Source organism: Camellia sinensis, chromosome 14 (assembly GCF_055761805.1).
Source record: "Camellia sinensis isolate YWXY chromosome 14, ASM5576180v1, whole genome shotgun sequence".
Lineage (NCBI taxonomy): Eukaryota > Viridiplantae > Streptophyta > Magnoliopsida > Ericales > Theaceae > Camellia > Camellia sinensis.
In genome coordinates this window covers 67,572,308-67,644,396 of record NC_138974.1, presented here as the reverse complement: position 1 = coordinate 67,644,396, position 72,089 = coordinate 67,572,308, and the positions used below count along the sequence as shown (strand labels likewise).

The 72,089-nt window shown below is 36.1% G+C and overlaps 3 protein-coding genes across 3 annotated transcripts; 2 read left to right on the top strand and 1 right to left on the bottom strand.

The window, feature by feature from the left end:
- Positions 1-21,931: 21,931 nt before the first annotated feature.
- LOC114278418 (protein INVOLVED IN DE NOVO 2) lies at positions 21,932-31,166 on the top strand. Its single transcript, XM_028220464.2, has 7 exons — positions 21,932-22,073; positions 22,430-23,538; positions 23,719-23,900; positions 26,994-27,062; positions 27,156-27,443; positions 29,680-29,883; positions 30,670-31,166. Exons 2-7 carry the CDS (start codon positions 22,437-22,439, stop codon positions 30,898-30,900), a joined length of 2,076 nt encoding a protein of 691 aa, XP_028076265.1. The 5' UTR covers positions 21,932-22,073; positions 22,430-22,436; the 3' UTR covers positions 30,901-31,166.
- A 19,534-nt stretch (positions 31,167-50,700) lies between these two features.
- On the top strand, positions 50,701-55,909 carry LOC114278369 (protein INVOLVED IN DE NOVO 2). Its single transcript, XM_028220379.2, is given in 8 exon segments — positions 50,701-50,833; positions 51,508-52,427; positions 52,557-52,738; positions 52,923-52,991; positions 53,101-53,388; positions 54,453-54,662; positions 54,910-55,143; positions 55,664-55,909. Coding segments are annotated over 6 exon segments (1,887 nt in total). The 5' UTR covers positions 50,701-50,833; positions 51,508-51,520; the 3' UTR covers positions 55,141-55,143; positions 55,664-55,909.
- Positions 55,910-63,290: 7,381 nt separating this feature from the next.
- LOC114278417 (expansin-A6) lies at positions 63,291-66,967 on the bottom strand. The gene is made up of 3 exons (XM_028220463.2): positions 66,611-66,967; positions 65,958-66,276; positions 63,291-64,066 (listed from the first exon to the last, which is right to left on the bottom strand). Exons 1-3 carry the CDS (start codon positions 66,756-66,758, stop codon positions 63,757-63,759), a joined length of 777 nt encoding a protein of 258 aa, XP_028076264.1. The 5' UTR covers positions 66,759-66,967; the 3' UTR covers positions 63,291-63,756.
- Positions 66,968-72,089: the final 5,122 nt, after the last annotated feature.

Genomic DNA, 72,089 nt, shown 5'->3' with positions numbered 1-72,089 from the left:
GGCCGGCCCTGAGGAGGCCTGTGTGGAGAGAGAGAGACCCAGCTAGAGAGAGATGAGAGTGAGAGAAGTCTCTTCTGGTGTGTCTCCCGTGCCTGTGTGTATTGTGTATCCTAATGTGTGTGTTGAGTGTTGGGTGTGCATGTGTCCAGTGTGTATATGGTGTGTGTTGTGTGTGTGTGTGTGATAGCAGTGTGTCGTGTGTGTGGGAGAGAGAGAGGTGGCCGTGTGCGTGTAGTGTTGGTGTGTGTGGTAGTGTGTGTGTGATAGGAGAGTGAGTTGTGTGTCAGTGTTGTGTGTGAATGGTGTGTGTATGTATGGTGAAGCTCAGCGTCTGTGTGTTGTGTGTGTATCAGTGTGTTACAGTTTGTATCGTGGTGTGTGCATGATGTGTGTTTGCAGATGAAACTTCCCTCCCTCTCAATCTCTCTCTAGAAACTTCTCTCTCAGAAATCATCACTCCTCTCCTCCCCCTTTTCTCATGAACACCACTCTCCTCCTTTTCTCAATCTCAGATTATCTCCCCTCAAATAATACGCCACCCACTCCCTCTTTTCTATCCCTCTCTCTTTTTAATATTTTCCAACTTCTCACATGCTCTTCTCTCCTTTTTTCTGATTCTTTTACCCCCTACCATATATAGGCAAAATATAAGATAATAATAATAATAATAATATAATAATAATAATAATAATAAGACCTCGTTTGAGAACAGGTTAATTTAGTAATTTTTTAATTATTTAACTAAAATATGAGTTAAAAAAAATTAATATGTTTGGGATGACTTTTTACGAAAAGATGTGCAAAAAGTAAAGATGAGCAAAAAGTAGAGAGAAAAGAGAATCTTTAACTTTTTGGTATGAATTGTTGGCTTTATAGTTAATTTAGTAACTTTTTAACTTTTTGAATAAAATAGAGGGTTCTGAAACAAGGCCTAATAATATAAATATATATATATATAATCATGATGTTTGATGTCGATAGACCGACGGCAAACGAATAGTTATTATTATTTTATAATATATATAATATAATATATAAAATATATATAATATATAATTTATACCAAAATACTAAATATATAATATAATAATATTATAATATAATATAATAATATAACTTTTTTTATTATTTTCTTTTATATATATACAATACACCAAAAATATGAATAAAATTATGTAAAATTACAAAAAATACTAAACTAATAAAATATTTAGTATTTTAAAACGATTTGGCCATAATAGTGAAGGATGAGATTAAAGTTCAAATTTCATCTCTCTTACTGAGAATTCTGTGAGAAATACATTCTAATTGTCATCATCGGGTAATCAAAAGAAAGCGCCCAAGTCTTAGGGCCGGTCAAAATAGGGTGTCTATAGATGGATTCCAAAAACAGAGTGCAGCAGGTATGAGGAAATGGTCTTTAGGGAAGAAAACCTAGCTAGTTGAAGGGTATCAAGGAAGCAGAGTTCTTGAAGGTCCAGCGTCCTAGCGGGGATAACTCGATCATACCATTCTTCCCATTCAGGTCTCATTGTAGGCTAGTAACGGTAGGGTCAATTCAACCTCCAGCTCCCCCAGTCAAGTCCACCCTCGTAGAGTAGGCAGTGGTTCTCCAGACGAGGGTACAAAGCAGGGAGCTAAATAGGGGCCTCATTGAAAATGGGTCCAAGCACATACTTTCCTTGAGCATGGTAACGAAGAATGAGGATGCATCCATCAATAGCACACCGTTCACCAGCATTATATTTCTCACATTTTTCATTGATGAGTCTCCTCAAAGTCACAGAGGGGCTTACACGCTCAACAATTGGCACTTTTAGAGACGAAAAAGCCATTATCGAGGAGTTGAAAGAGGAAGGTGGATGAGGAGTGGAAAGTTGCAGACAAGAACAGTAGGGTGAGAAGGAAAATTTTGGGCAGTGAATAGGCGAAGCGCAAAGGAATAGGGTTTTTAACCTTTCTGTCCAAAAGATTACTAATTCAACCTAACGGGTCAATTAGACCTGAAATAAACCATTTAATGGTTTTGACTTACATGGAATTAAAACGCTATTTTCAGAACATAAGGGGTTTTAAAACCACATCATAGATAATCTCTTTCAGGAGTATGTTGTGGGAGGGAAGTATATTTTTAAACGCTTAGCTTGGCTTTGAAAACCTGTAGTTGGCTTCGAAGCCAATTGTAATAACCCCGACCCTTGATTAATGTTAATCCATGCTTAATTATGCCCAATGAGTAATTAAAGTGAAAATTTGCATCATATATTGCCTTATTTGTGTTTATATCTGTTTCACGTAGAAAGATCTGTTCATGTTTTCATTTCGATTTGCGAATTGAAGGCCTTATCGGCATTTAATTCAAAAATTGATTTGATTTATGTGTTAATTAGAATTTTTAAATTTTATAGCAGGTTTAATTGAAATTTGATTCGGAACGATTAAATTAGATTAATTAATTCCACTTTGCTTAGCTTAAACCAAATTAATTATTTACCACTAAGCAAGCCGATATAAGGTCACTCCTACCTCTTCCTACACATTTTAACACACTCATTCCCTCATCTTTTGAGTTCAACATGAGAGAGAGTGAGAGACTAAAGAACTTAGGACCAAACTTGATGTAGTGAAGGCCATTGCTAGGAGATTTGGAGAATTACTCAAGATTTTGACTAATTGAAGCCCAATTGGGTAGCCTAGGTAAGAGCTCAACCTTGCAACTTTGGAATTGAGTCATTTAGCACATGAATACAAGTGAAATAGGTGAATCCATATGGGAATTGAGCTAGAATTGAAGAGAGCTAAGTCGTTCCATACATGCATGCATGTTTCATAGCATTTTAAAGTTATTTTCAAAGCTTTTCTCACATGCATGTTGTAATTCTAGCATGGTTTGAAGAATTCATAACATTTTTCACTATTGGACTTCATTTGATCATCTTTTGGAAGCTAGGAACTCAAGTGATTATATGCATGACAAGTTCATATCATGTTCTTGAAGTTTCAAGTTAAATTTTGGCCAATTTACTTACTCTTAGGCCTTCATTTTGCGAGATGATCCTTAATTTTTGATGATTTCCAAGTTTAAATGTATTTTCTCAAGTGTTTGGCCCAAATGGATGAGTTTTGTAGCTTTAAAGTTGAAATTGGGAGCTTGGAGGTGAATTTGGAAATTCCAGAATTCGACCTCTTTGCTCGAACGGCTATCTTTGTTTTTGCATCTCAGATCGAGCGACCAAAAGTTTGCTCGAGCGTGAAATGCAAGCTCCCAGAAGTTTCATGTTTTTGCGAACCACTCGAGCGGCAAAAGTTGCGCCCAAGCGAAGGCATGAGTCTCACGCTCAACAGACCGTCAAGCGTGAAAACCACAACCAGTACTTTTGCAAAGTTTACAGACCGCTTGAGCGACCCCTCATATATTTGCATGATCGCTCGAGCGGAGGAAGTTGCGCTAGAGCGGGGACCCTTGTTTCCAGGATTTTGACCAAGTGTTTTCAAGTGTATTTTGACATCCTCATTGCATCTTAGGCATTCCTAGACCAAGATTAAGACACCATAATAAGGATAAGAAGTAAAAACACAACAAGATAAGAAAGAATTAAGTTAATGTTTCCGGGTGTGTAACTCAGTACGTATTCATTCTGTAACTGTGTAGGTCACACGCCACAAGACGTTTGATTTGACCATTCTGTCTGTTTGCCTTGAAGCCATCTGTTAATTGTGAGTAATAGCCTTGTAAAGCTATGTTTTCTTATGTAGACACCCCATTTTTGACCGTCCTTAAGACTTGGACGCAACTGATGGTTTACATGGTGGAGAAAGGTGTGCAAGGGAAAGGTTCAGTTTCTTCGGCAAAGAGAGAGTCAAATCTCAACTTCATACCCCTTTTTGGACCAAAACAATCTTGATCAAAATATTTTAGACCTTAAAACTCTCTCTTTCAAAACGTTTTTGAAATAAAGTTTTTACGATGTTCCAAGGCTCGCATTTTGTCAAATGTTGCTCTTTTCGGTAAACCGAGCAAGAACAAAGTGGAAATGAATGAAAGAGAGATGAAATCTTTGAAAAATCTTTCAAAAAACCTTGTATAGGGGTTCGGAGTTGAAGAAAAGAGGAGAAGAGAGAGGAAAACTAGTTTGGTTGAAGTAGGGCATCAATCCGGTTGGACCGAATCTGCGCGGCTTCACCAAAACAGGCATAACTTTTTGCACAGGAGGAATTTTAATGCAAGGTTTGCTCCATTGCAAAGCTAACTTCTGGGGCTTCATCCTAGGAGGTGGCCGACCACCTTGACCCTTTTGACCTGGTCGGCCGACCAGGTCAAGTGGTCGGCCGACCACTTGAACTGGTCGGCCAGCTACTCTCTATTTTGTCTCTCTGAGTGTGTTCCAGCTGTGCCAGCTAGGAGCCATTTGCAGCATCCTCCATACACGTGTATGGAGGATCTTCAAAGTTGTTTTTAGCTTCCAAGATAAGCTTTAGACCTCTTTGTCTATATAGGAGGGCCTCTCTCTCCTTTGTGTTGGTTTAGAAAATTGCTAGGGCTAAACAATATATCTCTCTTTATATCTCTCTCTTTTGAGCTCTAAATTGCTTGGTTCTTGGCCCCTTTGCACCACCTCTAATAGCCTAACACTTCCATCATCAACCTAAGGTCCTTGAAGGGTATTTTCAGAGGTTCAAGGTTGGGTTTTTAGGTCCAGAGGCTGCTAGTTTCTGCTGGTCTTCAAGGGTAACCATTTTTTCCCTTTTTGAGCATTATTTTGATCCATCTTGTAGCTATACTTGCAAGCATTTTCGAGCTTTGTCATAAACTGAAAAAAGTCTTGTTTTGAGCTTTTCTTCAAGTTTGTTCAAGGTCATTTTTCTGTTTGGGGTCACCTTCCCCCTTGCTTGCTTCATTTTCTCATGTTTTGAGCCATGCATTTGAACATTTACATTGGCCTTGGTTTGGCCTTTTAGCCACTGAAAATCCAAATCCAATGGATTTTCAGTGGCTAACATGGGTCTTTGAGCTTCAAAATCATAGAGGGGTGACCCTCTCACCTCTTGTTCTCTTTACTAGCTTTGTTGGCCTTACAAAGGAGCTCCACTTTGCATGTTTTGAAGTCATGTTTCAGGCCCTATTTGGTAAGTTTTAAGGTCTGCATAAGCTCTGTCCAGAGCCCTTTTAGCCATTTTGAATGTCTATTATGCATGTGTAGTACAATCCTATTCAAGGCCTTTCAAAGGGGCTTTCACTTGCATGTTTCCTAGACTAATTTCAGGGCCTTTTTGGTGGGTTTTAGGGTCCTCATAACCTCTTTCTAGAGGTGGCTTTTCCATTTTGTATGTCTCTCTTATATGTGTGGAACAACCCCTTGCATGGCCTTCTAAAGGAGCACATCATTCTTGCATGTGTTAACTGAGTTTCAGTGGGTTTTTGGGCATTATTTGGCATGGCATACTTCTATTTTTGGCTGGTTTGGTGAGCTCTCATGTGCTTCATATAGCTGTAGTGCAAATCATGGTTCACTAGCTTACATCGCATGCTTTGTTGACCCTTAATTTTAGCTCTTTTTGGCCTTGCCTTAAACTGATTTTGTGCATATTTTGGACTATCCTAGCTCTGCTTTTGGGTCTCATGGTCGAATGATGTTTGTTTTGCATGCTTGTAGTTCAATACACTTGCCTAGCTTTGAGTTTCGAGGTCCATTACATGTATATGCTGAGGCATTTTCTTGTTTTGGGGCCATTATACATCATATTTCAGAGCTTATGTGAATGCCATATTCCCATGTTTCATACTCTTTAAATGCGTTTGAGAGTCGGGCTTGTATGCCCCATTTACCGACCATTGAATGAGCTTCATTCCTTTGCATTCCGAGCCATCATTTTGGGTCATTTCCCTACTGTTTCAATCCTGCCTAGGGCCTTTTGGGGGTTGGTTTTTCCATTGGTGCATCGCTTTGGGTACCTCTAGTGTAACGCACTTCACTAGTTTCGGTACCCGGGCTCTCTAGCATGCATTGGGTGACATATCTGCATGTTTCGGGACCATCTTTTATGTCATTTTAGAGCTGTATCATGTGCCATTCTATGCCATATTTTATCCTTTACCATGCTTAGTTAGAGTTGCATGTTGTGCCTTAGGATCGGTCTTTTGCATTCGTGCATATTTGCATGTATCTCGGTTGTCTCATTTTCATCACATGGCCACCGATTTGAGTGCGGCTGAGGTCCACTCATATTGGTTTAAGTCCACCTTGCATTGTGTATGCCATTTGGTTCATATTGTTGCATGTTCGACCATCACATTGTGTATGCTTTGATTATGCCTTTGTGTATGTCCATCTTCGTGTGTGCATTGCGTATGCTAGGTTGTTAGTCGCATTGTGTATGCCATATAGTTTGTAACATTGTGTATGCTAGTAGCATGTTTGCATCACATCCTTGCATGTTTGCATGGTTAGGTCACATTGCATTAGGATTGCATACTAGTTGCATTTGTGCATATCATGCATATTGCATTGTGTTTGGAGTAGGAGTTAGTCCAAACACGGGAAACGAGGGGCGTTTCATACTCAAAGTGACGAAACGTGTCTCAATTTCCGGTCTTCGACACTCTTGACTATCCATGATAGAGTTGTTGGCTTTATTTGCTTATATGTACATTCACGTCCCATTGAGTCGTGCAATTCGACTTCTCGGCCATCATGCATTGAGATGCGTGATTGGTGGCACGAGGATCAAGGTCTACACTCCCTTGAGCTTGTGCAAGGACGGGGAGAGTGGTCTTGCACACACATGTTGAAAATGCCTTTCTTTCTCTCCCTCTTGTCTTTGTTGCAGAAAAACCAAAATCCAGGGACAGAAAGTGGTCGGCTGACCAAGTTTCCTGGCAGGCCGACCACCTTTTTTGGTTTCCACCACAAAGGGTGGTCGGCAGGTGTTTCCCAAGCCAATATCTGGTCGGCAGCCTTCCCAGGGTAGAGTTTCAGCCTCTTGGAGCCTTGTGTAAATTTCTAAAATCAGTTGCAAACAAAGGTGAGACGAGGCATCGTGATGGAATTTCTCGACGAGGCGACTCGAGCATGCATGCATCCATCGTCGCCCAAAACAGAGCTGAGGCAGTCACATTCATGTAGTTTACATGCTTACTTAGCTAGTTTGTTAATTAGTTAATGTTGTGTAATAATTAGCCGTAGCTGTTATTTATTCGAACTGTATTATTTATTCGGACCCCTCGATGGGGGGCAATGTTGTAATAAGTGTGCGTGTGTGTGATGTATGTCTTCCAACCCCACGTCTTTCTCCTTTTTATTTATCAGCTTATAATGGTTAGATTAGGGCATGTTTCAATTAGCATACTTATGCTCGCATGTTTGCATTCATTCATCTGTCTTGCATGCACCGGGCTCGACGCATCATACTAACTACATCGTATTTCAATTCCAAGTTGAATACATGTTAGCTGTAGCATCATCACATGCCATCTTAGAATAGCGAGCCTATTGTAGTTACATTTTTGCATGTGTTGCATTAGGCATTTCTGTATAGTTAGGATCATGCATGAATTTTTAACATAGCTTCTGTTTTGGCTTGGAGTACTCGGTAAGTATTTATGCTTTAGCATCCTTGCATATGTGTGAGTGACTGCCATGATAGCATGCTTACCATGAGGCTATTTGCTTATGTGACATATCTGCCTGAATGCCTGTGGGTGAAGGTTGGATTATCTGAATTGGAATAATGCATTGACTGTGAGTTTTAAGCCCACTAGCTAGTGGCAAAATCATCTTTTCTAAGCCCACCCGAGGGTGGCAAAATCTGCATTTTTTGCCTACTTGCGAGTAGCAAACCGCTTTAAAAAACAAACATGAAATGTTTTGTTCCAATTCAGGCGATCCAGTCTATACTTGTATGCTATGCGCATCACATAGTAAATCTAGGCTAATAACCGGAATAAGAACGCATAATGTTTTCAAAACTAGATATCATAATTAGTAGAGGCCGATCTTTGATCGGGCCAGCGGGGGTGCTCACGAAGTGACCTTCCCCAATCGCACCCAAGTTCCCAAGCCGAGGCAACTTTGGTGATGACAGACACGTGGCCTTAGGCACGAGTCAGGATTTCCTAAATTATCCAAAAATAAAATATTTAGGTGGCGACTCTGTATCTGGCAAAGCAGTCCATGTTTGGCACTTCTTTAAAAAAAAATCTGTTTTCAAAAACGATTTATCGGATTTGGACTCTTTGATGATTCATCGGTCTTGCATTGCACTCTGCGAAATTAGATACAGGACCGTGACTTTTGAGTCCGAACTGTAGAAAGCCCAAATGAATAAAACGGGGGTTCCTTCCCGGGACGTTCGGGGACGTCTACAACTTATAAGTATTTTCTGACTGATATGATCTAATTTGTTCTCTAAAATGCTATTTTATGAATTGTGAATAAATGTCCATTTTTCTGAACTTTGTGGCATCCTTAGTTCACGTGGCCCTCGCCCTGGGGTAATAATACCATGGCTTATATTCACGTGGCTCTTGCCTGGGAATAATAATACCGAGGTTTATATTCATATGGCCCTTGCCAGAGGGTAACAATACCGAGGCTTATATTCACGTGTGTGACAACCCTCACCTCTAATTAGCGTTAAGTTATGATTAAGCATGATAAGTAATTGATTAAAATGAAATCCTAAATTGATTACATGAGTGTGTTGTTTTAATTGTATTTCTATCTGTTTGTTACTGAATGATCTGTTCATGTTTTAATTCCGAATGGCGAATTGAAAGTCTTATCGGCGACCGATTCAGAAATTGATTTGTGTTATATGTTAATTAGGATTTATAGAATTTTATGGTAGGTTTAATTAAAATTCGATTTGGAACGATTAAATTGGAATAAATAATGCTAAATTAATTGAATATAAGTTATTCACATTTTTGCCATTGAGTGGGTTAGTGCAAGATCAACTCTCTTTAGACTTCATATATGTTTGATACATCATCTTTGGCCTCCTCCTTGCCCAAAACGTGAGAGAGAGGGAGAATAAGGGAAAATTGAATTCAACAAGAGTTTTGCTTGAAATTTAAAAGTATTGGAGGAAATTTTGAAGACTTGTCTACATTGCTCAAGGTTTTGGCTTAGGTGAAGTTAATTGAGAAGCCTAGGTAAGAGCTCAACCTTTTAATCTTGTTATTGAGCTATCTAGAACTTGTATATATATGAAATAGGTGAATTCATGGGTTAATTGAGCTAGAATTTAAGAAAGTCAAGTGAATTCATGCATGCATGTCCATATCATGAAATTTTGAGGTTGCTTTCATGAAATTCTTACATGCATGCCCATATTATGGTTGTACTCTAGAATTTATCATGTTTTTTAGTTCAAGCTTGCATTTGATCATGCTTTGGAGTTTTAGAGTTCATGAGAACTCATGCATGTAATGTTTTTGATTTATTTATGAAGTTTTGGTTGGAATTGTGTTCAATTGACATACTTTTGGGCTTTGATTTTATAAAATGATCTTCAAAACATGTTGAATTATGAGTTTTAAAGTGTTTTCCAGAAATTTGGCCCAAAAGGATGAGTTTTGAAATGTTTGATTCTTGATTTGAGCTTTGGGAACAAATCTGGAAAATCCAGAATTTGGCTTCCCCGCTCGAGCGAAGGATTCCACGCTCAAGCGACCGCCTTTGTTTTCAGAATTCCAATTGAGCGACGGAATGTTGGCTCGAGCGTGAATTGCAAGCTCTCAAGTTTTTGCGTGGGCAAACGCACACTCGAACGACGAGACCTACGCTCAAGCGAGCATTGAGCGAGTATCGAGCGGAGAATTTCAGCAACCAGTACTTTTCTCACTTTTGTAGATCGCTCAAGCAAGGGAGTCTACGCTCAAGCGACCTCTCTCATTCGGTAAGCTCGGTCGAGCGGAGAAAGCCACGCTCGAGCGAGACCCCTGTCTTCCGCAAATTTTGAAAAATGTTGTTAAGTACATTTTTGCATCCTCATTCCATCCTAGTCATTCCTAGGCTATGTTTAAGGCATCGTAATGAGGTTAATGTTGTAGAACCACACCAAGTCAAGTTAGGGGCTAAGTTATTAATCCCAAGTATATAATTTAGTGTGTGTTCGTTCTGCAACTGTGTAGGGTTGACACCCGAGGACGCTGATTAGCCTACCTATAGCCTAGTAATCTGTGAGTAACAATGTTGTAAAGCTATGTTAAATTATAATTATTTTCTGAATAATTAACTGTACTGCTTTCTGAAATGATATTGTTTACTAAATGAATGCTTGTCCTATTTTATGAACTGTACTCGTGGCATCTATAGTAACTGACTGTTACTGCTACTGTTACAGAGATCTCTACCAGTTCCTATCATTGGAACTACTGTTACTGTATTGATGGTCATCAACTGACTGTTCGGTCTATTAAGACCTACTGTACTGTTCTGCTATTGGATGTACCACATATGACTGCTATGGTTTTCTGAACGATTGTTATGACATGAACTATTAGTCACTGATTGAATAACTGATCTACAGATGCAATTGACTGTTTTAATTACTAAAAGGACATTCATTCTCACAGTTTATATATATATATGTAGGTGGCCAGGCATCGGACCGAAGCTAGAAACGTCGAGTTAAGCTCATGTTTTGTCCAGCCAACCGTTGTGCCTCATTTCGAGGTTCCGAGTCTGCGCGAGCCAAGGCTGTTTTTGGGGTGTTTCAGATTCACCCTTTTGTCTCTGTTATGTATTGAATGTTTAAGACTTGGTTGTACAGTTATGGCGTAGGGATTGGATCCCTAACCTGCATATTATGTGTATTTGATATGTATATATATGTGGTTATGAATGTGGTTTAGTCCATAAAAACTTTTTCCCATTCAGGTTTTCACAGCTCATTGGACACCTTGTTATTACTGTTTGGCTTTCGCCAGCCCCTTACTCTGTACTATTGTCATTACTGTTAAGTAGGCCTTGGGTAATCACGGATTACTGGCCGGTTACGATGCTAACCCTATAGGGGCGGGTTTGGGTCGTGACAACATGGCCCTCACCTGGGCGTAACAATACCATGGCTATTTGCGTGCAAGATATAGACCTTTATGGTCGTCAGTACCAACTATACATGTGAGTCTCAGGACCAAGTTAATATGATAGCTAATGGATGTACCACCTATAACTGTTATAATTTCCGAATAAGTGTGTGAATCTGAATCTGTTTCTGATTTGAGATTTGAATATGCATAAGAATTTGTTTTTGATATAAACTCTGTTTTTTAACTCTGAAATGGATATCATTCATTAAACTCTTTACCTTGTTATTATTCACTGGGCTTCGCTCACTCTAGTATTTATATATGTAGGTGACCGGGCATGTGGCCAGGCTCAGTGATGACCGCCTGGAGAGTTTTTGGTCAGCCAACCCTTGCGTCTCCTGCGGAGGTTCCATATGGTCATGTTTGCGAATGTGAAGGGCTTTGTTTTCTTTTGGATTATGAACAAATTTTTTGTTAACTGTATATTGGGCTAAGTCCCTTTTTAGTTCTATCTGTAATGAATGTGGCAATATAACGTCAGGTATATGTGTATAAAAGTTAAAAATAAACATGAAAAATTTATGTCCCATATATGTCTGCACAGCTCAATGGACTATGTATATTTCTATATTTGCTTCCGCAGTCCCTAATTATATGATATTTTGTTCAAAGGCCTTTGGTAATCCAAAAATTGCTGGCCGGTTACGAAGCTAAACCCATAGGGGCAGGTTTGGGTCGTGACACCAGTTTTCTCCCAAGATCTTTGAAGCTTATACCTCAAAAGGGAAAATAGTAAAAGCTTGTTCTTTTCGAAGGTTCTATAAGTATACTCCTAGACCATCTTTATATGGTAATGTCCTTCAAAAGGATCTTTAGAATGCCTATCTTGTTTAAAGTTGTGGAATCTGAAAGTAAGCATAACAAAACCAGTACTTGGCTAAGTAGTGAAGGAACCCAAAATGATTCACTCTTTGAGAGTAAGCAGTATAATTCCTAAGGAAAAATTCCATACTTTGAAGCACATAGACTGTATTTCGAAGCAAAAATGGTTAATTCGAAGTCGTTGGTTATACAGATTATGTTAACCATGTAATTGGAAAGTAAAACTTAGGGCAAAGATTGCCTTTCTGAAAAGAAAATTCCACACTTTGAAAATACTTAAGTTAGGCTTCAAAGTAAAATTGGTTGATTTGAAGATTTTGTGAACACAGTAAAGAGCAAGGTCACATCAACCATACAATCAAGCATACAATTGGAACATAAAACCAGATCATGCCAAATAGGGAAAGAAAACCCTTAGTTTTATTGATATATACGTAATTACATTAGAAACCCTACTTGGCTACAAATTCGATTTCATAATAATAAGGAATAGAAAAAGTAACAAGTTCATTAAATTTGACCTAGCAGTGTTCCATGAACTTATGTTCTTTCTTTATTATATTTTCTATCCTATCAAAACTAGGTTGTTACAGCTGGTATGCTCTTATTTGGTGAAAACGGTGTTCAGCTTTCACCTCAAACTCTATCTCTTTCAAGCCTTGTTTTATTTCGTCCATATTTAAATCATCCCAGTACGCTAAATCCTTATTCTTGAAGTCATCATATTCTTCAATAAGGTTCTCTACTTCATACTAAGTTCGAATTCGATTGGCTATGATTTCGTCCAAAGAGTCACTGGTAGCCAAAGAAATTTTGTACCAATGAAGAAGGAGTAGAAGTTGATCCGAAAAAGCTTGAAGCTTTGCCTGGGCAATGGGGTTGAGAACATGACCCCCGAGTCATAACATCACATGCCTATTGAAATTTCTTGAGAGGAATCTCGTCTCCAAGAACATTAAAAGGCAAGTGAGAGAAGGCAGCAAGCAGAAACAGAGCTTTGTATCGCTCAAATGCAGTTGAGAGAGCTGGAGGTTGGTATGAAGGAAAAAAACTATTTCTTAAAAAGAGTAAGTTTCAATTCCTCCATCCAATAAGGATTCTGAGGAAGAGGAGGTGTAAAGGGATCCATCCCAAAGGAAAAGGGGAACTGGGAGTCATTCACGCATTCGAGCCAATCAGAAGAACAAAGTTTTGCCTTCTTAGCCAATGATGACGGATTATATCTCTATGCTTCGTCTGGATGAGGAATTGCTCGCACTATCTTCGCTAGCATAGAAGACGTGTACCACGCCACAAGCAAGTTGTCCTCTAGACTGCATTGGTGATCAATGGGTACATAGGGGTAAACCACTGAGCTCCGAGCAGAAGGAAGAATAGAAAGCAAATTCAACAAATTGATAATGAATCCGCTCCCTTAATTGGGATTTATTAGGTTTTGACCAACTTTCCCAGCCAGTGGACTTGGAGGAAGAAGAAGCTGCTTGGTCCCATGAGGATAGTGGTAGGCCAGAAGAGGAGCTTCCAAGATCCATTTTTCCAAATGCTTGGTCCAAAGGTTTATAGTTGGCAGATTCTTGGTCTAAATGTTGGTAATCTGCAAAAGGTTCCATGACTTGTATAAATGGAGGTGGATAAGTGTAGCTAATAAATGCGTTAAGGTTCTTTCGAGGCCTGCAATCATCTTTCAAAGACTCCTCGTATGCTCGATCGATGTAAGAGAAGGTATGATTGGCCATTTGGGATCTACCAGTCTTTTCGTCTACTCAAAGAAAGGAAGTGCAAATCACAAGGATTTAATGAAGTTTATTGCTTCATTGTTCAAAAGCGGTTATACTTCCAGAATATACAAAGTCCATACACGTCCTAGAACGTGGGTAGAATGCACTAGTCCACTAATATCACCAAGTACTGGGTGTATTAGTGCGAAGGGTAATGTTAGCTGTATAATTTGTAAAAGCCAATCGTAGAGTGACACGTGACACGTAAAGGGCAATGGAGGGAATTAATGCAAGCCTCCAATCAAAGACGGACACATGGCAGTTCGTATTGGTAATATTGGATTTGCATAACATTGAAACAGTCGAGAGATACAAGATGATGTGACTTAACGGTTACTCATAAATTTAAATTCAAAATCAGGAAGGAAGCCTATTTGCAAAAAATGGCGTAGTGGGACGGACTATGAGAGAACATGTTCAGCAATCATGGGAGAACTATTCAACAATTGGAAGCCCACTTCGAAGGTTATCATTGAAGAGTATAAATAGTAGAGAATGCCCCAAAATGAAGCCACAGACTCATATCCAAAAATTAGTTTATTTATTTCATTTTCTTTCCAGTTTTACATTTTTCAGTTCTTTACATTTCTAGCACTTCAATTCTTGTACTGCATTTCATTTCCTAAGAGTAGTTTCAAATAACTTGTTGCTGTGAATCTCTACGAGACTGAGTCAGATCTTTGTAAGTTTTCATTTACTTAATGAAATTCAGATTCTAAAATTGTTCTTCACTTATTATTATTTACTAATTTCTCCTAAACGAGATACCAGTAAAAGTCTTCTTCATTGAGGTTAAAAGAATTACAACACAATCGTCTCATAATTGGTTGGCAATTAATATTCTGTAAAGACTGATTGATCCTTACTGGCACGCTTAAATTTACATTATTAACCTTCAAAAGCCAAAAAAGTCAACAATGATAATGATGAATTTTGGTAGGGTTGATTAGAGTTTGAGAGTGAGAAAGAAGATATGGAGAAAAATAATTGAAACTTGAAGAAGAAAATGAAAAGATATGAAAAATACGTATAAATGGTTTGGGTGTACTATCAAAAAAAAAAATTTATTTTAAGATTTAATATGTGTTGTTCTTATTAATAAATTTATATTAAGATATAATAAAAGTTAAAATTTTAATTGAACATACTAAGTTATTATTTAGGTACAAATAGAATCACCTATTTTTATATGTTTTGATTTTTGTAAAAATGTTCTTTACTCATACAACAATTAGTGTTACATGCATATTTGATGAATGTATTGTTAAATTTATAAGAACTTATCAGATTTGATTAGAATGTGAATTTGATTAGTTGGAAGCTTTGATTTGATCAAATACAAGAGATAAAGAGGGGAAAAAAAAAAACTTTAATTTAGATTTTACTAGACGAGACGTACAAAAAAATTTACAAAATTTAAAATTTAAAATAAAATCCAAAAAACAAAAATAATAGACCTTTTTATTTACTTATTAATTTTTTTTTTTTTGCTTTTTAGATTTGTCTATATAAGAAGAAAAAATTATAAAAATTATAAAAATAGTTTTTTAAAAAAAATAATAAAGAATAAAAAAAAGGATAAAAATGGTGAGTTATTTCAAAGTCAAATTTAATTCCTAAACTTTTTCTAAATTACTCTCCATTTTTGCCGCACACGTATCACTTTTTTGATTAAATCTCCAATCAACAAAAGATCAACATAGATCTTAGCGAATACATATATAAAATGAGATTCAAGCTCGTTGGTAGCAAGGACAAAGAGTACGTTCGTCACAGGATAGAAGTTGTGGACCGATTCTTCCCACTTGATGTTTGGACGGACTACAAAGATACGCTGTTGGAAAATGTTGGAAGTATTCAAAAGGGTGCCATATATTTAGTGGCTGCTATTGTTAGTGGAAAAAAATGCAAAATTACGTTAAGGAGTCGAATGTACTTTAAAACTGTTTAGAAAATTAATTTTATGTTTTTTTATTTTTAATGTTCAGGTCATACCCGGGCCCAGGTGTGAGTGGTGTGAGTATTTTTTATTCTTTTGTCGGATAGTGCGATACACGTGCCGCGTTTCTAATGGTTTGTGTGGTTGTAAAGTAAAGATTCTTGCAGAATGATTGACATAAAGCACAAAGGCAGGAAAATGATTATCCTTTTGAATTAATTTGAATAGGGTATCTTCGTCCTTATATGTGGGCCACTTTGGCTATTTATTTGGTACCAAAAAACATTTGATTGAAGAGAAAAATATGCTTTTGCAGTGAGATATCTATTGTGGTGAAGTTATTTTCTAGTACATTGTTTCGTTCCTCCTTTTCTGTCTTACTTTTTTGTTGATTGTATTGGTATACAATGTTGTACTCCTTAGAAGAGTATTTCGAGAATTACAGGCAGTTCACTCAAATGTGTGTAGATTGTTTTTTGACGTAGCAAATAGGACTGTGGGAAGAGAGGCAGCGGTGTCTTTGACACATGTATAGCACTCTCTGGCAAAGGAATCAAAAGTACTCACATCACTCACACCTGGACCCATGTGTAACTTCCTTTTAATCCCATCTATACACGTGTCTATAAGTACAACAATGGATGGCCCAGATCAACGGGAAGCGGGGCGCTGGTAATATTAATACGGCGCCCCCCAGTCACACCACTCACACCATTCACACGGGATTTTTTAACTAATAGGGAGGCCTTGTACGGCTAGTGTGAGTTCACTATTTACCACTACAAAATGCCTCACCAAGCCTCTTTCCGTTTCTATGCTAAGAATGTTTTCCTCACCTATTCACAATGCCAATGCCCAAAGGAATAACTCTTGGAACTCCTCTAATCCCTTCTCCAACTAGCCTGTCAGCCATACTATATACTTGTTACAAAGGAGCTCTATGAAGATGGAAACCCTCACCTTTATGCCATGGTTCAATATACAAAGAAGATCCAAACTACCAACCCGAGATTTTTCGATCTCACCAGAACTAACGGCAGAATCTATAATCCAAATATAGAAAAACTCCACTCTCCAACAGCAAGTCGATAGTATATACAGAAAGGGAGCGGCATCATAGAATGGGGAGAATTTTCATCGAAGGGGAAAAGTCCTTCGTAGAACAGAGACGAACTCTTGAGGGGAATACTTGCAGAAACAGAAACGCAAGAACAATTCTTTGCACTCTTCAAAGAAAGATATCCCACCGATTACGTCACAAAATACCCCCAATTAAAAACATTTTCGAGGGATCATTACAAAAAAGAGAGGCCCCCATATACCAGCCCTTTAATTCATTTCCTTTCTTAAATAAAAATAAAAAAAATGGGCAGAAAGTAATATTTTGTTTGTAAGTCAAAATTTTGTACAACACGAGTTATGTCAAAATTGTTGTCTCTTCGTTTGGAGGGAAGACGACTAGATTAGATTAGGGATACACAAAAATATTATCAACAATTTACATACTGACGAAGAACTCTCCTCCTCCTCTGATAATAGGAACCAAAACAGCGGCCCATCCGCCCAATCTCTCTCTACCTCGAAGGACCCTCAAGAACAGGAAAAACCGCCTGGGCCAGAAGTCTCGGACGACACAATTACTTCTCCGACAGAATAAGCTTCAAGGACTACGATCAAGGCGTCGTCTACAACGTTATAGACGACATCAAATACTCGACAGTCCCTACTGAATTAATGAAAAATTTAGTAGGTTGCCAGAGAGACTTCCACGTATTTGTTAAATTCCAACTAGATCTTACTATTAGAGGAGGAATTCCTTGTATTATATTAACTAATGGGGACAGTAGTTGGTTAGATACAATGTCCCCAAAAATGAGAGAATGGTTTGAAGTTAATGTAACCACTGTCATGATTAATGAAAAATGTTATTAGTTTTATTTATGAAACCACTCAAACTTTTATTTACTTACTACATTTCCCTTATCATCAAATATTACATCTTGAGTCACATCATTATTTTTTACGCTCATTATTACATTTCGTAAAACATCATAAAATTCTGCTGGATCCATAACAACTGATCCTCTCCGATCAACTTCTTCTTTTCAAACACTAACCTCCGAAATCGATGGACCAGGATCAATATCATTAGTTTCATCACCACCTCTGCATACATCAATCTCAGACAAACTCAGACGACCTCTCCGTTCATGAATAACTGAACCACTTTTCCCAAAACCTCCTAACAACAAATCTCTTCACCTCTCCGGTAAACCCACAGACATAGTCTGTGTCAGAATCGGAATAGCCTTGGTTGGAGCAAAATGCCAAACATTAATATTATCATTAGTATATTTTTTAGATAACATAACAATAGATGGAGCCCTCATCTGCGCATCTTCTGGTATGTTACTCATAGAATACTTCAAATACCCCTTCATTTTACAATACGTACTGTTAGTGGGAAAAAATGAAAAATTTAATGAGTCAAATGTACTTTAAAACTGTTTAGAAAATGAATTTTATGTATTTTTATTTATAATGTTCAGGTGAATGAAGGTGGACGATATAAGAACTGGTGTTATTGAAGGTGTTTCAACAAGTGATTTCAATTGTATGGAACTTGCTTTGCCTAATTTATTTTCTCAGTTGAGGTTGAGATACAAACAAAAGAGTATTAAGGTTGATAAAATATTGATAAAAATATTCTCCCTTTTGCACACCCGATGCCAGTGGGTTAGTCAGAGTAAATGTGTATGACAAGAGGTTAGATGATAATGATAGTTTGCAAGCATATTTTGTTTTTCCCGTGGATTACCAGTGCGAATTAGTGTATTATGGGAATGGTTATTGTTCAATTAACGACAAACAGGTGCCATGGATGGTGAAGTATCACCTTGAAAATTCTAATATTAAAAAGGGGATTACGTATTATAAAATGAAGGGGTATTTCAAGTATTCTACGAGTGACATGCCACAAGATGCACAGATGAGGGCCCCATCTATTGTTGTGTTATCTAAAAAATATACTACTGATAATGTTGATGTTTGGCATTGTGCTCCAACCAAGGCTATTTCGATTCTGACATGGACTATGTCCGTGGGTTTACCGGAGAGGCGAAGAGATTTATTGTTATTAGGTTTTGGGAAAAGTGGTTTAGTTATTCATAAACGGAGAGGTCGTTTGAGATTGATGTACGCAGAGGTGGTGATGGAACTAGTGATATTGATCCTAGTCCATCGATTTCAGAGGTTGGTGTTAGAAAAGAAGAAGTTAATCGGAGAAGATCAGTTGTTATGGATCCAGCAGAATTTTTTGATGTTTTATGAAATATAATAATGAACGTAAAAAATAGTGATGTGACTCAAGATGTAATATTTGATAATAAGGGAAATGTAGTAAGTAAATAAAAGTTTGAGTGATTTCATAAATAAAACTGATAAAAATTTTCATTAATCATGATAGTGGTTACATTAACATCAAACCATTCTCTCATTTTTGGGGACATTGCATCTAACCAACTACTGTCCCCATTAGTTAATATAATATAAGGAATTCCTCCTCTAATAGTAAAATCTGGTTGGAATTTAACAAATACATGGAAGTCTCTCTAGCAACCTACTAAATTTTTCATTAATTCGGTTGGGGCTGTCGGGTATTTGATGTTGTCTATGACGTTGTAGACGGCATCTTGATCATAGTCCTTGAAGCTTATTCTGCTGGAGAAGGAATTGTGTCATCCGAGACTTCTGGCCCAGGCAATTTTTCCTGTTCTTAAGGGTCCTTCGAGGTAGAGGGAGATTAGGCAGATGGGCCGCTGTTCTAGTTCTTATTATCAGATGAGGAGGAGAGTTCTTTGTCAGTATATAAATTGTTGATATTATTTTTGTGTAGTCCTAATCTAATCCAGTCGTTTTCCCTCCAAATGGAGAGATAACAATTTTGACATAACTCGTATTGTACAAAATTTCGACTTACAAACAAAATATTATTTTCTGTCCATTTTTTTACTTCTTCATTTAATAAAGGAAATGAATTAAAGGAGCTAGTATATGGGGGCCTCTTTCTTTTGTAATGATTCCTCGAAAATGTTTTTAATTGGGGGTATTTTGAGACGTAATCGGTGGGACATCTTTCTTTGCAGAGTCTAAAGAATTGTTCCTTCGTTTCTACTTCTGCAAGTATTCCCCTCCAGAGTTCATCTCTGTTCTTAGGAGGACTTTTCCCCTTCGATGAAAATTCTCCCCATTCTACAATGTTGCCCCCTTTCTGTATATACTGTCGACTTGCTATTGGAGAGTGGAGTTTTTCTATATTTGAATGATAGATTCTGCCGTTGGTTCTGGTGAGATCGAAAAATCTCGGGTTAGTAGTTTGGATCTTCTTTGTGCATTGAACCATGGCATAAAGGTGAGGGTTTCCATCTTCGTGGAGCTCCCTTGCAACAAGTATATAGTATGACTGATAGGCTAGTTGGAGAAGGGATCGGAGGAGTTCCAAGAGTTGTTCTTTTGGGCATGGGCATTGTGAGTAGATGAGAAAAACATTCTTGGCGAGGCATTTTGTAGTGGTAAATAGTGGACTCACACTAGTCGTACAAGGCCTCCTTATTAGTTAAAAAACTCGGTGTAAATGGTGCGAGTGGTGTGACTAGGGAAGTGCTGTATTAATATTACCAGCGTCCCCCATCCCGCTGTTCTGGGCCGTCCATTGCTGTACTTATGGACACTTATATGGATGGGATTAAAAAGAAGTCGCACCCGAGCCCATGTGTGCGTGGTGTGTGTACTTTTAATTCCTTTGCCAGATAGTGCTATACAAGTGTCACTTTTCTGGTGCTTTGCGTGGTTGCAAAATAAATATTCTTGCAGAATGATAGACATAAAGCAAAGGCGAAAAAATAAATGTGTTTGAATTATTTTGAATGGAGAATCTTCGTACTTAATCATGGGGCAGTTTTGTTATTTATTTGGTACCAAAACACATTTGATAGTATAAAGAAATATGTTTTTGTAGTGGAATAGCTATTGTGGTGAAGTTGTTTCTGGTACCTTGTTTCATCCCTCATTTTTAGTTTTTTTTTTTTTGTTGATTGTTTTGATATACAATATTGTACTCCTTAGAAGAGTATCCTGAGAATTACAAACTGTTCACTCAAATGTGTGTAGATTGTTTTTTGACGTGGCAAATAGGACTTTGGGAAGAGAGGCAGCGGTCAGTTCCGGCGAAGTTTGTTTGTGGGTACGATGAACAGAGTGAAAAAATATCAAAGTTAAGGTGTTTGAACAGAAGGGTTAGCAGAGGTAAGAGAATCTGCAGAATTTGTAGAATAAAAGATTTGGAGTGTTTTATAAAAAATGGAATGAGTAATGAGCAGCCCGTATCGGACTCCTCTTGCGTACTGCCGGTTAAGGACACCAGCGGCCAGTGGATATAAGCGTAGTTACCATGATCGTGCACCTTTTAAGGCAGTGTATATTCGCAGATGGATATATCTATTATACTACGTGCGAGTACATGGTGTAAATTATTCGCCGTGTAATTAGCCAAAATAAGGAATTCGTCCTTGTAAAAAAATAAAGAAAAGTTAAAGTTTGATTTATTTTTTCAATGGACACTTTTTCATAAATCTCTTTTGATTTATTTATGTTTTATCTAGTCCATATTATTTTTTCTTATATTCTAATAAGTCTTATGAGTGACATAATTATCAAAATATCTCTAATAATATTTACATTTATAGTGTGAATGTTCATACCATCAATGTTAACATTCACATTAGAAAATATGAATATTCATATCACTAAATTACTAACCATTCAAAAAATATTTGTAAGAGTAAAAATATTCATAAAATACTTTAAATATAAGAATTAGAATATGATAGATCAAATATTCAAATAATATGACTTATTGGAATACAAGAATATCTTATAGACTAATTGGGATATAAATACTTGAAAAAAGATTTTCTAATAAATCTCCATTTTTCGAACCCTGATTTTATTTTTAAATTATTATTTAAATAAAATATTTTAATTAAATATATTTTTAAAATATAATTTAAAATTATTTTTATTATTATTAATCAATCAATTAAATTTTTTTTCTCCTCTTATCTCTCCTCTCACATTTTATACATCAATCAATCAATCAAAAAATAAAAACTATAAATAATTTAAAAATTATTTTTAATATCCATAATCAAATAATTTTTATCTTTAAAAACTCAAAAAAAAAAAAAAAAAAAAAAAAAAAAAGGCTCAAATCATTATTTTAAAACTAAACAAAGGGGCTTTCTTTTCGGCCATCCTCACCCCCACAGAGTCTGTTCATTCTCTGTTTCGCACAACCAAAAACCTCACTCTCTAAATCCCTAGTGCGATTAGAGTCGGTGAAACCTCAGGAAGATCGATCGAACTCTCTCTAGCATTCGAGGTAAGACAGTTCATTCTTGCTAATGCATTGCTTTTATTATATGCTCTGTTTGGTTGCTGGGAAAATGTATTACTACAAGGTAAGAATTTTGATCATTGGATTCCTATGAATGTATATCTTTGTTTTTTCTGTGTATGTAATGGCAACAAAAGTATGTGTGGATAGACAGAATTTATTATATTTGTTAGAATTATATCGGAGAAAATACAGACTTTCACCTCATTGAGCATAATACGTTTGACTGGAAAACAGGGTTTTGAATATCGGGTTTAGGGTTTATGTTCTATTTATCGGGATTTCTTGACACGCAATTGGGTTTTAGGTAAAATGGTTTTGATGGTTATGTTTCATTTCAGGTTATAAATGTCTCGGAGAAGAGAGGAGAAGTATGACTCTACTGATACTGAATTGGAAGATTACAAATACATGTACTACAAGGAATTGAGAGATGGAAGGGTAAGGGTCAGAATTTCACGTAAAATTTTCCAATGCCCTTATTGTCATGACAGGAGGAGGAAAGAATATGATTATGAAGAGATTTTCCGACATGCTTCTCGGATTGGGAGTGACTCAAAGGGTGCAAGGTTCAAGGACAGAGCAAGACATTTGGGTTTGTTGAAGTATTTGGAGAGGTGTATAGATACAAAGGGCTTATCATCACGGCCCACCGGAAAAACTACTGGCTCTGGGGATAAGTACATTGATGAGAAGAGGAAATCATCGCAATCTCCCACAAGAACAAGAAGTGAACTGGAGAGGCCTGTAGATGGGAAGACTACATCATCAAAATATGCCAGTAGAACCACTGAACTGGTGGAGACCGTTGTAGAACTTTCTGAACCTGGTCAATCCTCCCGATACACCACAAAAACTATTGAGCTTTCCAAACGGAAAGCTGGGGAAGAGCTGATTGTTTGGCCCTGGATGGCTGTTGTGGCCAACATTGTTGTGGAATATAAAGATGGTAGGTATGTGGGAGACAGTGGTAAAAAGCTAAAAGAGGAGTGGGTTAGCAAGGGTTATAACCTCGTGAAGGTTCATCCTTTGTGGAACTACCGGGGTCACTCAGGCTTTGCAATAGTAGAATTTAATAAAGATTGGGATGGCTTTGAGAATGCAATGACATTTGAAAAAGCATTTGAAATGGAAAATCATGGGAAGACAAATTGGCATTCAGTCAGGCATAAAGGGGATAAACTTTATGCTTGGATTGCGCGAGAAGATGAGTACAACATGAATGGTCTTATTGGTGAATATCTTCGTAAGAATGGTGACTTAAAGACAATTTCAGATATTGAAATGGAAGATAAGAGAAAAGGCACAAAACTTGTATCCAACTTAACTAATGAGCTTGAGGTTAAGAATATGAAATGCGAAGAGATAAAGAGTGAAATAAGCAGGACTGAAATTTTCATGGGGAATGTGATGAGGCAGAAGGAAGAGATGATTCAAACTTATAATGAAGGTATTCTAGGAAAAGCTTAATTTTGCCTTAGGTCATAAGCATTATGATTCCATTGTATAATTTTGTATTGGGTGTCAGAAAATTTACTCTATTTCAGAACTGAATATATTGTGCATATTTTGTTTATATAATGCTACGCTCTCCATAGCTTATTTATTTATTTTACTTCTTGTTAATTAGAGCTGAAGGAAATGCAGAAGAATGCATCTGATCAACTAGAAAAGATTTTCACTGACCATGAAAGGAGTAAATCACGTTTGGAAGCTCAAAGGCAACAACTTGAAATGGTCGAGAAAGAACTGGAAGAACGTGAAGCTCTAAATGAGAGTGAGAAAAGGAAGCTTGACCATGAGAAGAAAATGGTATTGCCCTTGTATACTGAACTCAACAAAGCTTTGTCCCAACCTTTTTTGCTTATATGTTGTACTCAACTTCATCTGGATTTACACTGTAATATATTGATGACTGTCTCCTTTTGGACTTACTGGTGAACAAATGAAATACTTAGGTGCCGTTTGGTAACACGGGTGTGTTTGGTAACGTTTACGTTTTCAGTTTATATTTACAAAAATTTTATAAACTGGTTTTTGTTTATTTTTTATTTATTTTTAGAAAAACATAAACTACAAACGCGTTTGATAATTGACAAAATGTTTAAAAAATTTTAAAAATTAAAAAAGAGTGAGAAATAGCAAGTGGCGGCAAGTGGCGGCGGAAGACGGTGGTGGAAAGTGATGACGGTAGGTGGTGGGTAGCTGGTGGTGGGTGGTGGTGGGTGGTGGGTGGGTGGTGGTGGCAGGTGGGTGGCGGATGGCGGGTGGTGGTGGCGGGTAAGTAACGGGTGGTGGTGGTGGGTGGGTGGGTGACGGTGGCGGGTGGTGGGCGGTAGCGAGTGGGTGGTGAGTGGTGGTGGCAGGTGGGTGGCGGATGGGTGGTGGGTGGTGGCGGCAGGTGGCGGTGGGTGGCGGTGGGTGGTGGCGGTGGTGGGTGGTGGCGGGTGGTGGTGGTGGTGGGTGGTGGCGGGTGGTGGTGGTGGATGGGTGGGTGACGGTGGCGGGTGATAGGTGGTAGCGAGTGGGTGATGGTGACAGGTGGGTGGTGAGTGGTTGTGGCAAGTAGGTGGCGGTGGTAGTGGCGGGTAGTGGGTGGTGGCAGGTGGTGGTGGTGGTGGTTGCGAGGGGTGGATGGTGGTGGCGAGTGGGTGGGTGGTGGGTGGTGGTGGCGGTTGGTGGGTGGTGGTGGCAGGTAGTGGGTGGTGGTGGCAAGTGGGTGGTGAGTGGTGGTGGCAGGTGGGTGGTGAGTGGTGGTGGTGGGTGGTGGTGGCGGAAGACGGTGGTGGAAAATTATGGCGGGTGGTGGCTAGTGTTGGGTGGTAAAAAAAAAAAAAACTTAAAACTCAAAATGGAAACACATTTTTTGTGTTTTTATTTTTTGGCTAAATTTATAAACTGAGACAACCGATTTATAAATCAAAAATTTTATCAAACAAGTTTTTATTTGAGTTTTTTAATTTTTTTGTAAATATAAACAGAAAACAGAAAATATGTGTTACCAAATGGACGTTTTCAGTTTTCTGTTTATATTTACAAAAATTTAAAAAACTCAAATAAAAACTTGTTTGGTAAAATTTTTGATTTATAAATCAGTGGTCTCAGTTTATAAATTTGGCCAAAAAATGAAAACACAAAAAATATGTTTCCATTTTGAGTTTTCAGTTTTTCTTTTTTTTTTACCACCCAACACTAGTCACCACCTGCCACCATTTTCCACCACCGTCTTCCGCCACCACCACCACCACCACCACCACCTGCCACCACCACCCACCACCCACCTGCCACCACCACCCACCCACCACCACCCGCCACCCACCCACCACCCGCCACCCACCCACCACCCACCCACTCGCCATCACCACCCACCCCTCGCCGCCGGCACCACCACCACCATCCACTACCCATCTGCCATCCACCCGCCACCACCTACCACCTATCTGCCATCCACCCACCACCACCCGCCACTACCATTCACAGCCCGCCGCCACCACCCGCCACCTACTTGCCACCACCACTCACTACCCACCTGCCACCACTAGCCACCCACCACCACCAACCAGTTGCCACCCACCCACCCACCACCACCACCCACTGGCTACCACCTACCACCCGTCACCCACCCACCCACCACCACTACCCGCCACCCACCTGCCACCACCACCCGCTACCACCACCACCACCACCACCCACTCGCTACCACCCACCATCGTCACACACCCACCCACCGTCACCACCCACCACCACCTGCCATCCGCCACCACCACCTACCACCCGCCACCACCGCCACCACCACCCACTCGCTACCACCTGCCACCGTCACCCATCCACCACCACCACCCGCCATCCGCCACGCACCTGCCACCACCCACTCGCTACCACCCACCACCGTCACCCACCCACCCACCCGCCCGCCACCACCCAACACCACCAGCTGCCCACCACGCACTGTCACCACTTTTCACCACCGTCTTCCGCCGCCACTTGCCACCACCTACCATTTCTCACTCTTTTTTATATTTTTAAATTTTTTTAAACATTTTGTCAATTACCAAACGCGTTTGTAGTTTATGTCTTTCTAAAAATAATCAAAAACCAGTTTATAAAATTTTTGTAAATATAAACTGAAAACATAAACGTTACCAAACACACTATTAATAAGTTCCACTGAATTAAGTCTTAATGCTTTTACATGAGTGTTTCTTTAGTTGTTGCTGCTGGTTATGTTGTTTGGGAGGGATGAACAAACCTCCTCCTATGTCCAGGCGTGGGACCAGTGATGTTGAAAAACAACACTGGCAGAGTTTCAAGGTCAACATTGATCCATGAGAGAAATTATAGGCACTTGCGGGGAGTAGAAAACTTGCTTTCGCTAATGCACAAAGCTTAGATGATCTGGTTGTACTAGGGCTTGACCTCCATTATAAGATGGGGGTGCTGATCCTTCTTGTAATTTTCCATTCTTACTTACCAACATCGATGCTTTCTTACCCGTGTAGCATCCACATGCCTTTATGATGACAGCAAGTATGGTAGGTTTTTTTTGGACTAAATTTTCTAAATCCACACTTGGAGCAGTAATTTGATAGTACAGTTTTTGCGCATTTTCATGCATCATACATACTAGAATAAGAAAAAAAAAAAAGAAGAACATTTGGACTTCTCTACCAATTACATCCTTTCTGATTTAGTGTTGGGTTGAAGCTATTATATTGTTTGACTCTCCATTGGATTCAAAACTCGGTAGCTTCTGTTTCATTCCTTTATCTGCCCAAGTATAGTGTAGTTAAAATTGTTTATGTCTAATGTTTTGGATTGGTTTTTAGTGGCAATTGGTAGATTCTCTGGAGAAAAAATATTAGAAATTTTTGTGCAGAAGTGATACCAGCAGTTTTATTCCTGCAGAATAAGAGGGCAATTTTGGAGCAAAAGAAGGCTGATGAAAGTATGTTGAAGTTGGCAGAGGATCAAAAGGTATGTTGCTGATTTTTTTTGGTGTTATACTCCATTACCAGGACAATATTTTGTTTTAGTTAGAATCATACACATGACTGATGTAAATGGCAGAGAGAAAAGGAGAAACTTCACAAACGAATTATTGAACTGGAAAAGAAACTTGACGCCAAGCAAGCACTGGAGTTGGAGATTGAGCGTATGAGGGGAGCTATACAAGTAATGAAACATATTAGTGAGGATGGTAATAACGAAGATAAGAGGAAGATGGAATCAATTAAGAAAGATCTTCAAGAGAAGGAAGAAGAACTCGAAGATATTGAAGCACTCAATCAGGCACTCATAGTCAAGGAGCTTAAAAGCAATGATGAGTTGCAGGAAGCTCGCAAAGAGCTAATTAATGTAAGCCCCTCTCTCTCTCTCTCTCTCTCTCTCTCTCTCTCTCTCTCTCTCATGTTCTTTTAAACATTGTATTTTTGATAAACCTATTGTCAATCTGAAAAACTATTAATACTACTCTTATTGAAAAAATGTAGAGTTTAAAGAAATGAGCTTAGGTGTAGCTTGCTAGTTGTAAGACATGTATTTGTTCTATTCTATTGTATCATCACACGTGGATAGAAACAAGCCGCCAAAATGTGTTTCTGCCGTAGTGTTGATCTTAAACTAGGTTTTATTTATTTATTTATCTTAACATAGAAAACCTAGTTTGCCATTCACTGAAATTTCTTCTGCACTATGTTGAATGGAGCCCTACCTGGACATCTTGTCTTGAATTTACTATCTATATTGTCCCTCCCAAACACATATTAATGTGTACTAATTGTGCATTGTTTTTATTATCCCTCTCTATGCCCTGCATAGCACCTTAACTCTTAACAGACTTGCTAGAATGCATACATATCTTGATAGAAACACTGTTATTTGGAAATTAAGGCCATGTTTGGTTTGTATTTGTGAAATAATTTTCTGGAAAGTATTTATAAAATTTGTTTGGTTGTATGTTTCGAAAATAGTTTTGGAGTTTTAGAGGTTGGGATGATTTGATTTTTTTTTTTTTTTTTTGGTAGTTGAATAGATGGGTGTGAGAGAAAAAGTGATTGATTGATGTTTAGGATGCGAGAGAAAAGTGATTTTGGACTTTCTTTTTTTTTTGTCAAAAATTTTTGACCAAACAAATTTTTGAAATTTTTTCTCAAAAATTGTCTCTTAAGAGTCAAACCAAACAAGGCCTAAGGCTCTGATTTTCTTACTTACTGCTGCAAGAACCTTATTTCTTATGTATGAACCACTGACAGAAGCAGGTCCTAATATGTTAACAAGATGCAGGTTTTAATTTATAATTCAGAATCACATTTCATACTTCTACAGCAAAAACAAACTTACCTTGACTGTATTGTGTCTGGCTTCTTGTCAACCCAATCCAAAATTGTGAAACAATTCATTGCAGTAAATTTGGCTGTTTACGATGTGCATGTTTGAAGCATAAGGCAGGGGAATGCAGGTTCTAGCTGTAATGTAAAGCACTAAAACTTTAGAAGCTTTTTGCTTGCTGGTTTCTTCACTTGTTTATATTGAATACACCCACCTTCTACAGGGCTTATTATTTTGTAAGGTATGCCTCATTGTTGACATTCTTTATGTCCTTGTTGGGATTATGATGGGAAAAGGTTGTTAATGATAAATAAAGAAAGGGGTCATTCCGATTTGTGTGAAATCATCTGCTAGGTTACATGCATTATAAATATTGTAAAAAAAAAAAACTTAGGTTGTGTTTGGTGGAGCTCTCAAATCATAATTTCACTCACTGATCTGAATGCGACGTTTGGTTCCGTGTTTCAAAAATCATTTCCACATCCGCGTTTGAAAACTCATCTATCCGGTCATCCACCTAGATGTCCGGCCTGTTGACCGGAACAATGTTCAGCTCTATATTTATTTTTTTATTTTATTTTTTTTGCACCTGTTATTTTTATATTTTAAATAAAAAAAATTCAGAATTTTTTAAATTTTTTTTAGGAGTTTTGAATAGAATTTTGGATTGTGTGTTTGGTTATGAGTTGTAAATTTTTGAATCAAATATCATAGGTCATGTCATTCATTTCAAACTCTTTTCAAAAGGAACGCCATATATTTCTGTAACAAATTTTTCACACTCAAATCTTAATTCCAAAACTTAAATCATAATTCCAAAACTCACAAACTCAAAATACAATTCTATTCTCAAATCATAATTCTAAAGCTCTACCAAACGCTACCTTATTTTCTCCTAAATAAGTACACATATATGAAAAGGTGCCAGAAAGAGGCCATAACCCATGTATGTCTACAATGTGTTTTCCAAAAGGAACGCCATATATTTCTGTAAAAACATTAATCTCAATTCTATAATGCATAATTTTTTCATGGCATTGTAGACTGAAGATTAGTTTGACTTCTGTTGTGTTTTTTCTATGACAACTTCCCATTGAGAAAATCAATGGTGAAGAGTCGCAAATATGTTCGTGTCAATACACTTTCTTCTCTCTCTTTCTCTCTCTCTCTCTCTCTCTCTTGTAAAATGAAGAATCTGTGAAAGTCTTTTGTAAAATGAATTCCTTTAATATTTAGTGGATAATCTACTTTTCTTGCCTTGTAGGGTTTGAAGGACAGCCGTGCTTTCATTAATGTCAAGAGAATGGGAGAGCTTGACGATAAGCCATTCCACACAGCAGCCAAGAAAAAGTATATGCATGAAGAAGTAGCGGAGAAAGCAATAGAGTTGTGCTCCTTGTGGGAGGATTACCTTAGGGATCCAAGCTGGCATCCTTTTAAGATCATCCCAGTGGGAGGAGATCATAAGGTATGTATTATGTTGACATTCCATTACCCTTTAATTCTCTTTTTTTGTACTGATGGTGTTTCCCTGTTTTACAATGCCTATACCTTTCACCAGTCTGACATTGTTGGTTGACATTTGCATGTAGTGTTTATTAGACTTGACAGAGCTTTGTCCATGACATGTAGACAGTCAAGAAACTGAATTCAGAAAGACCAAATGGTTGGCCTTGTAAACGTCCTTAATTTCTTATAAAAAAAAAATAAGAATATGAAATTAAAAGATCGGTATTTTTGCATAAATTTTACAAACCCCATCCCCCCCCCCCCCCCCAACCAAAAAAAAAAAAACTTCTACCTTGTGACAATGCAAAGAGGCATTTATGAATTATGAATTAGCCTAGCCACAGGATTGCCCTGTGACTTGTTTGCATCTACTTCCCAAAATTTCTACCCCGTGTCCAGTGTTCTTTCCCCATCGTCGCATAATGTGGCAAATTAATTGAATTTTAATTCTAGAGATGCCACATCGTGTAGTGGGGAAAGGGCATTGGATAAGGGGACACAGATTTAGTGGAGAATGAATCCCACACTACTAATGGGACTTCATTAATCTATTTAAAGTCCATGCATTTTTTGATATCACCCCCGACATGACTAGTTTGGTCTATTTAAAGTCCAAGTTAGGCATATTACACTTGTACTACTTAATCAGTTTGCTTGTTTGGTCATCTATCTTCCTCGAAACTCTTTTTCCTTTCAGCTTTCCATTGACCTAATTGTATGATTTATATTCAATATGGCTGCTCAGGAAATAATTGATGAGGAGGATGAAAAACTGAAAAGTCTGAAGGATGAGTTTGGTGATGAAGTCTATGAGTCTGTGACAACAGCACTGAGCGAGATGAATCAGTACAACCCCAGTGGTCGGTACCCCCTGCCAGAGCTATGGAATTCCAAGGAGAAAAGGAAGGCAACATTAAAAGAGGCAGTATCATTCCTATTGAAACAATGGAAGTTACATAAACGGAAGAGAAACTAAAAGTTTGTGGGTGGGTTCTGTAAATTTTGCATAGGAGAGTTCTGTCATGAAATATTTACAAATTTGATTAAAGAGGAGAAGAATTAGCTGGAAATGGACAGCACTGATTTAAAAAAATAGAAGGAACAAATTGCTCTATGTTACTCTGGATCATAGTCTTAACAGAAACTTGATTAAGTATTGTATGCTACACCATTGCATTTGGATTGAATGGTCGTGGATTTGAAAGGTGTATGGGAGATTTTATTGTAGGGTTGTTCTGCTCATTGTTTCTGATTTTGGTCTTTCTTAGGCCTCATTTGGCAAGTGGTTTTTTTAGTCAAAAAGTCAAAAAAGTTACTAAAAAAGTCAAAAAGTCAACAACTTAGTTTTCTTCAAACTTGAGAGTATAGTGGGTGCAACTTGTGGTCTAGAGGTGTGTTCTTTTTAGATCTCAGGCTCAACTATTATTAGAAGCAATTCGCTCTTTGTAGCCATCCCCTAGATTTGTCCGATCCACGAGGAGGGGATATTTTGCGTGGCTCTCAGGATTAGTTAAGGTGTGCGTAAGCTGGAAATCTAGTCATGAAAAAAAAAATCTTAAGAGTATGAAATACAAAATCTAACTTAGGGGCTATAAACGTTGTGCTTCCATGATAGTATTTGTTCTGTATTGTCTCCATTTGATGTATGTGTTTTGTCTGGAATTAGTAGCTTAGAAAGAGAACCCACCAGGATCATTGCATGTAAGAATGCATGAAGACCTATTAAGGCTTCATCATAAAACTTCACTTGGGATTAAATTCATTCATCGATAGAAAATGAGATTTAAAAAAAAAAAAATTTGTGTTTAGTTACCAATAAAGAAATTAATATTTGCAAAAAATTGTATTTTTCTTTTTCTTAACAAATTCAAGATATTCATGATCCAAACATGATGTAAAATATAGTGTAAACATGACTTTGTTGTAGTGTTAATCAATATATAATGATCATGAATTTTTTTTGAAAAATCATTATGAAAATTTTCTAATAAATATAAACATTTTGGGCAACTAAGATGAAGAAAACATAATGTGAGAGCCAAAAATATATATATATATATATATATCAGATTATTAGGATTAACCCAAACAAGGCCTACAATGGGTTTAATCCAAACAAATATCATACCACACATCTATATAAAAGGGGGCATCCCAAAAGAGGAGGTATGTCATCTCTCTCTACGCTACATACCAACACTCTTCATTTCTATACCTTCATTCTTTTACTCAAGTGACTAACTTCGCCATTGGAGTGTCTCCGACCGACAACCCCAGTTGGGTGGCGTCGATCATGTTCATCTTTGCAGATCTATAGAGACAAAGTTCATCTCTTCGTTAGAACTCTACAATCTATGTGATATGATTTTCATGGTCTCACAATTGGCGTTGTGTGAGTGATTTTCTGACCACACTGCCCGCTTAGTAACCAACTGGAGAGCACCGGCAGAATAGATAGCACCTGGCTGACCTGCAACAGAAAGAGAAGATTCCGGCGGTGGTTCGTCCACCCGGGAGCACTCCGACGATCAAGTCAATATATCTCTCAAAGATAAATCAAGTGCTAAACTCACAAGCTTGAGTATCAAAAGCATACCTTAGACCCATGGGGGTGCCTCTCTTTTATAGCCAACATAAACCTAGTCCCAATAGAAGCCTAACTTCTATGGACTCAAGATTACTGCTAATCTTGGACTCCCAGTAAGATTAGGATAAACTCTCTAAGAGTCTTATCTTAATACAAACTGAAGTCTTCTCTCATTCTAGGACTCTTGCCCCTCATCCGCTTATCTCGGATGCCGATATCTTCGGAGGTAACCTCGGCCTATCCGAGATGACCTCGGCATAACAACCAGGACACATGACATATCGGCTGACACGTCGGCGTCACCTTGGCCACGTGTTGGTACTTAGAAAATATATTCCCACAATTTCCCCCTAGGTTCTATTACCTCGGCATTTTGAGGTGATGGAACCTACACTGTTCGTTCATCTGTGCCCCTCTGTCCGAGATCAAACTCGCCGACCTCAAAGTTCCCTGGACTTTACTGTCCACTTCTGTCAAGTATCAAGTTTCATGCTTTCCAAGCTGCTCGAGATCACACCTCCTAGCCGAGGTTCTTGTTTTATTAATTCATAAACTCCAAGAGCTTTGCAACTGCTCCACTCACATTCTTTGGTGGGTTTCCGACTTCTAGTCATCTATTTGACTCCGGCGATCTTTATATCGGCGTTCATTTCTCTTAGTAGGTTCATAAACTCTTTTATTAAGCTCAATCTTTCATAATTCTTCTGAATCCGTTTACTTGCCCTCTGTTGTCTTCTATTTGCGTCTGTTTTCAAGTTTTGAATTGTTTGAACGCCTGGCACTGTTCTTGCCATATCCGCTTTCTGTTGTTAGTATCGTGTCTGGGGCATTACTTTCTTGTTATTCACATACTCACTTAGTGCCTGTGCACTTGGCTTTATTCTTGAACTTTGTCGTCTTTTTAACTCTAATTTTTCTCTTTTTTCATTTAATCCTCTAGCTTTTTCTCTTTCTAGCTCTTTTGCTTAAATCCGTCATTGTTCCAAGCTTTCAAGCTCTGCAACTGTTTTCGTTCCTCTCCTCCGGTGAAGCTTACATCATTCTGTCATTTTCGAATCCGTCGTCAAACTTCGGCAATTCTCATTCCGACTTCCCTCTTTCTGGTAAGCTACTGTTCATCCTGGTTTTATTTCTTGTTGCTTTCCAAGAAGCTCTGCTTCATTGTTAATCATCATTGTTGTTTTACCCGTTGTTTCCAAATCATCTTCTTGAATACACACTGTTCACACATTTGTTGATTTCTGCCACTGTTTTTGGCTTGACACACCTGTGCAATCTTTTTGTCTTGATTTTCTGATAGCTTCATCACCATTCTTGATTACGAATTACATTCTTGTTTCTGTTTTCTGTGTCTTTTTCCAGATTCTTGCTTTCAATCCTTGCCTTCAAACTCCGAGGTGCCAATCGGCGAAAAGAGCTTTGATCAAACTCTTGGGGAGATCGATGCTGAGCTCGAGGTCGAGAAGGCTGCTGAGAAGTCTTCCCAACTGTCTTCTATATCCTGTCATTGATGCCGAGTAGTCTTGTTTCCTTCTTTTACTCCTTGTACCTTGTACCTTGTACCTTGTACTTTGTCCTTCTTTGTATGCTTTTAATCCGGCCGACGTGCCATTTTTGTAGTCTAAATAATTTATTTTTCAATATTCAGGCCGAAGTGCCTTCTTTTTTCTTTAAATGCATTTCTCTAATTTCTTCCTTCAATGAATGTCTTCTTTTTTCTGCTCTTGTATGATTTTACACTTAGAATAATTTGCATGTCTTCAAAGTACACATTGACTGTGCAATCTCTTCGGGTAAAATACCTCTGTCACAACTTCTAATCTTGCTCATCTCGACCTTGTCCTAACACTTGAAAATATTGTAACAAATATTTTCACAAGTGTTGCTTAGGACTTGTCACTTTCTCAATGTCTTCTATCAAGACTTCAGTTTTCCATATTTCAAGTTTTGACAACCTGGTAGTCTCGGCAAGTACGCAGATATTGCTTGAGCTTGACTTTAACTTGTAAATTTTTCTCAAAAATTTCAACAAGTGTTTTAACCATCATCATTTATCATAACCTCGGCTTAACTTTAGCTTGTAAATTTTTCTCAAAATTTTCAACAAGTGTTTAACCATCTTCCTTTCGATACGACCTCGGTTTAACTATAACTTGTAAATTCACATAGAATTTCAGCAAGTGTTTAAACCAATCTTCTTCCGATACGACCTCGGTTTAACTTTAATCTTGTAAATTCACACAGAATTTCAACAAGTGTTAAATATCACATCGGTTTAACTTCAACTTGTAAATTCACACAAAATTTCAACAAGTGTTAAATATGACATCGGTTTAACTTCAACTTGTAAATTCACACAGAATTTCAACAAGTGTTAAACATCATCTCGGTTTAACTTCAACTTGTAAATTCACACAGAATTTCAACAAGTGTTAAATATCACATCGGTTTAACTTCAACTTGTAAATTCACACAGAATTTCAACAAGTGTTAAATATCATCTCGGTTTAATTTCAACTTGTAAATTCACACAGAATTTCAACAATTGTTAAATATCACATCGGTTTAATTTCAACTTGTAAATTCACATAGAATTTCAACAAGTGTTAAATATGACCTCGGTTTAACTTCAACTTGTAAATTCACACAGAATTTCAATAAGTGTTAAACATCATCTCGGTTTAACTTCAACTTGTAAATTCACATAGAACTTCAACAAGTGTTAAATATCACATCGGTTTAACTTCAACTTGTAAACTATCATATTGTTTTAACTCAACTTGTAAATTGCTACAAATTTCAACAAGTGTTTAAACAATAATCTGGGTTTAACTTCAACTTGTAAATTGTCCACAAATTTCAACATGTGTTTAAACAATGATTTCGGTTTAACTTCAACTTGTAAATTGTCCACAAATTTCAACAAGTGTTAAACAATGATTTCGGTTTAACTTAAATTGTCCACAAATTTCAACAAGTGTTAAACAATGATTTCGGTTTAACTTAACTTATAAATTCATACAGAATTTCAATAAGTGGTAAACATATTCTTCTTCTCTCTCCCCCCTGCATGGCTTCCACATACTCCTTTGCGAACCTTATAAAAGGTCTTCAACCTGGCTAACTGCAGTCCAACCTTGTGTGTTTTCTCTTTTTATCTTCTGGGATCTGAGATCTGCTCACTGAGCTCTTCTCTTCTCGGACTTAAGTGCCGAGATCTTATCTGGTAGAATCTTGGATCTACTCACAGAGGTTGAGCTCTTCTCTTCTCGGACCTACTCATCTAGGCCGAGATCATGTCTTCTAGGATCCGGGATCCAAGGTCTAGGATCCAAGATCCAGGGTTTGGAATCTGGGATCTGCTCATTTAGGATAAGTTCTTCCATACTTGAATGTTATCTCTTTGGGAGCGCTCATGCCCCCTGTCTTTGCATCCCTTCTGGAAGGGTCTTCGTTCCTCCGCAGGTATTTATCCTTCCATACCTGGAGGTCATCTTCGTTGTAATATCCGCTTCGATCTGTTATCTTTGGTGTGTTACCTTTCTGGCCAGCGTTTTTCACTCCGTGACTCTAGTCACAAGTTTCTGTGTTGCAGTCGTTCCCTTCAACGTCGAGGTTGATAGGTTTCCCACTCCTAGCAAAAGCGTTGTCTCCAATCTGATCCTTCTGTCCGTCATTGGCTATCTATTCTTCTTTCTTTCATTGGCCATCTATTCTTTTTTCTTTCCCACAGACTGTGCCAAATTGTGTGAGTGATTTTCTGACCACACTGCCGCTTAGTAACCAGCTGGAGAGCACCGGTAGAATAGATGACATCTGGCTGACCTGCAACAGAAAGAAAAGATTCCGGCGGTGGTTCGTCCACCGGGGGGCACTCTGACGATCAAGTCAATATATCTCTCAAAGATAAATCAAGTGCTAAACTCAAAAGCTTGAGTATCAAAAGCATACCTTAGACCCATGGGGGTGCCTCTCTTTTATAGCCAACATAAACCTAGTCCCAATAGAAACCTAACTTCTATGGACTCAGGATTACTGCTAATCTTGGACTCCCAGTAAGATTATGATAAACTCTCTAAGAGTCTTATCTTAATACAAACTGAAGTCTTCTCTCATTCTAGGACTCTTGCCCCTCATCCGCTTATTTCAGATTCCGATATCTTCGGAGGTAACCTCGGGCTATCCGAGATGACGTCGGCATAACAACCAGGACACGTGATACCTCGGCTGACACGTTGGCGTCACCTTGGCCACGTGTTGGTACTCAGAAAATATATCTCCACAGGCGCCATCTGTGGGAATCGTCGGAAAGAGTTTAACGAAGTAAACTGTAAGTAGAAATTCAACCAACAACACTGTGATGGTGATCTATTTTCTCTCTAATTAAACTTATTGTAAAACCACTTTACAAATTGTTCTTGATTTGTATATACTTATGTGCTTGTTTACAAACTCTGTGAAAACTTTTGTTCATGGTAAATATTGATGGAAAAGCTTCAAAACAAAACAGAATTGGTTCATGGTAAGTATGTGCCTGGTCCCACACATAACATCTAGCATTGGTTCATCTCCTCGTTTACATTATTTCTTCTTTTGTTTGCAATATTTCTTATATTTATATAGGTATGTTTTACTTCTTCACATACAAGATGGAGCTACACTTCTCTACAATACGTTTCCGTCCACTATAACAAATTTTTTTTTTTTTTTTGAAGAAACAATTCATGTTAGTAGGAGATTTCCCAATTGCCAATCTATATTATTGTAAAAATCCATGAACTCATAAAAATTACTACATCAAGCTATTTATTTAATTCCTCCCCCCCCCCCCCCCCCCCCCCCCCCGAAAATTGCATCTTTAGAACATTTCATGCTTTTTTCTTTAATTGATACTTTACTAATTAATGAACCGAAAATTGCATCTTTAGAACATTTCATGCTTTTTTCTTTAATTGATACTTTACTAATTAATGAATTCACTCAGTAATTTATGGATCCAATTTATGAATGATTCAATTTCTAGGACTATTAATTGAAGGATTCTAACTTCAAAACACTTTTTTTTATTAATTTCAAAACCTTTTAACACGTTACTATTTTTAAAATATTTTTTACACAATTTTTAACATCAAACAATATCTCATAAACACTCATTAACAATCGTCTCTTTATATACTCCTCATTCCAAATAGTTGGCTCATTTTCAATATTCGTGCCCTATAATAAGTTTAACAAATAATGTATTTTTATAAATAAAAAAGTCACAAATTAAAAAATATTTTAATTAGTTCTTATTTAATCATTTATACAATAATAAATAGAGTAGTGTTATTAGTACCCCTAAATTATTTTGGACCCCCCCATTTCTTTACTCTCACTTATAAATTTTGAAACCCTTAAAATTTCTTTTGTTCCTCCCAAATAATACCAAAATTCTCCTTAGATGGTTAAAAAAGGCTTGTTAGGCATTTTAGCCAATGTAACTCTAATTTTGAACTCCAGTGGGCTGACTATTGGGCTAGTTACTTTACCATTCTACTTTTTTGGTGATTATAATTGAAGAGCCCTAGAGACTCTCCAAACAAATATGTATTTATATATCTTGGATTTTTATATATTTATGCCTTGGATTTAAAATTTTATATATTTTATATATGTACATGTATATGTAGTAATTTTATATGTTCTTTCAATTCTGTTTAATGAATTACAGAATAATTTATTTTGTATTTTATATTTTTTTCTTCTCATTCTATAGGTTTTGTATGTTTGTATGACAAATTTATTATTATTGCAAATTTATATTAGTAAAATATCATAAATTAGTAATTTTTGTTTTAAAAATTAATTAAGTTAGTTTGAATGATTAGTTAAAATAAAGGGTGTGGTTGGAGAACACAATAGCTAAAGTAATTAGGTAAAATAAAGAGTATATTTTTTTCGTACTTTAGTTAGTGAAAAGTAAAGAGTGTGTGGTTGGAGTTGCTCGCCCCCACACCCTCAAAAAAACCTCACTTCCAAAAAACCTTAACAAAACTCACTAAGAAGAAGAAGAGTCTCATCATTTTCAAAACCTACGAAAAAGAAGAAGAAGAATGAGAAGAATAATACTGTCTCTGTCAATTTAACCAACTTTTTATCTAATATTTTTCATAATTCTCAAATCGAAGCTTTTAATTTGAGCCACAATAATCTTTCAAGGGATGTTCCAATACAAAACTTGCCTATGGTTATCACCAACCTTACTTATCTTAACCTATTATACAATCACTTCTCGGAAATTAAAATCTTCGATTCCCAGTTCTTAAAACGGTTTAGTTCTTCGAGTTTCCTTCATTCTGGACTCATCTCAGATCACAAAAAGTTCAAAATCAATGTTCGATTACCAGTTCCTGAACAAATAAACAATGTTCAGGGTTGTGTTCCAAAATTTTGGTTATATGTTTGGGAGTTCAAGTCCGAAAAAATGACGAACATATTTTATTATTTTTGCCTTTTTTTTAAAGAAACCTATCCTTATAAGGTCAATCTCTTCTGAGCTAAAAACAACATTAAAGTTATAAACATTTCCTAAGTTTTTATTGTTGTATTTCTCTCGTTTTATGGAGTAATGGTAGTCAGAAAATTTCTACTCATTGTCATAGACGAAAAAGTGTAGGTAATCAAATGATTACCATCGTTATCGTCAGAATATTGCCGCTAAAGAATTTTAAGGTTTTGAGAGTGGGTAGATTTTAAAGGTGAGATTTGGGAAAGATGAATGAGTGATGATGGAGATAGGTGCTCTCATAAACTCTAATTCATAATATAGTGGGTTGGTAAGTTTTATTATAAAATGGGGCGTCTCAAAATTAATCAACTTGCTTGTTTTCATTTTTCACAAAACACTTTTCAGAAATTTTTAATTTTTAATTTTTCGTATTTTTTTGTTTTTACTGAATTTTTTTTAATATTTTAAGTAATTTTTTTATTTTTTAGACACACCTAACATAAATACACCTAAAAAGTAAAAAAAATTGTAAAAAAAATCTTTTAAAAATTCACTAAATAACAAAAATATAAAAAAATACAAGAATTCAGTACATTTTTTTGTATTTTTATGTATTTATTAATTTTTTAAAATATGTTTTTACAAATTTTTTTTTAAAAAGTAAAAAAAATATATTTAAAATTTAAAAAATATTCACTAAAAACAAAAGAATAAGAAAATCAAAAAATTCAATTTTTAAAAAACTTAATCTAAAAAATTTAAACCAAACACACTGAATGATATCTTTTATAATAATTTTATTTGAAATTATTATTATAATTAAAAAAAGTAAAATTAATTTATAGAGTAATAATAGTAGCAATATAATAAATAACAGCAATCATTTCCAACTTACTCCCTACTCCTATTTCAATTGAGATTTCGGCGCGCCATTATTTGTCCATAACAACAACCGTCAAAGCATATTTTCCCTGGGCCCCACAATATTAAAACGCCCCCAACACATCCCCACTCGTTACGCTTCTTTTTAAACCTGTACTCGCCGTCTAAAACCACCACGTGTCCTCCAACTTTATTCCCCCAACTAACAGCGAGTACAGTCGCCTCTGCTTCCTCTCCCAAAACAAATAGTCACCACCTGCAAGAACAAAAGCGGCTGGTTTTCAATCTGGGTCTGTGATTTTATTTCGATAATTTAAATTATTTAATATGTAAAATTTATTAAATGTTATACGTTTGTAAAAAATTATGTTAATTGAATATCGATAACTATTTTATCGGATTAGATTTTTGTTAATAGTTTATTTTTTACCGTCTATTTTTTTATATAAAACTGATTTAATCATGTAATTATCGATATCCGATCAACATAATTTTTTATAAACACATAGTGCTTGATAAGTTCTACATATTGAACGGTTCAAATTATCAAACGAATCCAGTGGTAGGTCTCCATGAGCTTAACAATATATTTCAATTCGAATACAAATCGAAAGGGAGCCCGTCCCAAAAAAATAAATAAATGTGTGGATAAATTACTATGGCTACATCTATGCAATTTTGCTATTCGAAAATTGTTTCGAACAAATATTTTATACGTAAGATATTTATATTTATATTGTTCAAATGAATACCTTATCATTAATTTGGATGAAGCAAAATTTAATAGATCAAATATTATTTAAATTATAAATATACCTTTAAAATTTATTTAAAATGCCTTTTGTGAGTGTTTGGTAAAACTTATTTGCAGCTTAAATCAACTTATAGCTTAAAATAAGTCATCGTGGAGTGTTTGGTAAAAATTATGAGGGATGGATTATAGCTTAACTTAAGCCATTTCACTCACAATCTGTTAAGTTGCCTGAGAGATGCTTTTGAAAACTGTTTTATGTGCGCAACCCATCCTTGAGGTGTGTAATGACTTAAATGCCCCTCAGATATTTCAACTATTACCAAAAACCCATTATATAAGCCTTGATCTCAGCACTATTTACTTGAGAGAGACAGAGACAGAGACAGAGGCGATTTTCGGCGGGCGATTTCTGGCTCTCAACATTGTTCTCAACTCTCTCTCTCTCTCTCACACACACACACGAACCAGAGCTCTTTGTCCTTCCATCTCTTCCTCTCTCTCTCTCTCTCTCCATCGCGTATCAAAGCTGTTTCAGATCGGTGGCTAGAGTTTCACGAACAAGAGCTCTCTCTCTCTCTCTCTTTCCATCGTGATCTGAAATCGAAAATCATTTCTGGCGTTCGCTCTCTCTCTCCGCCACCTCCCACGCCTGTATCGACGGCTCACGCATCAACGTCGTCACATGAACGCTCTTTCAGACCGGCGACTGGGGTCACCTGAACGCTGTTTTAGACTGGTGGCGTACGGCTAAGGTTTTGTAATGAAATTTTTTTTGATTGTTTAATGACAAAAAATTGATCATATTAATTGATTATATTAATTAATAAAATAATATGTAATAAATTAATAAATTAAACAAAATTAACAAAAAGAAAGAAGAGAAGAAAAAAAAATCAATAAATTTTATATTGGTATCAATATTAATTGATATTAATTATTAATAAATTAATATTGTATATTTTTTTGATGAATTAATTACTAATTAATAACAATTGTTGATTATTAATATTAACGGTGGTGCTATATGTACCAATTAGTATACACACTAGTATACCAACTAGTATTATGATATTATTATTGACTACATTTATTATACAAATTAAAAATACTCAAAATTATATAAATGATGCCACATCATCTTTTAGTACACTAGTGTGTACATTAATTAATACATATAGTATTATTCTAATATAAATTGATACTAATAAAAATTAATTATTAATATTAATTGATACTACTTAATAATTTTAGTATTAATTGAGACTAACTAAGCCATTAATTAATACTAATTAACAATTTTAGTCTTAATTGATACTAATTAAGCAATTAATTGATACTAACTAATTTATCGATAGTGTTACATACACTAATTAGTATAGTAACTAGTGTACTAACACTAGTTATGACATTATTATTGACTCAACTCATTAATCATATTACAAATCTCAAAAACCTCTTCAGTCATTTCACCCACAATCTGTTAAGTTGCCTGAGAGGTGCTTTTGAAAACTGATTTTGCGCACAACCCATCCTTGAGGCGTGTAATGACTTAAATGCCCCTCAGATATTTCAACTATTACCAAAAATCCACTATATAAGCCTTGTTCTCAGCATTGTTCACTTGAGAAAGAGAGAGACAGAGAGATAGAGGCAATTTTTTGTGGCGATTTCTAGTTCCTCAACACTGTTCTCAACTCTCTCTCTCTCTCTCTCTCTCTCTCTCTCTCTCTCTCTCACACACACACACACACATACACACACATACATACACAGACATATATGAACCAGAGCTCTTCGTCTCTCCCTCATTTCCTCTCACTTTCTCTCTCTCTCTCTCTCCATCGCACATCAACGCTATTTCAGACTGGCAGCTAGGGTTTCACGAACAAGAGCTCTCTCTCTCTCTCTTTCTCTCTCTCTCTCTATCTCTCTTTTTCCTCTCTTTCTCTCTTTTCATCGCGATTTGAAATCGAAAATCATTTATGGTGTTCGCTCTCTCTCCCCCGCCTTCCATACCTGCATCGACGGTGTTGGGAGAAAACAAAACAAAAACCAATTCAAAATATATGAATCCGGCACAAAAATAGCGGAAGTAGTTTATTCTCCCTCTTTGTGTGAACCTATTAGGAAGTAATTTAATAGAGCACAATATATTCTGAAAATAATCTGAAAGTGATGATCCAACAATCACACAACAAGACGACAGCAAATTTTTAACGTGGAAAACCTTCCCGATGTGGAAAGGAAAAACCACGGGACCGTAGTCCACCAAATATCTCCACTATAAACAAATAATGGGTATACAAGAGTTCTCTCTGGATAGAACTAGAGGCAAACAATCAAGAACAACTTACAAATAAGCTTCATTGGTAACCAAAGATCAAACTACAAAGTTTAGGAAAAATCTCACCAAAAACGGTACTGTTCACGGGCCAAAAACCAGCAGTAGAAAACTCCAAATCTGATCTCCACCGTCCAGAATTTAGAGTCTTGAGTTGTGAACTCACCTACCAAATTTCAACTCAATCGGACCACAGATTCTTGTTGATCGGATAGCTTGATCACTACTGGACAGAATTTCTCCTCTCCTCTCTGTTTTGGTGGCAGCTTCTATGTCTCTTTTTGTGTACAAAGAAAAGGTTTGTAACCCTAAACTTATGGGTCAGATCTTTTCAAAAAACATAACCTCTCCATGTGGGCTTTGGAATTCACATGGGCTTACTAAATGTTTTGGGCCTTCCTCCACATAGGATAGAAACCCAACCCAACAAATCTCCCCCTTTCCGACTAGGTGGAGGGATTCTCCATCCCGGCAATTGAGCAACATGTCTCAAGCTTCTCCCTTACCAAAGCTTTTGTCAACATGCCAGCACCATTATCATCAGTATGAATTTTTCGAAGTTCCAAGAACTTATGATTAAGAATTTCTCTTATCCAATGGTACCTCACGTCAATGTGCTTCGACCTCGAATGGAATGTAGAGTTCTTAGCCAAGTGAATAGCACTTTGGTTATCACAAAACAACGCATATTGTTATTGTTTGAAACCAAGCTCCGCCAAGAACTTTTTCATCCATTGCAACTCTTTACAAGCTTCTGTTGCCGCAATAAACTCTGCCTCTGTTGTAGAGAGTGCAACACGTTTTTGCAACCTTGCTTGCCAAGAAACAGCTCTACCTGAGAAAGTGATCAAATAACCCGAAGTAGACTTACGGGTATCCACATCTCCTGCCATATCTGCATCAGTGTAGCCAACTAAAATTTGTTGTCCATTTCCAAAACTGAGTGTCAACCTGGAAGTGCCTCTAAGATATCTCATTATCCACTTTACTGCATTCCAATGTTCTCTTCTTGGATTTGAAAGAAATCGGTTAACCACACCAACTGAATGAGCTATATCTGGCCTTGTGCAGACCATTGCATACATTAAGCTTCCCACAGCTGAGGCATATGGAACTCTTTCCATATCTTCCTTCTCTTTATTTGTAGAAGGGCTTTGATTAGTGCTTAACTTAAAATGAGTAGCAAGAGGTGAGCTAACCACTTTAGCATTGTTCATATTAAATCTTTCAAGCACTTTTTCAATGTACTGCTCTTGTGACATGTACAATTTCTTCTCTTTTCTGTTTCGATAGATTCGAATACCAAGAATTTGCTTTGTTGGCCCCAAGTCTTTCATGGCAAAGAACTTGCTTAGTGGCTTCTTCAATTTGTCAATTCTTGAAGTATTCCTGCCAACAATCAACATGTCATCAACATAGAGCAGTAAAATAATAAAATCATCATCAGAGAATTTCTGCACAAATACACAATGGTCAGAAATAGTTTTCATGTAGCCTTGCTCCTCCATAACTGACTCAAACTTCTTATACCACTGTCTGGGTGCTTGCTTCAGACCATAAAGACTTTTCTTTAGCTGACACACATAATCCTCTTTTCCTTTCACCCTGAAACCCTCTGGTTGTTCCATGTAAATCTCTTCCTCCAAGTCACCATGAAGGAAGGCAGTTTTCACATCCATTTGCTCAATCTCTAAGTCTAGAATAGCGGCTAAGCCAAGAACCACACGAATAGAGGACATTTTTACAACTGGTGAGAAGATCTCATCAAAATCAATGCCTTTTCTCTGACTGAACCCTTTAACAACTAGTCTAGCTTTGTATCGTGGTTGTGAAGTGAGTTCATCATGTTTCACCCTGTACACCCACTTGTTCTTTAAAGCTCTCTTGCCCTTAGGCAGTTTCACTAACTCAAAAGTGTGATTGTCATACAATGATTGCATCTCATCTTGCATCGCATCAGCCCATTCCAGCTTATGATCATCTTCCATGGCTTCTGCATAACCCTTGGGCTCTCCCCCATCAGTCATTAACACATAGTCATCTGCAGAATACCAAGTGGAAGGATGTCGGTCTCTAGCTGACCTCCTGGTTGGAACATCTGGTCGTATCTCTGGTGTTGCCAACTGCTCAAGAGTCTCATCACCTGTCTCGATCTGTAAGGGGTCATCAGCATCACCTAGACCTTGTTGGTCATTCTGAATATCATGTTCAACCTGTACAGGCAAATCTGTCAGAGGAACAGGATCCAAGTCAACTAAACCATCACTATGCCAGGACATTGTGTTATCTGCTTTTTCAATATCTTGTATAGTTTGATCTTCAATAAATACAACATCTCGGCTTCTCACTAGTTTCTTGTCAACTAGATCATATAACCTATAGCCAAACTCATCTAGGCCATAGCCTAGAAAAATGCACTGTCGGGTCTTCATATCAAGCTTAGACCTCTCATCTTTGGGAATATGAACAAATGCTTTACATCCAAAGACACGCAGGTGATCATAGGAAACATCCTTGCCAGTTCAAACTCTGTCTGGTACATCGAACTGAAGAAGAACACATGGTGTGAGATTAAGAACATGTACAACTGTACTCAAAGCCTCACCCCAAAAGGATCTCGGCAACCGTGCCTGTGAAAGTAAGCATCTAACTCTTTCAACTAGTGTCCTGTTCATCCTTTCAGCTAAACCATTCAACTGAGGAGTCTTCGGGGGTGTCTTTTGATGTCGAATACCCTATTGTCTGCAATAATCATCAAAAGGACCACAATACTCTCCCCCATTATCTGTTCTGATGCACCTGAGCTTCTTCCCAGTCTGTCTCTCAACTAAGGCTTGGAACTGTTTAAAAGTCTCCAACACTTGATCTTTGCTTTTTAAAGTGTAGACCCACAACTTTCTTGAATAATCATCTATGAAGGTCACAAAGTAACGGGAGCCACCAAGTGTTTTTGTCTTCATAGGACCACAGACATCTGAATATACCAAATCAAGTATATTTGGCTTTCTTGAAAGAGGGGAACTCTTGAAGGAAACTCTATTTTGCTTTCCTGCCAAACAGTGAGCACACATTTTCAAAAGTGCATTCTTCATTCCAGACAGAAGATTCTTTTTAGCCAATGTTGCCAGGCCTTTCTCACTCATGTGAGCAAGTCTTTTATGCCACAATTCCACTGTAGACTCATCATCCATTGCATTAATAGCTTCTTTGGGGAGCCTTGCTTGCATTACGTACAAAGTAGAATGCTTCTTGCCTCGAGCCACAATGATAGCCACCCTAGTGAGCTTCCACTGACCATTACTGAAAGTGTTGCTATACCCTTCATCATCAAGTTTGCCTACAGAAATCAAATTCATACGGATATCAGGAATATACTTTACATCTCTAAGAACCAACCTCGTGCCATTATTCGTCTCCAAGTGCACGTCTCCAACACCAATAATTTTGGCCAAGCCATCATTACCCATCTTTACTGAACCAGAGTCACCAGGTATGTAGGATGTGAAGAAATATTTTCGAGATGTAGCATGAATAGAGGCACCACTATCAATCACCCAGTTGGTCTCATGGCATGCTATGTTAATAACATCTTCATCATAAACAATGAGAAAGTCTTCGGAAGTAGCGGTGGCAACTTGATCATTATCCTTTCCATCATGCTCAATCCCTTTCTCCTTGTTCTCTCTCTTCAATTTTCTGCACTGTTTCTTGATGTGCCCTTTAATGCCACAATGATAACACTCAGCATTAGCAAACTTGTTGGACTTGCTTCTACCTCTATCTCTGTTCTTCGGACCTCTGCTCTTACTTTTCCCCCTCCTTTCTGTAACCAAAACCTCTGACTGTGAAGAAGATCCCTGTGATTTCCTCCTCATCTCTTCATTTAAAATACTGCTCTTAGCCAGATCCATATTGATTACACCATCTGGAGCCGAGTTAGATAATGACATTCTAAATGTCTCCTAAGAGTCCGACAATGTACCAAGCAAGCACAACCCATGTACCTCATCGTCGAACTTGATACCCATTCCAGCCAACTGATTAATTACTCCTTGAAAAGTGTTCAAGTGATCTGTCAATGGGGTTCCATCTTGGTATCTCAAGGTCATCAATTGCTTTATTAGAAACATTTTATTGTTTCCAGTCTTCCGAGCATACAATTGTTCAAGTTTGTTCCAAAGTGTACGGGCATGTGTCTCTCCACTAATATGATTCAAAACATTATCATCCACCCATTGCCTAATGTACCCACACACTTGTCGATGTAGTAATGTCCATTCTTCATCAGATTTATTTTCTGGTTTTTCAGTAGCAAACACCAGTAGATGAAATTGTTTCACATAAAGTAGGTCTTCCATTTTTCCTTTCCATGTGTGATAATTTGAACCATTCAAGGTAACCATTCTACTCAAATTTGCTTCCATTATTCAACACAAGATGCACAAAAATATGAACCAAGCTCTGATACCACTATGTTGGGAGAAAACAAAACAAAAACCAATTCAAAATATCCGAATCCGGCACAAAAATAGCGGAAGTAGTTTATTCTCCCTCTTTGTGTGAAACTATTAGGAAGTAATTTAATAGAGCACAATATATTCTAAAAATAATCTGAAAGTGATGATCCAACAATCACACAACAAGACGACAGCAAATTTTTAACGTGGAAAACCTTCCCGATGTGGAAAGGAAAAACCACGGGACCGTAGTCCACCAAATATCTCCACTATAAGCAAAAAATGGGTATACAAGAGTTCTCTCTAGATAGAACTAGAGGCAAACAATCAAGAACAACTTACAAATAAGCTTCCTTGGTAACCAAAGATCAAACTACAAAGTTTAGGAAAAATCTCACCAAAAACGGTACTGTTCACGGGCCAAAAACCAGCAATAGAAAACTCCAAATCTGATCTCCACCGTCCAAAATTTAGAGTCTTGAGTTGTGAACTCGCCTACCAAATTTCAGCTCAATCGGACCACAGATTCTTGTTGATCGGATAGCTTGATCACTACTGGACAGAATTTCTCCTCTTCTCTCTGTTTTGGTGGCAGCTTCTATGCCTCTTTTTGTGTACAAAGAAAATGTTTGTAACCCTAAACTTATGAGTCAGATCTTTTCAAAAAACATAACCTCTCCATGTGGGCTTTGGAATTCACATGGGCTTACTAAATGTTTTGGGCCTTCCTCCACATAGGATGGAAACCCAACCCAACAGACGGCTCATACATCAACGCCGTCATATGAACGATGTTTTAGATCAACGGCTAGGGTCACCAGAACTCTGTTTCAAACTGGTGACGTATGGCTAGGGTTTTGTAATGAAATTTTTTTTGATTGCTTAATGACAAAAAAAAATGATTATATTAATTAATAAAATAATATGTAATGAATTAATAAATTAAACAAAATGAAGAAAAAGAAAAAACAGAAGAAAAAAAAATGAAGAAAAAGAAAAAAATCAATAATTTTTATATTGGTATCAATATTAATTGATATTAATTATTAATAAATAAATATTGTATATTTTTGTAATGAATTAATTAATACTTATTAATAACAATTGTCGATTATTAATATTAACGGTAGTGCTACATGTACCAATTAATATAACTAGTGTTATGATATTATTATTGATCACATTTGTTATACAAATTATAAATACCCAAAATTATATAAATGATGCCACATCATATTTTAGTACACTAGTGTGTACATTAATTAATACATATTGCATTATTCTAATATTAATTGGTACTAATTAATAGTTTTAGTCTTAATTGATACTAATTAAGCAATTAATTGCTACTAATTAATTTATTAGTGATGCTACATACACTAATTAGTATACTAACTAGTGTACCAATACTAATTATGACATTATTATTGACCGCATTCATTAATCACATTACAAATCTCAAAAATCTCTTAAATTATGCCACATCATCAATTGGTACACTGGTTAGTACACTAATTGATGCATATAGCATTATTCTTAATTTATAATGAAAAAAAATTGTTACAATAATAATTCCATTACATTTTTATCAAATACATCAATTTTTATATTAATTGATACTAATTAATACTAATTACATTAACTTTTATTAATGAAATAATTTTTTTAAATTAAAACTGAAAAAAAAATGACAAAATTATCATTTTTATATCATATAAGGGCAAAACGAACAATTATACATTAAAAAACTATTTTACAGCTTATCAACCAAACACTATTCTGCTGCTTAAATCTATAATCTCATAGTTGCACTAAACAGGTTAACAGCTTATGTTCACAACTATAAGTTATAATTTGTTAAGTTATAATCTATAATCAATTTCCCACAATATTACCAAATGGGGCCTTTCTCTCTTATAATTGAAAAAATTATAATTTTTTTTATTTAAATTTTTTATTTAACAGTTGTGTAATATTATTCAAACTAAAAAAATTAGACTAAAATTTTAAACCTAATGATTAATCAACCAATCTCTCATGTATTATTTTTCACTATTATATCATTTTTAATTATCAACTAATTATCTCACTCACACATTATTGGATCTAAAAAATGAGTTTAAAAAATAAACTTATATATCATTTTTCTAAACAGAATTAATTAAAAAAAATTCTAACTATTTTTCTATAGGGAAAAATATTTATAAGTCCTATTAGGGAAATTTATGTTACATATGGTCCTACTAAAAAACTTATGTTTCCATAAGTCTCGTGGGAAGTTTGTTGACACGTTTACTCTCAATATTAGTTGTTAATATCATAAATAATAGTAAAACTATATATAGGAAATTAAATTTTACCATAGATCATATCTATATAAACGTAACGTAACGTGACACCTATAATCTATGGTAACATGCAATTTAGGAAATTACATGTTAAATTGCATGTTACCATAGATCATATCTATATAAACGTAACGTAACGTGACACCTACATAAACGTAACGTGACACCTATGATCTATGGCAACATTCAATTTTCTATAAAAATTGAATGTTGCCATAGATCATATCTACATAAACGTAACGTAACGTGACACCCATAATCTATAGCAAAATTCAATTTCCTATATAGGAAATTGAATATTACCATAGATCATATTTATATGAAACGTAACGTGACACCAACATAAACCATCAACATTTTCACATTCAATTTAAAAAAATAAAAACTCATTAAGTTTGCGAAACGTAACATGTCACGTTACGTTACGTTTATATAAGTGTCACGCTACGTTACGTTTATATAAGTGTCACGTTACGTTACGTTTATATAGGTGTCACATTACGTTACGTTTTTGTAAGATCTTGTGGAATACATTCCTATATAAATAGGACTTGAGACTCTATAAGAAATTATACAGAACTTAGCCTATCATAAGTGTCTGAAAAAAGACTTATAAATAAGTCTCCCTTTTCTATATAATATAAAATTACATTAATCGTTATCTAAAATTAAAAATTATTAATTGACTTGGCAATAAAAGAGGCTAATTTGTTAATTAAAATGTAATTTCTAGAATATAGGGGCTCACATTTTAAATAAATTTTAGGGGTATTTGTAATTTGTCCAAAATGTATAAATCGAAAGGACAGCGTGGTATTGCTCCGACTGATGCAGATGCAGAACTCTGTTTCTCTGTCTACTTCGTCTCTCTCTCTCTCTCTCTAGGCTAGAGCCTTTCCATTTTGTCTCTCTTATGTGTATACACATATGTGTGAATCTGAAGCGTTAATGGTCACTGATTTTGATTTTGTGCTCCGTTCCGTTTAAGCTTCTCTAACAATTCCTTGCTTTCTTTCACTACTCTCAGACCAAATATATCCGACTTGTCTGGTGAGTTTTTCGCTACTTCACGAAGACCTGGGAACCCAAGTCTTAACAATTTGAAATCGTTTTTCCTTTACTTTCCGTTCCTTTCCTTTCTATTTTCTTGGAAACCAAACGAGGACTGCAAGAAGATTGACCTTGCTTTTGGCTTTTTTATATAACTTACCCCGGGCCTCAGTTCGATCGTATTTGATTGCGTAGTAGTAACACCCCTATACACCCCTATAGGTTATATGTATATGCTCTGTTTGGATGCCAAGAAAATGCGAAGGAAAGAGCATAATTCTTCAATTATAACTGATATTTTTTACCGAAGAAAATTTAGATATCTTCTCAAATGAGACGTGACGATATTGCTTCACTGGAATGAGTTTTTCAGTGTTCTGATCCAAGGAACTATAAGCATTATGATTTGAAGTATTAATCAACTGTTTCATTCCATTTCTTTTCGTTTTAATTACTCTTGTTTTTTATTTTCCTCAGCAAACTAGATTGCATATATTTTGACATTTGGTGTTTTTGTTTAATGCTGCGTTTGGTTGAGAGATTTGAGGAGGGATTTGGAAAGAAAAAGAAAAAGTGTGCGAAATTAGGTGAAATATCTACCTTTCATCTAACTTTTTCCTTTTTCTTTCCAAATCACTCCTCAAATCCTCCAACCAAACACAGCATGAGTGTAGGCTTTCTGAAGAAATGTCACACTCATCAGACGAAGACACAGATATAAGTGATTCAGAGTTGGATGAATACGCTGAAGAATGTTTCGAGAACTTAAGGAATGGTAGTGTAAAGGTGAAAGAATCAGATGAAACATTTAGATGCCCATACTGCCCTGGGAGGAAAAAACAGGATTATCAATACGAGGAGCTCCTTCAACATGGTGTTGGGAAGCGTTCACAGAGCAGGAGTCTAAAGGAGAAAGGGAAGCATTCAGGCCTAGTGAAGTACATGGAATTGTATGTTAATGTGAATGCAAATAGGTCATTGTCAAAATCCACAGTGGAGGCTACTGAGCCTCATAAGCTCAATGACGCAAATGAGCTATTTGTTTGGCCTTGGGTGGGAATTGTAGGAAACCTCCCTGTTGAGAAAAAGGATGGGCGTTGCATTGGGGAAAGCGGGTCGAAACTTAGGAATGATTTGGCTAGACAAGGGTTTAACCCAGTGAGGGTTCATCCTTTGTGGACATATAGGGGCCATTCTGGGTTTGCACTGGTGGAATTTAACAAAGATTGGCCTGGATTTAATAATGCCATGTTGTTTGAGAAGACTTTTGAGACAAATCATAGGGGCAAGAAGGATTACTATAATGCAAAGTACCTTGGAGAGGAGATGTATGGATGGGTTGCCCGGGATGATGACTTCCACACAGACAGTATCGTTGGTGAGCATCTGCGAAAGAGTGGAGACTTGAAAACTATTTCTGACATTGAAGCAGAAGATAAGCGAAAAACTACAACACTTTTGACAAATCTGACTAATGTTATTGAGGTGAAAAATACACGCCTCAAGGAGATTGAGTGTAAATACAATGAAACTTCGATGTCACTGACCGTTTTGATGACTCAAAAAGATGAGATGCACAAAGCTTATAATGAAGGTATTAGCCAGGACCTAGCCTAACCATGGCACTGGTTCGCCATAATTAATTAGTTGTTGATTTTTTCTATCAAATATCACGTTAACAATGGATTTCTGTATTTTATGTTTAAAACTTTATGTCAAATAGAAATTAGGAAGATGCAGCAGAATGCTCGCGGTCAATTTGAAAGGATTTTCAAGGAGCATGAAAAGATTACAATGCAGTTAGCAGCTCAGAGCAAAGAGCTCGAGCAGCGTGAGAAAGAATTGGAGAAACGAGAGGCCCGAAATGAAAATGAGAAAAAGTAGCTCTACTCTGAGAAGGAAATGGTAGTGTATTTTCCTTTCTTGTGATTGATTCTGGCTGAATTTTGTGGAATATAGTGTGATTTATTATTATGATTAGAGGGTTAACATCAGCTTTTGTTAATGTATTGGCTGGTGCTGAAGTTAGTTGGATAACAGACATTTGAATTATTTGTCAACGACTGTAATAAATTTGTCTTGTTTTCAGAATGAGAGAGCAACCTTGGAGCAAAAGAAAGCAGATGAAAATATTTTACGGTTGGCAGAAGATCAACAGGTAATGTGTCCTGTTTTCTATTTTTACTTAAATCACTAAAATGACAATTATATGGCTGATTTCTGAAAGTTTTTATGATTTCATTAGTTATTATGCTTTTTCATTGCAGAGAGAAAAAGAAAAGCTTCGTAGAAAGATTATTGAACTACAAAAGAAACTTGATGCCAAGCAAGCATTGGAGTTGGAAGTTGAGGGTATGAGTGGGGCACTACAAGTCATGAAACACATGGATGATGACGGGGATGTGGAGCTTATGAACAAGAGGGATGAAATTCAGCAAAACTTAAAAGAGAAGATACAGGATCTTGAAGACCTGCTATCCCTAAATCAAGCTCTCATTATTCAGGAAAGAAAAAGCAACGATGAGTTGCAAGATGCTCGCAAGGAGTTAATTAATGTTAGTAATTTACTCTCTTTTTTTCGTGGTTCTTATCTAGTCTAAAATGTTTAAAGCCCGGAAACCCCTTGAAGTAGTTTTGAATGCTAAACTCGTAAGGCTCTGTGCATTAATCGTACAATGTCGTTGCTGATCTGATAAATATTTTTTTATAAATGATAAAGAGTCAAAAAATTCTCTAGGATAAGCCTCAGTTGGCCATGCATCTTACATCAAAGTACATATTATGCTCACTTCAAAACGCAAAAAATGCAACATGAAAAGGAGTAGGGATGTCTCTGATTGTAAACGTGGGTGATGTAGGATGGGTACCTAATGGGACTACTTGAGAACTGACAAATAGAAAACAAACAACAAATCTGTTGCTTATTTGAAGTTATCTAGGATACTTTTTTTTTGCTCTGTTACGTGATTCAAATAACATGCATTTCATGCTGTGTTAATAGAAACTTACGTACTATAAAAGTAGTAAATAAATTAAATAATAATAATAATAGATTTAAATGATGAAAAAAATATGTTCATTCCTTTGAAGAAGGTGTGACCAGAGAAAAGTTGGGCACCTCAAGAATTCAGTCATCTTCCTGTCTTAATATTTGGGCATGTGAGAAAGCCGAGTACTACATGCACACCTTCTACGAAAGATGGCATTGAAGTTAACTTGTGATCCTGAATACCTACTGTTGTTAGTTCAGTCCCAAATACAAATTTGCTACCACCTCTGAGTATCATGGAGCACTGAAGAATGCCAGAAAACTGATTAATGAGAGCTTGATTGTGTAACACCACTGTGGAGAGTATTCTCTTTATTATCCTCAATGGACGAAATTACACAACCAGCAACAAATGCTCTTCCTATAGCGTAAATAATAAACTCAACATGCGGAGATTGAGTATCAATTTTCCAGAAAACTGAAAATGAAGTGAACAAACTAGATTTTTAGGTTGCCACAAACTGAAAATGAGAAAAGGCAATTAGACCTTAAGCTTGCCTCTTGAAACTACTATCATGATGTGGTAATTTCTTTACGACTTGGTAAGAAACCTATTTTATTGCCTTAAAGGGCTTGAAGGAACAACATTCCCGGGCTTTTATTGGCATTAAGCGGATGGGAGAGCTTGACAGTAGGCCATTCCACATTGCGGCCAAGAGAAAGTACGGTAATGAAGAAGCTGATGACAAAGCTATGGAGCTATGTTCATTATGGGAGGAGTACCTTAGGGATCCTAGCTGGCATCCTTTTAAGATTGTCAGACAAAGCAACAAGGAAGTGGTATGCATTTCTAGACCATTTTTTATTAATTCTTTCTATCAGACCCATGTATTTCAGTAGAATGCCATCATTGCTTGACAATTTTTTCCTTTCTAAACTTTAAATTTAAGAATTCATGTGATAATTTCTCTAAACATGTGTAATGATCTCTTTTAGTAGGTACATAAAATTTTGCTTTTTCCCTTGTCCTTCCCTTTTGTCCTATCATTCACCTTATAGATGGTTTTATTTGAATGTGGCCGCGCAGGAAATCATTGATGAAGATGATGAAAAACTGAAAGATCTAAAGACTCAGTTTGGTGATGAAGTCTTCTTGGCTGTGACAATTGCTTTGATGGAGATGAATGAGTACAACCCCAGTGGTAGGTACATAATATCAGAACTGTGGAATTACAAGGAAGGAAGGAAAGCAACACTGGGAGAAGGGGTATTGCATATAGTCAAGAAGTGGAAAGCGCAGAAGCGAAAGAGAAACTAAAAGGTCCATTATCGAACTAACCTTTTGCATCTGCATCATATAAGATCGGCACTTTCTAATGTTGTAGATAACTTTTCCATGAAAAACTTGTTTCTTCTTATTTGTATAAATCTCCGTTATTATATTTAATGGATGAATCAAGTTTGTTCGTATGATTTATATCTTTTAATGCGTTTTACTTGCAATAATTCAAATGATAAACACACAACTTGATTTGGACACCGGAAATGATAAACATTTTAATTTTTCTGTAACTATAGAATCCTATAAAATGTTGAAACCAAGTATGAGCTAGTGTTGAAACTAAACAACATTATCGTTATGGTTAGTTGTATAAAAATTTTAGTGGATTAAGAATTGTGGTACTGAACATTCATAAACATAGAATATATATAGTGCAACCTAAGACATAGAAACATATCTAAATCTATATATAATGCATCTGTCCCTGAATATTGGTGTGTTGAATGTACAGAGTATAAATTGTCCTGCTAATCTGTATATAATACCCATTTTCTTTCAGGAAGTCCAGTCGTACATTTTTGGGACAGAGGAATACCTGGATGAGCTGAAACATGTAAGTTTTTTGATTCATACTGGATCAGATAGGAATATTGGAAGAACTATTAAAACTTTGTTCCTTTACTAATTTCCACAAGCTGTTAGATAGTTGGAGTACATTAAATATTGCTAGATTGCAGTACATGTCCTTTTGTTTTTCTGGATTGATAATGGATTGTTGACAAGCATATAAAAGAGAAGCTTAAGTTTTTATCTTTGTGATTTGATGAAATATCATATCATATATGTTAAAGCTAGAGCAAGTCAATAGGCTTGAAATGGAAAGCCAAAGATGAATGAAATGTAGAATATACAAAGGGTCCCCAAGGCTGTGCCCTAAGCCACTGCCCACTTGGGAACCCAATGCTATCTTTAGGGCCAACTAGTCTGCACAAACAATTGGCCTCCCTCTCCAAATGATGATCAGGCCGAGGCCCACTGAGGGCCAGTTCATGAAAGCCTAATGTTCTGAAACAGAACTTGTAGCCAACCCTATAATATTTGTATACAAAAAGAGGTAATGTACAAAATAGCACATATTTCCAAGGACAAAAACTTGAAATGAAGAACATCCCACAAACAAAAGATTCAAAAAAAAAAAAAAAAAGCAAAAACATGATAGAGAGAACTCCATCGTCAATCTGTCATAAGGTACAAATTTTACAATGTACGCGGTGGATGTACAATATTTACAATGCATGTGATGAATGAATTAGTGTACCTCCACAAGGTATAAGACTTACATTACATGCGAATGTGATGGTTTCAAAATAAATTTATTATGTATAATTAGAAGCTTCTGCCATTGCTTATGGCAAAATTAGAGTGGAATTTTCAAAATCTCCTCCAAAAAGACCCCACGTGGTATGTGCATGGTCGTGGTCATTTTTCTTTTGGACTCTGATAGGGAACTATGTTGCAAAGGAGTGCAAGGTTTGTAATTTTGAACGAAACAGTAAGCAGCTAGTTGGAAAATATAACACAAGCCCTACCACAGATTTAGTGACCCTCTAGTACAAAATAATGTTGCCACTTTTTTTTTTTTTTTTGTCTTTCTACTTTCTATTCATCACTTGATATGGCATATTTATACGAGATAGATATTAATTACTAAGTTCCAAACAAGTTCTACTGCATCGATAACTATGGACGCACCACATCATGATAAAGAAAAAAAATGTGTAACTGTGGGGATATATTTTCTGAGTACCAACACGTGGTAAGGTGACACCAACGTGTCAGCCGAGGTGCCACGTGTCCTGGTCGTGACGCCGAGGTGATCTCGACAAGGCCGAGGTTATCTCCGAAGATATCGGAATCCAAGATAAATAGATAAGGGACAAGAGTCCTAGAATGAAAAGGGAACTCAACCTGGATGAGGGACAAGAGTCCTAGAATGAGAGAAGACTTCAGTTTGTATTAAGATAAGACTTTTAGAGAGTTTATCCTAATCTTACTAGGAGTCCAAGATTAGCAGTAATCCTGAGTCCATAGAAGTTAGGCTTCTATTGGGACTAGGTTTATGTTGGCTATAAAAGAGAGGCACCTCCATGGATCTAAGGTATGCTTTTTAGGCTCAAGCTGGTGAGTTGAATAATTGATTATCTTTGAGAGATATACTGACTTGATCGTCGGAGTGCCCCCAGGTGGACGAACCACCGCGGGATTCTTATATTTCTGTTGCAGGTCAGTCAGGTGTCATCTATTCTGCCAGTGCTCTCCAGCTGAATTATTGAGTTGGCAGTGTGGTCGGAAAATTTCCCATACAATTTGGCGCCGTCTGTGGGAAAGAAAGAAGAATAGATGGCCAATGACGAACAGAAAGATCAGATTAGAGACAATGCTCCTGCTGGGAGTGGGAGACCTATTGATCTCGACGTTGAAGGACGACCGCAACACAGAAACTCGTGACCAGAGTCACGGAGTGAAAGACGCCGGCCAGGAAAGTAACGCACCAAAGACAATAGATCGAAGCGGATACTACAACGAAGATGACCTCCAAGTATGGAAGGATAGATACCTGCGGGGGAACGAAGACCCTTCCAGAAGGGATGCAAAGACAGGAGGGCATGAGCGCTCCCAAGGAGATAACATTCAAGTATAGAAGAGCTCAACCTGAGTGAGCAAATCCCAGATCCCAGATCCCAGAAGATATAATCTCGGCCTAGATGAGTATGTCCGAGAAAATAAGAGCTCAACCTGAGTGAGCAGATCCAAGATTCCAGAAGATAAGATCTCGGGACCTGAGTTCGAGAATAGAAGAGCACAATGAGCAGATCTCAGATCCCAGAAGATAAAAAGGAAACACACAAGATCAGACTAAAGTTTGCCAGAATTGAGAAGTATAGTAGGGCCGAGGAGGACATGCCGGGAACAAAGGCGTCGGAACAAGAAAAGAGAAACGGCTCGCCGATGCGAGGCCGAAAAATCAAGCTCAGGTTGGAGCCAAGTAAGATTAATAGAGAAACCAATGCCGACAACCTCGGCTTGAATTAAACCTCGGCGACAAGGTCGAAGCTACATGTATGATGAGAATCCAAGTGGATTTTAAGTTCACACTGGGGGGCAGAGAGAAGAAGAATGCGTTTAATGCTTGTTGAATTTGTAGCAATTTACAAGTTGAAGTTAAGCCGAGATAATTGTTTATCTTCACTTGTTGAAATTTGTAGCAATTTACAAGTTGAAGTTAAACCGAAATAATATTTAACGCTTGTTGAAATTTGTAGCAATTTACAAGTTGAAGTTAAACCGAAGTAATGCTTAACGCTTGTTGAAATTTGTAACAATTTACAAGTTAAAGTTAAGCAGAGATAATTGTTTATCTTCACTTGTTGAAATTTGTAGTAATTTACAAGTTGAAGTTAAGCCGAGATAATTGTTTATCTTCACTTGTTGAAATTTGTAACAATTTACAAGTTGAAGTTAAACTGAAGTAATGCTTAACGCTTGTTGAAATTTGTAGCAATTTACAAGTTGAAGTTAAGCCGAGATCATTGTTTACCTTCACTTGTTGAAATTTGTAGCAATTTACAAGTTGAAGTTAAGCCGAGATCATTGTTTACCTTCACTTGTTGAAATTTGTAGCAATTTACAAGTTGAAGTTAAATCGATGTGATATTTAACACTTGTTGAAATTCTGTGTGAATTTATAAGTTGAAGTTAAATCGAGATGATATTTAACACTTGTTGAAATTCTGTGTGAATTTACAAGTTGAAGTTAAGCCGATGTGATATTTAACACTTGTTGAAATTCTGTGTGAATTTACAAGTTGAAGTTAAATCGATGTGATATTTAACACTTGTTGAAATTCTGTGTGAATTTACAAGTTGAAGTTAAACCGAAGTAATGCTTAACGCTTGTTGAAATTTGCAGCAATTTACAAGTTGAAGTTAAACCGAAGTAATGCTTAACACTTGTTGAAATTTGTAGCAATTTACAAGTTGAAGTTAAGTCGAGATAATTGTTTATCTTCACTTGTTGAAATTTGTAGCAATTTACAAGTTGAAGTTAAGCCGAGATAATTGTTTATCTTCACTTGTTGAAATTTGTAGCAATTTACAAGTTGAAGTTAAGCCGAGATCATTGTTTACCTTCACTTGTTGAAATTTGTAGCAATTTACAAGTTGAAGTTAAACCGATGTGATATTTAACACTTGTTGAAATTCTGTGTGAATTTATAAGTTGAAGTTAAACCGAGATGATATTTAACACTTGTTAAAATTCGGTGTGAATTTACAAGTTGAAGTTAAACCGATGTGATATTTAACACTTGTTAAAATTCTGTGTGAATTTACAAGTTGCAAGTTGAAGTTAAACCGAGATGATGTTTAACACTTGTTAAAATTCTGTGTGAATTTACAAGTTGAAGTTAAACCGATGTGATATTTAATACTTGTTGAAATTCTATGTGAATTTATAAGTTGAAGTTAAACCGAGATGATATTTAACACTTGTTGAAATTCTGTGTGAATTTACAAGTTGAAGTTAAACCGATATGATATTTAAACACTTGTTGAAATTCTGTGTGAATTTACAAGTTGAAGTTAAATCGAGATGATGTTTAACACTTGTTGAAATTCTGTGTGAATTTACAAGTTGAAGTTAAACCAAGGTCATGTTTAACACTTGTTGAAATTCTGTGTGAATTTACAAGTTGAAGTTAAACCGAGGTCGTATCGGAAGAAGATTGGTTTAAACGCTTGTTGAAATTCTGTGTGAATTTACAAGTTATAATTAAACTGAGGTTATGATAAAGGAAGATGGTTTAACACTTGTTGAAATTTTGAGAAAAATTTAAAAGCTGAAGTTAAGCCGAGGTTATGATAAAGGATGATGGTTAAATACTTGTTGAAATTTTTTAGAAGAATTTACAAGTTAAAGTCAAGTTCAAGTAATATCTGCGTACTTGCTGAGACTACCAAGTTGTCAAAACTTGAAATATGGAAAACTGAAGTCTTGATAGAAGATGTTGAGAAAGTGACAAGTCATAAGCAACACTTGTGAAAATATTTGTTACAATATTTTCAAGTGTTAGGACAAGGCCGAGATGAGCAAGATTAGAAGTTGTGACAAAGGTATTTTACCCGAAGAGATTGCACAGTCAAGGTGTACTTTAAAGACATGCAAATTATTCTAAGTATAGAATTATACAAGAGCAGAAAAAAGAAGACATACATTCAAAGAAGAAATCAGAGAAACGCATTTAAAGAAGAAAAAAGGCACTTCGGCCTGAATATTGAAAAATAAATTATTCAGACTACAAAAATGGCATGTCGGCTGGATTAAAAGCATACAAAGACGGACAAAGTACAAGGTACAAGGAGTAAAAGAAGGAAACAAAACTACTTGGCATCAATGGCAGGATATAGAAGACAGTTGGGAAGACTTCTCAGCAGCCTTCTCGGCCTCGAGCTCAGCATCGATCTCCCGAAGAGTTTGATCAAGGCTCTTCTCAGTGATTGGCACCTCGGAGTTTGAAGGCAAGGATTGAAAGCAAGAATCTGGAAAAAGACACAGAAAACAGAAACAAGAATGTAATTTGTAATCAAGAATGGTGATGAAGCTATCAGGAAATCAAGACAAAAAGATTGCACAAGTGTGTCAAGCTAAGAACAGTGACAGAAATCAACAGATGTATGAACAGTGTGTATTCAAGAAGATAATTTGGAAACAACGGGTAAAACAGCAATGATGATTAACAATGAAGCAGAGCTTCTTGGAAATCAACAAGAAATAAAATCAGGAGGAACAGTGGCTTACCAGAAAGAGGGAAGCTGGAATGAGAATTGCCGAAGTTTGACGACAATGACAGAATGACGTAAGCTTCACCGGAGGAGAGGAACGAAGACAGTTGCAGAAGCTTGAAAGCTTGGAACAATGACGGATTTAAGCAAAAGAGCTAGAAAGAGAAAAGGCCAGATGATTGAATGAAAAAAGAGAAAAATAGTCAAGAAGACGACAAAGTTCAAGAATAAAGCCAAATGCACAGGCACTAAGTAAGTATGTGAAGAACAAGAAAGTAATGACCCAGACACGATGCTAGCAACAGAAAGCGGATATGACAAGAACAGTGCAAGGCATTCAAACAATTCAAAACTTGAAGACAGACGAAAATAGAAGGCAACAGATGGCAAGTAAACAGATTCAGAAGAGTTATGAAAGATTAAGCTTAATAGCAAGTAAAGAGTTTATGAACCTACAAAGTGAAATGAACGCCGATATCAAAATCGCCGAAGTCAAATAGATGACTGGAAATCGGGAACTCACCAGAGAGTGTGAGTGGAGCAGTTGCAAAGCTCTTGGAGTTTACGAATTAATGGAACCAGAACCTTAGCTAGGAGGTGCGATTTCAAGCAGCTTGGAAAGCATGAAACTTGATTCTTAACACCATTGGATAGTAAAGTCTAGGGAACTTTGAGGTCGGCGAGTTTGATCTCTGACAAAGGGGCACAGATGAACGAACAGTGTAGGTTCCATCACCTCAGAATGCCGAGGTAATAGAACCTAGGGGGCAGTTGTGGGGATATATTTTCTGAGTACCAACACGTGGTAAGGTGACACCAACGTGTCAGCCGAGGTGCCACGTGTCTTGGTCGTGACGCCGAAGTGATCTCGACAAGGTCGAGGTTATCTCCGAAGATATCGAAATCCAAGATAAGTGGATAAGGGACAAGAGTCCTAGAATGAAAAGGGAACTCAACCTGAATGAGGGACAAGAGTCCTAGAATGAGAGAAGATTTCAGTTTGTATTAAGATAAGACTCTTAGAGAGTTTATCCTAATCTTACGGGGAGTCCAAGATTAGCAGTAATCCTGAGTCCATAAAAGTTAAGCTTCTATTGAGACTAGGTTTATGTTGGCTATAAAAGAGAGGCACCCCCATGGGTCTAAGGTATGCTTTTTAGGCTCAAGCTTGTGAGTTGAATAATTGATTATCTTTGAGAGATATACTGACTTGATCGTCGGAGTGCCTCCGGGTGGACGAACCGCCGCGGGATTTTTATATTTCTATTGCAGGTTAGTCAGGTGATATCTATTCTGCCAGTGTTCTCCAGCTAAATTACTGAGTTGACAGTGTGGTCGGAAAATTTCCCATACAGTAACCTTGCTCATAACAATAATAACTTCCTTGCATGTAAAGTTCTAACAAAGAATTCTTTTTACCCCTCTTACATAATGTACAAACAAAGCGGTGTCTTTAAATTTTTTTTTATACATTAGATTTTGTAATCTGTGGCCGTGGAGAGTTTTGTATATAGTAAATTTTTAATCTCTTAATGAAATGCAGAAATTCTAACTAGTTTATTCAATGTTAATGACGAACAAAGATATTATATTTCGCCAAATAGAATCTCTCTCTCACTATATCACTAGGGATCTCACACTTAGCACGCACACGATGTGAAAGAAATTTGGGCAAAGCAACCCACCAGCCGAAAATCAACCTAAAATTGTAGGGGGTATATAGTTGAGCATGGGTATCCAAAGCTCTAAACTTTTGTCTTGCTTCTGTTTGGGTGATTGGAAATCCAAGGAACTTTTATCTCACAAAATGATGATATATAAAGGAAAACAACTAACTAGCTTTGACATGTGAACAAAGGCATGGTTCACCAACCCCACCACCATGTGCAAATTAGGTTAACATATACACAAAATGCATTGGATCTTAAGATAGTGACCTACTTGGACATAATAGTTAGGAGAATTATGTTACCCCCTAGGAGGAAAAATGAAAATGTTCACCTCTTCATTTGGGTTGTGTGGTAAATTGTCACCTTTTCACATTCTTCTAATTCAGATCCTATATATTATATTCAATTCTTTTTTTTGTATTACAAATCAGCTAAAATTGGATTAGTTTACGATCCTAAAAACCAAAAGAACAATCTTACACGTAGTTCAACTGAAAGTTAATAATAAGATAATAAAAGTTAAAACAAATCATTCTCCAACTTTCTAGTAATCAATTTTTTTAAATTTATTTAAGCTATTCCTAGCTCACAAACTGTAAGCAAAAAGTGTCTTAAACACTTTGATAATCAAATTCCAAATGAAGGACAGCATGTAAAAAATCACAAACAATGCACTGCTCAAACAAATATCATCATATAATATATAATTATATATATATATTAAAAATGTATATATATAACTTACATTAGCAACTTTCACAGAGCTGCGGGCTACATGCCTTTTTCTGCAACCGCTTCAACCCTCCTCTCTCCTCTCCTCTCCTCTCCTCACCTACAATTCCACTTATACCCCTCCTTACAATGATCAATCACCGCCACCCCCACTCATCAGTCAACACTCCCAAATCAAAAAAAAAAAGCACTCACCCTTCTTCTTTTCTATTAAAAACCTCCCATCTTATCACTCTCTCACTAATTTTTAACTTTCACAATCCCCAACAAACTAAACATTACAGTAATAAATAAATTAAAAAAAAAACAAAAGAACCTCAAAATTTGGCGCCAAAAGGGTGAAAATGAAAACCAGTTAAAGCGGGAAATTTAAAATCCCGCTTTTTGTTTTCCTTGAATTGTTAATAATTCAGACTCTGAAGTTCTTGCCGGAGAAGGTTTGACCGAATTGCCAATTGGCAGGAACAATGTTCCAGGAGGTGGAGGAGCGGCGGTCGCTGGCGGTGACACGGAAGGAGAGGGACTGGCCCACCAACACGGCGTTGGATTGCCAGTTCTGTCCCCAATTCCGGCTCATACTCATCCATTGGGTTCGAGTCCCCTTCACGCTCACCCTCACTATATCACCTGCACCCGCGACATTGCTGACCAACACCAGGTTGAAGTAACGGAAACCATTGATCGTGAACCTTATTCCTCCTTGTTTCCGGCATGGCACCCTGAAAAGTAAAAAGTCGAGGTCAGTTTGATTAATTGAAATATGTGGAATTTTGATAGAGTGAAACACGGGCCGTGAATTTAGGGTGGGACAAAAAGTACGGCTAGGGTTGGATTGGATTAGAAAGCCTTTTCACATTTTTGTGTTGTGGAATGTGTTTTGGAGACCGTGTCCCCGCCACCCGACCCTAGCTAGGGCTTGTTGTTTGCCAATCAGAATATATTAGTTTCGTAATTAATAATTATTATTATTATGTTTAAAAAAAAAAGAAAAAGTAAACATGCGCGTAGAACAAAGCGTTAATATTAGAAATTTTATTAATATTTTTAATTTTTTGTGAGAGATAATGCAATGAGTATGGATTAGATATAATAATTTATTTTATTAAATTAAAAATTTTATTTTATCTTTTTATAATTAAAATAGTCCCAAATTCAGGCCAAGTTTGGAAAGACTAAAAAGTGCACTTTTTGTCTTTTTGAACTAAAAAATTGAAGTTGAAAATATGGATATTTGAGTTAATTTTTTGACTTTTTATTGAAAAATGTGTAATAAAAAATTGTAAAAATTGATTTGTAGGAAAAAATTTAAATTGAGAGTTGTGCAGCCGTAATTATTGACTTTTGATGAATAGTGTTAACTTTTTAAATAACTTTTTAATTTTTTTTTAGAATTACCCAAGGTTGGCCTCAGCTTCAAAAACCAGTGCTAATGACTCGAATTAGCTACACGACACACAGAACAAAGATTTGTAATCAACCTAAGGTCACGTGATGCAAAACATTATGGGCATTTTTGGTCAATTGAGAAATAAAGCAGATAAGAAGACGATCTGTCAAAAAGCAATAAAGAGCCCAAACCAGAGAGAGAATCTGACCCACAACCCATCAGCCACAGAGCATGCATGACCCACGAGCCCCAAAACAAGAAAAAGTCTGCTAACCAGCCTAAATTATCCAGATGTTTTTTGGATGAGTCCTTGAGCGATAGGGATTAAATTTATCTAATGTGAAGTTATAGAATAAATTTGAAACACAAAATAATTTTAAATTATTTCTGAGATCCATTTTAAAAAGTAAATTAAAAATTAATTTTTAAATTTTTTTAAATTACATTCACCATGCTTGCTTTTATTTTTCAAAACAACAATTATTCATTCCCCCTTTTCTTCCCACCCCCTTTGACCCCCTCTCTCTTTCATTGGTTATATTTTTTTTTTTTTTTTTTTCCTGCTCCTCCAATCATCACCCGACACATGGCAAAGGGGGTGAGGGGTGACCCCCAAAAGGAGGTCCCAAACATTATTCTTTTCAAAAAACACTTTTTAAAAAATTCTCCTCTCTTATTTTTTGTGTTTTTTTTATTTTTACTGAATTTTTTTAATATTTTAAATAATTTTTTTATTTTTTAGACACACTTAACATAAATGCATCCAAAAAGTAAAAAAAATGTCGAAAAACCTTTTAAAAATTCACTAAATACTAAAAATACAAAAAAAAATACAACAATTTAGTATATTTTTTGTATTTTTATGTATTTATTAATTTTTTAAAATATTTTTTCACAAATTTTTTATTTTTTAGATAGATCTAAGTAAGATGCATCTAAAAAAATAAAAAAAAATATTTAAAATTTTAAAAATATTTATTAAAAACAAAAAAATACGAAAATCAAAAAACTTAATTTTCAAAAAATTAATTTAGAAAACTCAAACCAAATTATTTTTCTCTTTTTTTTTAACAAACTTTCAAAAAAAATTTAAAATTTAACTCTTAAAATAGTTATAATCTACCTTTTAAAAATAGTTATCAATCGTTAAGCCGCGTTAGTAGTATTACTGTCAAAACAAAGACTCACCAAAACAGAGTAAGAGAGAGAGGAGAGAGAGTTACCGGCGGAAAGCAACTGGAACAATGCCGGCGCGGTACTCGGCGATCTTGAGGAACATTGGCATGGCGAGGTCGAAATGGGGCCGAGGAGGGTTGCACCACCCGCCATCGTCGTTGGGGAGTGCGTAATTTGGTGGGCAGAAGTTTGTGGCGGTGACGAGAATCGATGGGCTGCCTGAGTGGCACCAGGTGGGGTCGTTGGCGCACTTGAGTTCAAAGCAAGCACCGCAGCTCAGGCCGTTGTTGAAGAGCGCTGTGCTTAGAGCCGCCGTGTTCACGCCGTAGCCTTGGCTGTAGAGATTACCATACCCACATGCTCCACCTGAAAGCAAAACCAAAAACAGAGTGATAAATTATCAACAGATCTCTAATTTGGCTCCATTGTAGAGCTGTGAAGCTTGACTGTACAATGTAGTATGTAAATGAGTTTGGGCCAAATTTGAGTAATCTGAAACCAATTTGTTACAAAGCTAGACTGTACAATGTAGTATGCAAGTGGGTTTTTTGGGGGCAAATTTGAGTTCATTTTCAGGGCTTCTAAAAAACAGTTGTAGGAAATGGGATTGAACCACTATGTCTGAATGAGAGTACAATGAGTTGAAATTACAGAGAGTTTTGGGGGGGGGGGGGGGTTGAAATGAGTTGAGATTGCATACCCATGGTGCCGGAGGCGTCGCTGCCGCCGTAGAAAGTGGCGTGAGCGGTTTCCCATGAGCCGCCGGTGTAAACACCAGGGAGTCTAGCTTGGGCTAGTGAGAAAAGTGAGATAAGGGAGGCAATGCAGACCACACTCACAATAGCCATTTTCTCTAAAGCTAATACCACAAAAGCAAAATGAGATGAGAGAGAGAGTGCGTAGGGATGAGGGGGAAAGAAAGCGGGAGATGGACTACTTATTAGGGAGAAGGGAACGGTCCGCGTGGCAACAATTGTAATTTTGAACCAAATTTAAAGAGAGAAATATTTTATCGACTGATTTTAGTTTCTTGGGGCTGGGGTCCTCTCTCATTTGTGATTAGATTAGAGGGTATTGTTGTATTTGTAAAGGTTCATCATGTAAAATTTGTTGAGTACTATATATCTGAAACAAATTACGTTAATCAGATATCGATAGCTATCTTATCAGATTATATTTATGTAAACCGTTTATTTTTTCACCGTCTATTTGTTTTTTATACAAAATTGATTTGATCACCTATCGATATCTGATCAAAATAATTTTTTATAAGCATATAATACTCAAAGAATTTTACACATTAAATAATTTAAATTATCAAAACGAAACACGTGATGGACTTCACGGACATAACAATACTCTCTAATATGAGATCTAACTAGAGAAAAGCCGGGGCATTAGTTTTTTTTTTCAGTCAAAAATAGTGATTAATAGGTTAATGATTTGATTAATTCGAATCTGAATCCTCCCTCCTTAGCAGTTAAGTGTCTTATCCATAATTTATTGGCAATTAGCTTTACCAGCTGAATGTGACATTTTTATTACAGCACAAAAAAGCAAATGTGAGCTTTCTTTTGGCATTGTTTAATATCAAAATTAGTGTGAAAAAAAAAATTAAATTGATGAAAAGCATTTTGAAATATGTAAGAAAATGTATATTCTTTAATGAAAAATGTTCATTAGTATAGCAGAAATAACTTAAATGACTTTTAAAAAATTAATTATTAAGAAATAAGAAGAGTTGATTTTAATTTTAATTTTTTAATTATCAACTTTTAATTTGTTAAAACATATCCATATTAAGACTGATAAGCTAATTTTTAGACAATATTATGAAGTATAAAATATTTAAATTAAATTAATATTCATAATTTGTTGATGAGTTATATGTGTTTATTTATTTTTCCAATTCCAAGGTTGTTTTTGTGCGTGTAATGCACCTTCCAATGGTATTGCTGATTGAGAAGGGATTTCTATGGAGTCAAAAAAGTCAAAACTGCCACCTCTTCTTTTCTTCTTCCACACCCAACCCCCTTTCGTAACTGGTGTGTTTTTCAAACAAATTTGTTAAGTGAGAAGGGCCATAATGAAAAGTAAACCTGGAAAAAAGCAAACAATGAAATTTAAAATGCCATATGACATAAATACCCCTGGAGGCTTCTACTTTATCTTGTCATGTCTTATGACTTCTCAAAAAGACAAGGCAACTTGGGAATAAAGTTCATAATATCTTAGGTAGTGTAAAGAAAACTCTATTTAATTTTATCATTTATGTCTATATACTTATTCTTTTTCCCTCTCATCTCTTATCTATCTACTGTCGTATCTCGCATAGAAAGAATGAGAACAATGACAATAAAAGGAATAATAATAATGGGTTATTGGATTTGGAGTTTTAAAAGATGAGAGTAATAGTGAAAATGATAGTGAAATTAAGGTACATGATCTAAAAAAGTTAAAAAGTCACTATCTTATTTAAGTCACATCATCTTATTTGAGTCATATCACTTCTCTAATCTATCACTTCAAACTTAACTCATACCTAATTCATATTTTATAAAAAATTAAAAAATACATTTATTTAGATCATTTTAAACCACCCTTAAGAGAGTACTGTAAAAAAATGAAAAGGGTAGTAGAAGTTGGGATGGAGGGCATTAAGACGAACAATGAAAGAAATGGGTAGCATCAAGTAAGGTAAAGTACAAAACAAGTTGAATACGCAGGGGTGTTTGGTGCAGCTTTTTTAAGCCTCCGTTTGGGAAGTAGGTTGACTTTTTAGCTTTTTGGCTTTTTTGGCTATTTTAGCCTGGGCTAAAAAGCTTGGTTTGGGAAAGGCTTTTTGGCTTTTTGGCTTTTTTGACTTTTTTTGTGAGAGAAGAATGTAATGATTATGGGTTGGATGTGATGTTTTGTTTGTTATGGCTAAAATAGCCTATTTTGTTTTTTGTGGCTAAAATAGCCAAAAAAACCTGAAAAAGTCCTTGCCAAACGGGGCCAACTTATGGCTTCTGGCTTTTAAAAAGTTATTTTGGACTGTTTGGTTAAACTTATTTCAAACAGCTTCTGATTCTAACAACTTATTTTAAGTCAAAAAAGTTGATTCTGAGAAGCTGCTCACCCCTTGCTTCTGATTATCAGCTTCTGCTGTGGACATGTTAATTCACGGTTATACTCTTAGATTTTTTTATTTTTTATTTTTTTAAAAATAGAAAAAGACTCAAATGGACTATTAAATATTATTATTATTTTTTATGAAAAATGTAGACAAATAGTGAATAATAAAAAATAAAAATTAATTGAAAAAGCTACTTCACAGCTTATTTAACAAACACTACTCAGCAACTTAAATCTATAATCCAACAGTTATACCAAACAGATTAACCGCTTCTGATTAAAGTCATAATCTATAATCTGTTAAGTTATAATCTATAATCTGTTTTAACAGCTACACCAAACACCACCGCAGTGGGGAGAGAAGGAAAGAATAGGTTGTTGGTGGTGATAAAAATAGAGTTGTAAGTGGCATTAATGCATTAGAGGAGGGGAGATGAGTAACAACAGGTAATATGAAGACAAGTGAAATAAAGGATAGTGGTTGTTGTGGTGGGTGATGGATGGTAGTGTGTGTCAATGCGAAACGCACGCATTGTAAATTAATAGAAATAATTAGCACTAAACTAATTAGTTTTAGTTCTTTCCGCTAATTTACAAACTTCCTTGATAAATTTGCTTAGAGGTTGAATCATTTAAAGAAAAATTATGAATTAATTACAAAAACACCTCTCAACAACTCCTGAGATATCATTTTACTTCTATTAATATCAAAATCATATGCTTAACCCTAATATTTAGAGATTGAAATGAATAATTGAAAAATGTGAAGATAAAATGTTATTCAATTATAATTGAAGAAATATCAATTTAATTAAATAAATAAATAATTACAAAAGTGATGGATGTAAAGAAGAAGAAAAAAGTGCATCCAATGGTCTACAAATGGGTACAAAGTAGGACGGAAAAGTAAAAGGGTATGTAGATCGAGAACAGCTTTGACGCAAATAAAATCAATCAATCGGAAGTTGTGGCGCAACGAGTGGCTTTGATTTGAAGATTTCTGATGTGGGCCCACGTAAAAGGAATTTTGTGGGGAAATGAGATGGATTACCACTGAGACACACCGTAGGGTCAGGAACAGAGAATCGAGCCTCCCTTGGGGGCCACAAACATGTATCCAACGCACGCAGCAGAGGGAAGTGGGACCCATTAATTCCGGAATCAACGGTGCGTCTAATTACATTGCATGTACCGCGCCGGGCTTTAACCGTAAGTCGGGCCCACATTGGATGGGACCCACTCATACCCACCCACGCACGCACATCTCGAGCTACACGCGCTCACGGTCTCGCTTCCACTCGGGATTCGGGATCACCCAACTTTTTTAAGATGTATTCACGAGTAGGTTTTAATAAGTGAACTTATTAAATAATAAATAATACTTGGGACTCTCTTTTGGGGTCACCCCCTCACTCCCTTTGTCATGTGGTAGGTGTGATTGGAGGAGTAGGAAAAAAAATAAAAAGAAAAAGAAAAGGTAACCAATAAGAGAGAGAGGGGTCAAAGGGGTGGGGGAAAAGGGGGATAAATCATTACTCTTAAATAATAAGTCTTATGAAAAAAAATTTTGTCATAAAAAAACGTCACCAATTATAAATTTTAGCAATAATTTATAAAAATTATGACCAAAAAAAGTGACTAATTGTCAATTTTTAACAACATATATAAAAAATTGTCACAAAAAATTATTTTTAGCGACAATTTTACCAAAACTTATATTCAACAGAACTTGATAGGAATTAAGTTTAACTATTAAGACCTATTGATAATTTATCTCTTTTTTAAAGAAAAATATTAAAATTCTTATTAAATATTTTATTAAAATGTGACTCTAATTATGTGGATCCTATATGAATCTCACATTCATGTGAACATTTGCTAAAAATTTAGATAAATTTTTAAAATTTCTAACCTTACTTATTTTTTTAAGAGTGATAAACGAGCTAAATGAGCAAAATAGTTAAACTAACTAGCCAAAGGAGTAGAATAGTTAATTGTTTACATTTAGTTTAAATTTTTTGATGAATTTTAAAATTTATTTAAATTTGATTTGTTGAATTTTTAAATTGATCATGAATGAGTCATTTGTTAAGTTGATTTTGAGTAGTTTTGTATTTTTTTATATATTTTTAAGTTTATCGTATCAAACCGATTAAACAATTAACTATTTAAGTTTAGTTTAAAAATTTTAACAAATTTCAAAATGTGTTAAAGATTAACTTATTTACTTAATAAACTGAACTTAAATGCATTTTTAACTAATCAAATACAAATCGAGCTCAAATTGGTTGGTTTATTACCGCTGCTAACCGAAATTATCATTTTACATTCATAGACCCAAATATATCAATAGAATTTTTGAGATGAAAATTTCATATATTTTTATTTTAAGTATTTTTACTTAAAATATTTATTATTTTATTGTTATTATTTGTCACATAATTGTAAATGAATTTTATGTATAAAAAATAAATTTATTATTTAATTTCATTTTGATACTTTAGGTTGTTTCTACGTTTAGGGGTGTTTTGGAAAGTTGGTAAAAAACTGACTTTTGGCTTTTTACCAAGTTTTTTGATTTTTTTGGAAGTGATTTGGGAAGTTAGTAAAAAACTGATTTTTTTTATTTTTGATTTAATATTTTTTAAAAGTGTCACATCAGTCTAAAATGACCAAAATATCCTTACTTTTTAATTAAAAACACTTTTTAAAATTAATTAATTATAATGTACCAAAGGATAATTTGGTAAATTTTTAAGTGTTTTTTTTTCTCTTCCCAAATGGAAATATCAGCGTTTTGGAGAGGTTGGCGTTTTGGAAAGGTGCTGAAAAACGTTGGCTTTTTGTTCATTTGCCAAAACAGCACTTAATTTGTGTTAAATAAGTAGCTTTTGACTAATTTAAGTTTAAAAAAAAAAATTTGTTTTTGGCTTAAACACCTAACAATGGTGGAAAAAAAAAATCACAAGTTTCAAATAATTCACTATATATATATATATATTTTATGTTTTTTCTTACGTTTATCAAATAAATTAATATGTTTAGCAACCACTTTATTTAAC

Coding starts and splice junctions, on each gene's coding strand:
- LOC114278418 (XM_028220464.2), top strand. CDS start 22,437: ATGTCTCGGAGAAGAGAGGAGAAGTATGACTCTACTGATACTGAATTG. Junction 23,539..23,718: donor GATTCAAACTTATAATGAAG/GTATTCTAGGAA, acceptor CTTGTTAATTAG/AGCTGAAGGAAATGCAGAAG. Junction 27,063..27,155: donor AGTTGGCAGAGGATCAAAAG/GTATGTTGCTGA, acceptor TGTAAATGGCAG/AGAGAAAAGGAGAAACTTCA.
- LOC114278417 (XM_028220463.2), bottom strand. CDS start 66,758: ATGGCTATTGTGAGTGTGGTCTGCATTGCCTCCCTTATCTCACTTTTC. Junction 66,277..66,610: donor CGACGCCTCCGGCACCATGG/GTATGCAATCTC, acceptor TTTTGCTTTCAG/GTGGAGCATGTGGGTATGGT. Junction 64,067..65,957: donor GTTCCAGTTGCTTTCCGCCG/GTAACTCTCTCT, acceptor TTTACTTTTCAG/GGTGCCATGCCGGAAACAAG.